The sequence below is a fragment of the Scyliorhinus torazame genome, chromosome 4 (assembly GCF_047496885.1).
Source record: "Scyliorhinus torazame isolate Kashiwa2021f chromosome 4, sScyTor2.1, whole genome shotgun sequence".
NCBI lineage: Eukaryota > Metazoa > Chordata > Chondrichthyes > Carcharhiniformes > Scyliorhinidae > Scyliorhinus > Scyliorhinus torazame.
Window position 1 is genome coordinate 241,309,396 of NC_092710.1, and position 72,089 is coordinate 241,381,484.

The 72,089-nt window shown below is 46.3% G+C and overlaps 1 protein-coding gene across 5 annotated transcripts; it reads left to right on the plus strand.

Annotated features, from left to right (window-relative positions):
- The first annotated feature begins 15,276 nt into the window (after positions 1–15,276).
- On the plus strand, positions 15,277–46,900 carry LOC140410831 (glycoprotein endo-alpha-1,2-mannosidase-like). Of its 5 annotated transcripts, XM_072499515.1 has the most exons (7): positions 15,314–15,422; positions 20,473–20,549; positions 22,702–23,018; positions 23,302–23,770; positions 28,208–28,317; positions 38,965–39,038; positions 41,363–46,900. In XM_072499515.1, the coding sequence occupies exons 3-7, from the start codon at positions 23,016–23,018 to the stop codon at positions 41,997–41,999; spliced, it is 1,293 nt and encodes a 430-aa protein (XP_072355616.1). In that variant the 5' UTR covers positions 15,314–15,422; positions 20,473–20,549; positions 22,702–23,015; the 3' UTR covers positions 42,000–46,900. The 5 variants fall into 5 exon arrangements, with proteins under 5 accessions (XP_072355615.1, XP_072355613.1, XP_072355614.1 ...); XM_072499512.1 differs by having other exon boundaries at positions 15,280–15,371; positions 22,702–23,770; XM_072499511.1 differs by having other exon boundaries at positions 22,702–23,770.
- Positions 46,901–72,089: the final 25,189 nt, after the last annotated feature.

The following is a 72,089-nucleotide window of genomic DNA, read 5'->3' on the forward strand; positions in this document are numbered from 1 at the left end:
GCAGGAATTCAGGGAGCTAGGGTGGAAACTTAGATCTAGGACAAACAGAGTTATTATCTCTGGGTTGTTACCCATGCCACGTGATATCGAGACGAGGAATAGGGAAAGAGAGGAGTAGAACGCGTGGCTACAGGGATGGTGCAGGAGGGAGGCTTTCAGATTTCTGGATAATTGGGGCTCATTCTGGGGTCGGTGGGACCTCTACAAACTGGATGGTCTACACCTGGACCAGAGGGGTACCAATATCCTGGGGGGGGGGGGCGAAATTTGCTAATGCTCTTCGGGAGGGTTTAAACTAGTTCAGCAGGGGCTTGGGAACCTGAATTGTAGCTCCAGTATACAGGAGGTTGAGAGTAGTGAGGTCATGAGTAAGGTTTTAAAGTTGCAGGAGTGCACCGGCAGGCAGGAAGGTGGTTTAAAGTGTGACTTCTTCAATGCCAGGAGCATCCGGAATAAGGTGGGTAAACTTGCTGGTGGGTTGATACCTGGGTCTTTGATGTTGTGGCCATTTCGGAGACATGGATAGAGCAGGGACAGGAATGGTTGTTGCAGGTGCCGGGGTTTAGATATTTCAGTAAGCTCAGGGAAGGTGGTAAAAGAGGGAGAGGAGTGGCATTGTTAGTCAAGGACAGTATTACGGTGGCAGAAAGGACGTTTGATGAGGACTCGTCGATTGAGGTAACATGGGCTGAGGTTAGAAACAGGAAAGGAGAGGTCACCCTGTTAGGGGTTTTTTATAGGCCTCCGAAAAGTTCCAGAGATGTAGAGGAAAGGGTTGCAAAGATGATTCTGGATAGGAGCGAAAGCAACAGGGTACTTGTTATGGGGGGCTTTAACTTTCCAAATATTGACTGGAAACGCTATAGTTCGAGTACTTTAGATGGGTCCGTTTTTGTCCAATGTGTGCAGGAGGGTTTCCTGACACAGTATGTCGATAGGCCAATGAGAGGTGAGGCCATATTGGATTTGGTACTGGGTAATGAACCAGGACAGGTGTTAGATTTGGAGGTAGGTGAGCACTTTGGTGATAGCGACCACAATTCGATTAAGTTTACTTTAGTGATGGAAAGGGATAGGTATATACCGCAGGGCAAGAGTTATATCTGGGGGAAAGGCAATTATGATGCGATGAGGCAAGACTTAGGATGCATCAGATGGAGTGGAAAACTGCAGGGGATGGGCACAATGGAAATGTGGAGCTTGTTCAAGGAACAGCTACTGCGTGTCCTTGATAAGTATGTACCTGTCAGGCAGGGAGGAAGTGGTCGAGCAAGGGAACCGTGGTTTACTAAGGCATCGAAACACTTGTCAAGAGGAAGAAGGAGGCTTATGTAAAGATGAGACATGAAGGTACTGTAAGGGCGCTCGAGAGTTACAAGTTAGCTAGGAAGGACCTAAAGAGAGAGCTAAGAAGAGCCAGGAGGGGACATGAGAAGTCTTTGGCAGGTAGGATCAAGGATAACCCTAAAGCTTTCTTTAGATATGTCAGGAATAAAAGAATGACTGGGGTAAGAGTAGGGCCAGTCAAGGACAGTAGTGGGAAGTTGTGCTTGGAGTCCGAGGAGATAGGAGAGGTGCTAAATGAATATTTATCGTCAGTATTCACACAGGAAAAAGACAATGTTGTCGAGGAGAATACGAAGATTCAGGCTACTAGACTAGAAGGGCTTGAGGTTCATAAGGAGGAGGTGTAAACAATTCTGGAAAGGGTGAAAATAGATAAGTACCCTGGGCCGGATGGGATTTATCCGAGCATTCTCTGGGAAGCTAGGGAGGATATTGGTGAGCCTTTGGCTTTGATCTTGAAGTCATCTTTGTCAACAGGAATAGTGCCAGAAAACTGGAGGATAGCAAATGTTGTCCCCTTGTTCAAGAAGGGGAGTAGAAACAACCCCGGTAACTATAGACCAGTGAGCCTTACTTCTGTTGTGGGCAAAATCTTGGAAAGGTTTATAAGAGATAGGGTGTATAATCATCTGGAAAGGAATAATTTGATTAGACATAGTCAACACGGTTTCATGGAGGGTAGGTCGTGCCTCACAAATCTTATTGAGTTCTTTGAGAAGGTGACCAAACAGGTGGATGAGGGTAAAGCAGTTGATGTGGTGTATATGGATTTCAGTAAAGCGTTTGAGAAGGTTCCCCACGGTAGGCTACTGCAGAAAATACGGAAGCATGGGATTCAGGGAGATTTAGCAGTTTGGATCAGAAATTGGCTAGCTGGAAGAAGACAAAGGGTGGTGGTTGATGGGGAGTGTTCAGACTGGAGTCCAGTTACTAGTGGTGTACCACAAGGATCTGTTTTGGGGCCACTGCTGTTTGTCATTTTTATAAATGACCTGGAGGAGGGTGTAGAAGGATGGGTGAGTACATTTGCAGATGACACTATAGTCGGTGGAGTTGTGGACAGTGCGGAAGGATGTTACAAGTTACAGAGGGACATAGATAAGCTGCAGCGCTGGGCTGAGAGGTGGCAAATGGAGTTGAATGCAGAAAAGTGTGAGGTGATTCATTTTGGAAGGAATAACAGGAAGACAGAGTACTGGGCTAATGGTAAGATTCTTGGCAGTGTGGATGAGCAGAGAGATCTCGGTGTCCATGTACATAGATCCCTGAAAGTTGCCACTCAGGTTGAGAGGGTTGTTAAGAAGGCGTACGGTGTGTTAGCTTTTATTGGTAGCGGGATTGAGTTTCGGAGCCATGAGGTCATCTTGCAGCTGTACAAAACTCTGGTGCGGCCGCATTTGGAGTATTGTGTGCAATTCTGGTCGTCACATTACAGGAAGGATGTAGAAGCATTGGAAAGGGTGCAGAGGAGATTTACCAGAATGTTGCCTGGTATGGAGGGAAGATCTTATGAGGAAAGGCTGAGGGACTTGAGGCTGTTTTCGTTAGAGAGAAGAAGGTTAAGAGGTGACTTAATTGAGGCATACAAGATGATCAGAGGATTGGATAGGGTGGACAGTGAGAGCCTTTTTCCTCGGATGGTGATGTCTAGCACGAGGGGACATAGCTTTAAATTGAGGGGAGATAGATATGACAGATGTCAGAGAGTAGTAAGGGTGTGGAATGCCCTGCCTCCAACAGTAGTGGACTCGCCAACACTAAGGGTATTCAAATGGTCATTGGATAGACATATGGACGATAAGGGAAGAGTGTAGATGGGCTTTAGAGTGGTTTCACAGGTCGGCGCAACATCGAGGGCCGAAGGGCCTGTACTGCGCTGTAATGTTCTATGTTTCTATGTCACCACCGGACTTGTGGTGTATCGCGCCGGCGAGAACGGCAGCGGAGCCGTAACAAGTGCCCCTAGACTGGTGCCTCTACACGACGCCGCCTCCAGCCGCCCCCACCTCCATCACCCATTTCCTAATCATGGCCACCCAGTAATAACTGCAGAAGTTCGGCAGAGCCAGTCCCCCCCCCCCCCCTCCCCCCCAAGGCTACGCTCCAAGAATACCCTTTTGACTCACGGGGTTTTATTCGCCGACACAAATCCCGTAATAATCCTATTCACCCGCTTAAAGAAGGACTTGGGGATGAAAATGGTGAGGCACTGAATTACGAAGAGGAACCTGGGGAGAACCGCCATCTTCACAGTCTGCACCAGTCTCGCCAGGGAAAGCGGGAGCATATCCTACCTTTTAAACTCTCCCTCCATCTGCTCCACTAGCCGGGTTAAGTTGAGCCTGTGCAGGGCATCCCAGTTCCTGGCCACTTGTATCCCCAAGTACCGAAAGCTCCTCTCCACTATCCTGAGTGGGAGCTCCCTCAGTCTCTCCTCTTGGCCCCTACCGTGGACTGCGAACAGCTCACTCTTCCTCACGTTCGACTTATACCCCGAGAACCTCCCGAAGTCCCCCGGGGTCCGCATGACCTCGCCCATCCCCTCGAACGGGTCCGAAATATACAACAGCAGGTCATCCGCATAGAGGGAGACGTGGTGTTCCTCCCCTCCGCGCACCAGCCCCCTCCAATCTCTTGATGTCCTGAGCATAATGGCCAACGGCTCGATTGCCAGGGCAAACAGCAACGGGGACAGGGGACACCCCGATGCAGCCTGAAATATTCCGACCTTAGCCGGTTTGTGGACACACTCGCTACAGGGGCCTGGTACAGCAGCTTGACCTACCCTATAAATCCCTCCCCAAATCCAAACCTGCTTAGCGCCTGCCACAAATACTCCCACTCCACCCTACGTTGGCATCTACGTTCAGGAGCGATATCGACCTGTAGGACCCACACTGAAGCGGATCCTTCTCCTTCTTCAGGATGAGCAAGATCAATGCCTGCGACATTGTCGGATTGAGGGTCCCTTTCTCCTTTGCCTCATTGAAGGTTCTCATCAGGAGCGGGCTCAGCAGCTCCGAGAACCTCTTATAAAACTCTACGGGGAAGCTGTCCGGGCCCGGGGCCTTGCCCGTCTGCTTGCCTGCCACCCCCTGACGACCTCCTCCAACCCAATCGGGGGCCCCAGACCCTGCACCCGCTCTGCTTCCACCCTTGGGAACCTCAACCGGTCCATGAACTGCCTCATCCCTTCCCCCTCACCTGTGGGTTCCGACTCGTATAACCTCCCGTAGAACTCCCTGAAGACTTCATTAACCCTCTCTGGGCTCAGCACCATGTTGCCTTCCCTATCCCGCACTCCCCCAATCTCTCTGGCTGCCTCCCTCACACGCAGCTGGTGCGCCAGCATCCTACTCGCCTTCCCCCCATACTCATAAACTGCCCCCTTCACTTTCCTCAGCTGCGCCTCTGCCTTACCCGTGGTCAGCAAGTCAAACTCCGCCTGTAATTTCCGGCGCTCATGCAACAGCCCCCCCTCTGGGGTCTCCGCGTACCTCCTATCTACCCTGAGTATCTCTCCCACCAGTCTCTCCCTCTCCGCCCTCTCCTTCTTCTCTCTCTGGGACCTAATGGAGATTAACTCTCCCCTAACGACCGCCTTCAGAGCCTCCCAAACCACTGCCACGGTCACCTCTCCTGTGTCGTTCGTTCCCACATAATTCTCAATACTCCTCCTTATCCGCCCGCACACCTCTTTGTCCGCCAGCAGCCCCATATCCAGTCACCAGAGAGGGCGCTGACCCCGTTCCGCCCCCAGTCGCAGGTCCACCCAGTGCAGGCATGGTCCGAGACCGCAATGGCTGAGTATTCGACCCCCTCCACCCTCGGGATTAACGCCCTACTTAGCACAAAGAAGTCTATTCGCGAATAGACTTTATGGACATGGGAGAAAAAAGAAAACTCCTTCGTCCTTGGCTGCGCAAACCTCCAGGGGTCCACTCCCCCCATCTGGCCCATGAACTCCCACAAGTCCCTGGCCGCCACCAGCCTCTTTCCCAACCTGAACTTGGAATGATCCAAGCTCGGATCCAAGACCGTATTAAAGTCCCCTCCCATTATCAGGTGACTTATCTCCAAGTCCGGGATCCTACCCAACACGCGTCTCATGAAGTCCACATCGTCCCAGTCCGGGGCATATACATTCACTAACACCACCCGGGCCCCCTGCAGCTTGCCACTCACCATTATATACCTGCCCCGCCTTGTCCGCCACGATGCTCCCCGCCTCAAACGCCACTAGTTTACTGACCAAAATAGCCACACCTCTGGTCTTTGAGTCTAACCCCAATTGAAACACCTGTCCCACGCATCCTTTCCTCAGCCTCGTCTGGTCAGCGAGCTTTGTGTGTCTCTTGCAACATGGCCACGTCCGCCTTCAACCCCTTCAAATGCGAGAACACGCGGAACCGCTTGATCGGCCCATTCAGGCCCCTCACGTTCCACGTGATCAGCGTAGTCGGGGGGTTGGCCACCCTCCCATCCCGCCGACTAGCCATCTCCCTTTTTCGGCCAGCTGCATGCCCCCGCCTCCCTCCTCCAGCTCTCTCCCCCGGTGGCCCCCCCCCGCCTGACTCTCCATCCATACCCCTCACCTGGCTCCCCTTCAGTCAGCAAAGCAGCACCACCACCCCCCCCCCCCTCCCCCCCTGCCAAGCATCTGCTTAGCTCTGGTTTACCCCCCCATTGTGCTTCCGTGAGTCAGCTCACCTATGCTGACCCCGGACGCTCTCGCCTCTATATACCAACCCTTAACTTGTTGCCTCCTTCGGGCCGCCCTCCCCCCTCCCCCGCAGGGTAGAGGGGCAAGCACCATCTGGGACCACCCCGTGCGCCGGACAGCCCGTCCCGGGCGTTTCCCGCCCCCTAGCACTGAACACCTGGGAAACAAAACACCTGGAAAACAAACAAAACAAACAACAAAACCACCAACCAAACTAGGGCAGGATTGCCCATAAACTTATGCTTTACCCACCGTCCTCCCCTCGGTCCCTCCCCACCCGCACATTTCACCCCCATACAACTGTCCCTTAGTTCACGTCCAGCTTCTCCTGCCTGATGAACGACCACGCCTCGTCCGGCTTATCAAAATAGTGGTGCCTGTCCTGGTATGTTACCCACAGGTCTCGCCAGGTGCAGGAGCCCAAACTTCACCCCTTTATCGTGGAGGATCGCCTTCGCCCGGTTAAAACCTGCACGCCTCCTCACCAGCTCAGCTCCCAGGTCCTGGTAAATTCGGATTTCGCCGTTCTCCTTCTTACTGCTCCGCTCTTTCTTCGCCCACCGCAGGACTCTCTCCCGGTCTGCCAAGCGCTGAAACCGTATCACCATCACCCTCGGTGGCTCGTTTACCCTCGGCTTTCTGACAAGAACCCTGTGCGCCCCATCCAGCTCCAAGGGCTGCGGGAAGGCCCCCGCGCCCATCAATGTCCCCAGCATTGTGGCCACGTACGTGCTCGCTTCCGCCCCCTCCACTCCTTCAGGAAGGCCCAGGATCCGCAGATTATGGCTCCGGGACCTGCACTCAGGTCATCCAGCATCTCCTGCCATCTCATATGGAGCCTCGTGCGCCTCCACCTTCACCGCCAGGACAAGGATCTCGTCCTCGTTCTCCGCCACCTTCCTCCTCACTCCTTTATCTCCTTCTCCTGCGCCTTCTGGGTCACCACAATTCGTTCCATGGAGGCCAGCATCTCCGTTTTCAGCTCCATGAAGCGGTTTTTAAGGAGCTCTTGCTGTTCTCTGTCCCACTGGGCCCACAACTCCCGATCTTCTCCGGCCACCATTTTGTCCTCCCGGACCTTCTTCCCCGGGTTCATGTGTCTGCCGGCTCCGCTCCTGGTTCCCTCCATGCACCACCGGGGGGAGCCTCTCCCACGTCCATTCCTGCGCCGGTCCCTCCTGTCAATTACCGCCGTCGCTCCTTTTAGCGGCCTGAAAAACCGATCCCAGCGGGAGCTGCCATTCGCGCGACCTAGCAGGTCATGGCTGCTACCGGACGTCTAAAGTCCCATTTTCAACTGCCATTAACTCATCCTTAACAACTGTTATTTGTCAGTAATGGAATACAATAGTGTCCCGACTGTGTAAATTGTAAGTCCACCGTCTTTCCAAAAACTGTTGCCTTATCCTGTTCCATATCCAGTTTCATGTGTGCTTTCTTCATCAACGGTCTGCTCAGAAGAAAAGGTATCTCACTTGATACAACATCTGTGCTAATGAAATGATTCACTCCGGCAATATTGCAAGGGATCACCACTCTTTTCAGCGACTTCAGAGTATTATATCCCCAAACCTGAAACTTTCAAATTCCTTAACCTTGTTACGATTTTCAGCATTCAAGGAGTCCAGGTAACATTTTAACCAGTCAATTCCACACAGTAGATGTGCAGCCACTGTCCAATACAGCACAATTGAAGGATTTTGCAACCAACACCCTCATTACCGGCGTAAAACTGCTTGTTAATAGGACAATGCCTTCTTTCTGGTCACTATCTTTTTCCTCTTCCGACTCTTGCGTGTCATGTGTCGCTTCAAACACTCTATTATAACGTGTTGGACAGTTGAAAGCACAATGGTATTGAGTCACATCGAAAACTACAGTCTTGGAACTTGTTCGTAGCCGTACAGTTTTGCCATCCTGTTAGTAGTGTATCTTCTATATTTTGCTTTATTGCAGACTGACCTATTTGGATCATCAGTGCCATCGGAATCAAATGTTTCCCCAGAATCTTTTTTAAAGCTTCTGTCATCTGATCGAATAAGGTATCCTTATCCGCTAACTGAAATCATGTCAAAACCAGGAGCCTATCCATGTTGCTTACTCTAGCACAGTCAAGTAATTTAAAGGCCAACACAGACTGTGGAAATTCCAGATTGTGTTTCTCCAGCCTTTTATATAGTCTGCCGAATTCCATTATATAGTCTTCAATGGAGAAATCCTTTATTTTCCAGCCAGTCTTCATACGCACTTAAAATGTCATCCTTCTTATAAATCTTATCCATAGAACGTTATAGTCTCCGGACCTTCTTCTGAGTCTAACTCTTCCAATGCCATACCTTATTTTTCTTTCCCAAGGCAGTTACCTTAGTCCACATAACTACTGCATTTCTCCATTGGTCGTACAATTCTCTTTCAGGAAATAAAGGGGGATAGTCATATCCGGCCATCTTTATCCTAGGTTCAGCCATATATCTTTTTTTTCTTTCTTCTCGCTCACTCCTTGGTTTGGTCTGGAAAGTTGTATCTTTCAACCCTTCACATTTGCACAGCAATCATCCTCTGCTACCATTTGTTATACGTTTAGCTGCTGTTGTATAAAGAGTCAAAGGTTCTGCTCCTTTTCAAAAACAGCCTTTCAAAAACCGTCCTTTTGGGCAGCACGGTAGCCTTGTGGATAGCACAATTGCTTCACAGCTCCAGGGTCCCAGGTTCGATTCTGGCTTGGGTCACTGTTTGTGCGGAGTCTGCACATCCTCCCCGTGTGTGCGTGGGTTTCCTCCGGGTGCTCCGGTTTCCTCCCACAGTCCAAAGATGTGCGGGTTAGGTGAATTGGCCATGATAAATTGCCCTTAGTGTCCAAAATTGCCCTTAGTGTTGGGTGGGGTTACTGGGTTATGGGGATAGGGTGGCGGTGTTGACCTTGGGTAGGGTGCTCTTTCCAAGAGCCGGTGCAGACTCGATGGGCCGAATGGCCTCCTTCTGCATTGTAAATTCTATGATACCTTTATTTTACTTTAGCAGACTCTGCACAAAACTCTATCTTCACATCACCTGACACCAAGGCCACCTGAAGCCTCTTTACATATCAGTGTCAATTATTGGATACTTAACATAAATGAGACAACTAATTGGAATGTCTCTTAACCCATTACTTAACAGGTGACTTGCCCTAATGGGAGTTCTACAGGACATACAATATCAATACCTATACATCAATTAGACACTTGGGCCAACGATCCCAATCCTTGAGTATTACTGACATCATACCCGATCTTATCTCAAACAAGCAGACACTGAAATACGTTTCTGCTATTTTGATAGTCAAAAAATGTAATGAAATGGCAGAAAAAGCCATAATGAGGGGGCCAGCCCCACAAGTAATTGACACTTTAGAGTCCTGATCAATCAAGAGTGAACAGGAAATGCCATGAATAGATGACATCACCCATGAGAAACCAATCAGCAACTGATTGTGCACCACCTAAATCAATCAGGGGCTGATCATGTGCTGATGGAGTCAATCAGAATCCAGGAACATGACTAACCTTGCACATGGTTTATGATTTGGAAAGAGTTAAAAAGCTACAGATATGAGATGCCAGGTGCGCTGAATTTAAAACAGTTTTCAGCTTGGAGCAGAAGGCCACAGATGCCTCATCAGGAAGGATGAACTATATTTTCAGCTCGTAAAGCCGCTACCTAGCATTGTTAAGTATTACGTTTTTGCGGTTCAGATTCACGGTCATGGAGTCTAACTTCCCCTCCCCTCCCCCAAAAAGTGAAGTGCAAAAGTGAACCCGCTACTGAATATCAATGGTCTTTGACCATGAGGCAGATGAGCCTGTGAACAATTTTTGAACAAGATTGAGAAATGAGACCAGCAATTGTAAATTCAAAAAAACAAAGGCTACTAGATTAACTCATTTGGGGTCTTGCACACTTGCAAAGGACAAGCTTGCAATATTCAGGCCGTAGAACATAAGAACATAAGAACTAGGAGCAGGAGTAGGCCATCTGGCACCTCGAGCCTGCTCCGCCATTTAATGAGATCATGGCTGATCTTTGTGGACTCAGCTCCACTCTCCGGCCCGTACACCATATCCCCGAATCCCCTTATTCTTTAGAAAGGTATCTATCTTTTTCTTAAAAACGTTTAAAGAAGGAGCCTCAACTGCTTCACTAGGCAAGGAATTCCAGAGATTCACAAACCTTTGGGTGAAGAGGTTCCTCCTAAACTCGGTCCTAAATCTACTTCCCCTTATTTTGAGGCTATGCCCCCTAGTTCTGCTTTCCCCGACCAGTGGAAACAACCTGCCCGCATCTATCCTATCAATTCCCTTCATAATTTTATATGTTTCAATAAGATCCCCCCACATCCTTCTAAACTCCAATGAGTACAGTCCCAGTCTACTCAACCTCTCGTCATAATCTAATTCCCTCAACTCTGGGATCAACCTAGTGAATCTCCTCTGCACTCCCTCCAGTGCCAATATGTCCTTTCTCAGGTAAGGAGACCAAAACTGAACACAATACTCCAGATGTGGCCTCACCAACACCTTATACAATTGCAGCATAACCTCCCTAGTCTTGAACTCCATCCCTCTAGCAATGAAAAACTCGATTAGCCTTCTTAATCACCTGTTGCACCTGCACACCAACTTTCAGGCGACTCGTGCACCAGCACACCCAGGTCCCTCTGCACAGCAGCATGTTTTAACATCTTACCGTTTAAATAATAATCCATTCTGCTGTTATTCCTCCCAAAATGGATAGCCTCACACTTGGCAACATTGATTCCATCTGCCAGACCCTAGCCCATTCACCCAACGTATCCAAATCCTTCTGCAGACTTCCGGTATCCTCTGCACTTTTTGCTTTACCACTCATCTTAATGTCGTCTGCAAACTTTGCCACATTGCACTTGGTCCCCAACTCCAAATTGTCTATGTAAATTGTGAACAACTGCGGGCCCAACACTGATCCTTGAGGGACCCCACTAGTTACAGGTTGCCAACCAGAGAAACACCCATTTATCCCCACTCTCTGCTTTCTGTTAGTTAACCAATCCTCTACCCATGCTACCACTTTACCCTCAATACCATGCATCTTTAGTTTATGCAGCAACCTTTTGTGTGGCACCTTGTCAAAAGCTTTCTGGAAATCCAGATATATCACATCCATTGGCTCCCCGTTATCTACTGCACTGGTAATGTCCTCAAAAAATTCTACCAAATCAGTCAGACACGACCTACCCTTTATGAATCCATGCTGCGTCTGCCCAATGGGACAATTTCCCTCCAGGTGCCCCGCTGTTTCCTCCTTAATGATAGATTCCAGCATTTTCCATACAACCGAAGTTAAGCTTACCGGTCTACAATTACCCGCTTTCTGCCGACCTCCTTTTTTAAACAGTGGTGTCACGTTTGCTACTTTCCAATCCTCTGGGACCACCCCAGAGTCTAGCGAATTTTGATAAATTATCACTAGTGCGTTTACAATTTCCCTAGCCATCTCTTTTAACACTCTGGGATGCATCCCATCAGGGCCAGGAGACTTGTCTACCTTTAGCCCCATTAGCTTGCCCAATACTGCCTCCTTAGTGATTACAATCATCTCAAGGTCCTCACCTATCATATCTTTATTTCCATCAGTCACTGGCATGTTATTTGTGTCTTCCACTGTGAAGACTGACCCAAAAAACCTGTTCAGCTCCTCAGCCATTTCCCCGTCTCCTATTATTAAATCTCCCTTCTCATCTTCCAAAGGACCAATATTTACCTTAGCCACTCTTTTTTTGTCTTATATATTTGTAGAAGCTTTTACTATCTGCTTTTATGTTCTGAGCAAGTTTACTTTCATAGTCTACCTTACTCTTCTTTATAGCTTTTTTAGTAGCTTTCTGTTGTCCCCTAAAGACTTCCCAGTCCTCTAGTCTCCCACTAATTTTTGCCACTTTGTATGTTTTTTCCTTCAATTTGATACTCTCCCTCACCTCCTTAGATATCCACGGTCAATTTTTCCCCTTTCTTTTTTGTCGGTATGAACCTTTCCTGAACACTGTGAAAGATCGCTCGGAAGGTTCTCCACTGTTCCTCAACTGCTTCACCATGAAGTCTTTGCTCCCAGTCTACCTTAGCTAGTTCTTCTCTCATCCCAGTGTCATCGCCTTTGTTTAAGCACAAAACACTAGTGTTTGATTTTACCTTGTCATCCTCCAACTGTATTTTAAATTCCACCATACTGTGGTCGCTCCTTCCAAGAGGATCCCGAACTATGATCCCGAACATTAATCAATCCTGCCTCATTACACAGGACCAGATCTAGGACCGCTTGTTCCCTTGTAGGTTCCATTACATACTGTTCCAGGAAATTATCCCGGACACATTCTATAAACTCCTCCTCAAGGCTGCCTTTACCAACCTGGTTAAACCAATCAACATGCAGATTAAAATCCCCCATGATAACCACTGTACCATTTCTACATGCATGTTATTTCTTTGCTTATTGCCTGCCCTACCATCCTGTTACTATTTGGTGGCCTATAGACTACTCCTGTCAGTGACCTTTTCGCCTTACTATTCCTGATTTCCACCCAAATTGATTCAACCTTGTCCTCCATAGCACCAATATCATCCCTTACTATTGCCCGGATGCCATCCTTAAACAACAAAGCTACACCACTGCCCTTACCGTCCATTCTATTCTTTCGTATAGTCTGATACCCTTGGATATTTAACTCCCAGTCGTGACCATCTTTTAACCATGTTTCCGTAATGGCCACTAAATCACAGTCATTCACGATGATTTGCGCCATCAACTCATTCACCTTATTCCGTATACTACGAGCATTCAGGTAAAGTACACTTATGCTGTTTTTTATGTCTTTGTTATGAATCCTAACACCTTGATCAGGAACTTTTCGTAAATTATTTTTCCTCTTACCCTTTCTCCTAATTTTCCTTGTCTTTGAACCCATATCTCTACATAATAACTTGTCACGTAACCTGCTGCCTTGCTCTCTATTAACCATTATACTGTCCATAGCTTTACCCTTCCCTTCCCCCCAACTTGCTAGTTTAAAGTCCTTGTGACCAACCTAGTTATCCTATTCGCTAGAACACTGGTCCCAGAATGGTTCAGGTGAAGACCGTCCCAACGGTACAGGTCCCTCCTGCCCCAGTACTGATGCCAATGCCCCATGAAATGGAATCCCTCTTTCCCGCACGACTGCTTTAGCCATGTGTTAACTTCCCTAATTTTCTCAACCCTATGCCAATTGGCACGTGGCTCGGGTAGTAATCCAGAGATTATAACCCTGGAGGACCTGTTCTTTAATTTAGTCCCTAGTGTTTGATAATCCCCAAACAGGTCCTCTTTCCTAGTCTTACCTATGTTGTTAGTCCCAACGTGGACCACAACAACTGGTTCCGCCCCTCCCTCTCCAAAATCCTTTCAAGCCGATCAGAGATGTCCCTCACCCTGGCACCGGGCAGGCAACATACCATGCAGGACTCACGATCTGGCTTACAAAGGATGCCATCTATCCCCCTAATTATAGAATCCCCTACAACTACCACTTGTCTTTTTGCTCGCCCCTCTTGAATGGCTTCCTTACCACAGTGCAGTGGTCAGTCAACGCATCCTCCCTACCGCCCTCTTCCTCATCCACACAGGGAGCAAGTACCTCATACCTGTTGGACAAGGTCAAGGTCTGAGGCTCCTCAACTCCTAATCCGCCTACCTGCCTCCCTTGCAGCCTCTGTCCCTGACCACTGACCAAATTAACAGTACTTATTCTACCGGGTGTGACGCCCTCCTGAAACAAAGCGTCCAGGTAATTTCCCCCCTCCCTGATGTGCCGCAGTGTGTGCAGCTCGGTCTCCAGCTCATCAATTCTGAGCCGAAGTTCCTCGAGCAGCCAACACTTGCTGCAGATGTGGTCGCTGACGGTCTCAATGGGATCCACCAGTTCCATCATCATACAGCAACAGCACATCACCTGTCCAGCCATATTCAACTAGTTAATTAATTTAAATAATTGTTAATTTTTTTTTTATTGAACCTCAAGGATAAACCCGAACACCAACAAAAACACAGCCCTCTCTCGCCACTCACCCGAACTCAGTCACTCACCTAAACTCAGATGCACTCTGTTCCAATCAGCACTCCGTGTCTAAAGGCTCTCCTGCCACACCTTTTGTACCCTGCTTGATTTCCAATGAGCCAATAGGCCCGCTCCAGGAACTGACGTCTCCAACTGCCACTCGACCTGTAAACTAAGCACTTTTAAATATGCACTCATCTCTCCCAGCAACCCTGCAGCCTGCTCCAGGAACTGAAGTCTCTTTTAAATATGCACTCACCTCTCCGGGCAACCCTGCAGCTTGTGGCCTGCTCCAGGAACTGAAGTCTCTTTTAAATATGCACTCACCTCTCCCAGCAACCCTGCAGCCTGTGGCCTGCTCCAGGAACTGAAGTCTCTTTTAAATATGCACTCACCTCTCCCAGCAACCCTGCAGTCCAGTGATGACTAACCTCGTGAGTAGGCCACGAGTGGCCTTCCTTCATCCTTTAGCCTCAAGATTGAAATTGGGAATTTTCAGTAAATATGCTGAATATTTCATAACAGGTTACAGAAAACGTTTTAGTCATTATATATTACTAGAACTATCATCACTTTAAGTGGTAAAAACAAAATTAATATTTGCACTTGATTGCATATGGGGAGGACAAGGCTCTCAAGAGTCAGAGTGAATGTTGTGCCCAATCACATCTATGTGCCCTTGCTTTACGTGCGTTCACTTCAGTTATACCAGCAGGAAAAAAGCTATAAGGATGGAAACCAGCGGTATGCGGCAACTCTGCAAGTCAACAAAATGTCTCGTGGGCTGCACTGAAGGCAGCTTGCCCACCCCTGCTGTGTAAGTAACCATGAGCAGACCGAGGAAGATGCTGAGAGGGGAGCGGAGGAAACGTTTCTGAGGCTGACCAATGGTGTGTTTAACCAGAGGAATTTTAACTGAAACGGGCTTTTAGAATTGATTGTTTCCAACCCATTTCAGCACCAACGGACCGACTGAGTTGAAAGGCTGATGTTTGCCACCTTGGTGATTGGCAGGCAGCAGGGGCTGCTTGATTGATTGACAGACGCCAGAAACTCGCGCGCTCCCGGCCCACTTCGGGACGGTCTCGCGCGCGCGCAGGGCCACGTGTGAGGGAGTCGCGCGCGCAGCAGTGTTCCGCGTGTGACGACAGTTCCGTTTGGATGTGCGTTGCGGTTCGCTCGTGAGGCCGGTTTGAGGTGGGTGTGGGCGGATGCTGCATCTGGTAACGGTCAGCGCGAGGGGAGGAGGTGAGCTGGGCCGGGGGCGGGGAGGTGTATTGTGGCTGCAGCTTTGTCCCCCTCCCCTGAACGGCTGCATTTGTTGCTCTCGGCAGAGATGGCTGCACACCAGGAGAGAGAGAGAGAGCCTGCAGATTCTGTCTTTTATTTTTCACATTTTTTGGATAGAGGATAAAATAATCCAGTTTATTCCCAATTTTCACCCGTCCTGATGAAAGATCACTGACCTGAAAACGTTGACTTTACCCCTTTGAATCAATGACCCGAGGGCTATAGATTTAAGGTGGAAGGTTTACAGAGGATGTGAGGAAAATCTTTTTTGCCCAGAGGGTGGTGAGGGTCAGGAAGTTACTGCCTGAAAGTATAGTACGAAGTCTTACAACACCAGGTTAAAGTCCAACAGGTTTGTTTCCATGTCACTCGCTGACGGAGCGCTGCTCCTTCCTCAGGTGAATGAAGAGGTCTGTTCCAGAAACACACATATATTCATTCACCTGAGGAAGGAGCAGTGCTCCGAAAGCTAGTGACATCGAAACAAATCTGTTGGACTTTAACCTGGTGTTGTAAGACTTCGTACTGTGCTCACCCCAGTCCAACGCCGGCATCTCCACATCATGAAAGTATAGTGGAGGCAGAGACCCCATCCAAAACATTTAAGTATGTAGATATGTACTTGCGATTTATCATAGATTTATCATAGAATTTACAGTGCAGAAGGAGGCCATTCGGCCCATCGAGTCTGCACCGGCTCTTGGAAAGAGCACCCCACCCAAGTCAACACCTCCCCACAACCCAGTAACCCCACCCAACACTAAGGGCAATTTAGCATGGCCAATCCACCTAACCTGCACATCTTTGGACTGTGGGAGGAAACCGGAGCACCCGGAGAAAACCCACGCACACACGGGGAGGATGTGCAGACTCCGCACAGACAGTGACCCAAGCCGGAATCGAACCTGGGACCCTGGAGCTGTGAAGCAATTGTGCTATCCACAATGCTACCGTGCTGCCCCATTTCAAGGCCATGGGCCAAGTGCTGGAAAACGGGATTAGAATACCTAGGTGGTTGCTTTTGACTGGTTCGGATGTGATGGGCTGAATGGTCTTCTCTGTGCTGCAGACTTCTACGACTCAATGATTCTTCCTTCTCCTCACGGATGCTACCTGACCTGCTGAAAATCCATTAAGGCATGGTTTCCACTTTTAGTTCAGACTTCAGTTTTATTTTGTTTTTTAATTTTATTTTTTTTCCAATGGAAATTGAGTTTTTCTCCAAATGAATTAATAAATGAGAGAGAGAGCGTGAGCTGCATGCTTGAGGTTGTTTGGAGTGCGCTAATATGTTTTCACTGTTCATTGTTAGCCCTATGAGGCCCAGCAATGTTACTGTGCAAAATTCATGTTAACTGTCTTTGATTGTTCCATTAAAGGGCAAGAGGGTAGCCAGAGAAAGGGTTGGTCCGTTCAAGGATATTGGAGGGAATCGATGTATGGAACCAGAGGAAATGAGAGAGTTAATAAATGACTACTTTGCTTCAGTATTCACCAAAGAGAAGGACTTGGTGGATGAGGAGTGTAGGGTAGAGTGTGTAGATATTCTGAGTCATGTTGATATTAATAAAGAGGAGGTGTTGGACATCTTAAGCATTAAAGTAGATAAGTCCCCAGGTCCTAATGGGATCAACCCAGAATACTGAGGGAGGCAAGGAAGGAAATTGCTAGGGCCTTGACAGTAATCTTTGTATCCTCATTGGCTACAGACGAAGTTGCAGAGGACTGGAGAGTAGCCAATGTTCCATTGTTTAAGAAGGGCAGCAGAGGTAATCCAGGAAATTATAGGTCGGTGAGCCTTAAATCAGTGGTAGGGAAACTATTGGAAAAGATTCTTAGAGATAGGATTTACTCACATTTGGAAACAAATTGACTTATTAGTGATGGACAGCATGGTTTTGTGAAGGGGAGCTCGTGTGTCGCCAATTTGATCAAATATTTTGAGGAAGTGACAAAGATGATAGATGAGGGAAAGGCAGTAGATGTATGCATGGACTTCAGTAAGCCTTTGACAAGGTACCTCATGGTAGACTGGCACAAAAGGTGAAGTCACATGGGATCAGAGGAGAGCTGGCAAGTTGGATACAGAACTAGCTTGGGCACAGAAGACAGGTTGCAGTAGAAGGTTGCTTTTTTGATTGGAAGGCTGTGACTAGTGGCGTTCCACAAGGATCAGTTCTGGGGCCTTTGTTATTCGTGGTGTATATAAATGATTTGGAAGAAAATGTAGCTGGTCTGATTAGTAAGTTCGCAGACGAAACAAAAATTGGTGGCGTTGCGGATAGTGAAGAGGATTGTCCGAGGATACAGCAGGATATAAACTGGTTGGAGTCTTGGGTGGAGAAATGGCAGATGGAGTTTAATCTGAACAAGTGTGAGGTAATGCACTTTGGAAGGTCCAATGCATGTAGGAATTACACAATAAATGGTAGAACTCTTGCGAGTATTGACAGGCAGTGTGTGGTAAACACCACTGGTAACACACTACGCGTATTACGGTACTGCCACTATTACAGGTACCACAGTAATCCCAGCTGGCTCCTCCCAGCAGGCGCCATATAAAAGTGTATGCTCTCTTGCGCTCCTCCGACTCTGGTTCCAGCTACAGGAGGCTCAACATCTTCTGCAATAAAGCCTCAATTGTTTCACCATTCTCGTCTCGTGGTCATTGATGGTACATCAATTTATTGCACAAGATTTTGATGAACGTCTTAATCAAGCCTGATCGCCAGGAGCCTGATCGCCAGGAGCCTGAACCTTCATGCAGCCGAAGCCACTGCCACCTTCGAGCACTGGCTAGCCTGCTTCGAAGGATACCTCAGAGTAGCCACTGAAGAACTCTCAGACTCGCAGAAGCTCCAGATCCTCTACTCACGGGTGAGCCCACAAGATTTTCCCCTCATCCGGGACGCGCCCACAATCTCACTCAAATCAGGTTCGCAGGCGGAGAGGGCAATGTACCTATCGGGTGCCAATTTCAGCCAGTTCACTTGTGCTGTCTTCATCTTTGAAAATGGAAAATTCAACTTTGCAATGTAAGTCGTCATGAAGGGCTCTCACAACAAAATGTGAGTTTTACTCTGGGATCAGTGGGAGGGGAAATATGAAGCAGAGTACGATGGGTTTTGAGTGTATGGGTGTATATGCCCCCAATTTGGTGTTCGAGATTGATAAACTGCAGGCCCATCTAGCCACATTTTGTATACTCCTGAGAGATGCTATTCCAGAATGCTAACCGACTCATGGCTTTTGGCATGTTTTAAATGTGCTAGCATAGGTAGGGTACAGCAGTGTAGTCTTTTCATTGGGAGTCAGCTGTAAGTTAATAACTGACCCTGGGGTCGCAACCTCAAAAGGAATTTTTCACCCACCAGTTCTATTTCAAAGTCTGAACCTTCTCTCATTTGCCAGTACTTCCCTGCATATAACACACCGGCGTTGCATCCTTATTTGCATTGGCACAATTGACAAAACTATGCCTCAGGAAATCATCTTTATACTACTTCGTTTCCGAGTTCAGATTCTTCTTTGTAGGCTGTTAACCAGAGGCCGTGGAGCTCTACAGAGCTAACACTAGCTCTTTTCTGTCCTGCTGTTGATACCCCCGAGCAGCTCTCTTCAGGAAATACTGTTGAGAGATCCTGGCCAGTAGGTACACTGCCTGTTTATGTCTCGGGCCGTCTCCTCTTGCCTTGATTGCTAGCAGCTCGAAAATGGAAGAAGCTCTCCACCGTGATTTGGTGCCAAAAGCACATATGTACAGGGCGTCTGACGTCAAGTATACGTGAGAGCGTATGAGCTGCTCACTGCTACCACTTCTGGCCGAAAGACTGCATGCAGCCCAATTTCCATCTTATTTAAAAGGTGACAGTAGCCGCCATTCTCAATAAAAATACCAGTAGTAGTACTTCCACTTTCGGGGCCATTGTGGGAACACCGTGACCAATTGAAAAACTCTGCAATTGAGATGTTATACTGTTGGTAGGCCACCATATAGAGGGATGAGCAAATTACAGAATGGTGCATTAACTTTAGGATAATTTGAAGTCCCCATTGTTATAATATTGACTCGGAAAATAATATTGTAAACATCAAAATAGGGAAGGATTCCCTGAAATCTGTTTTTAAACATTTTTGACCAGTATGTTTCCAGGTAAAAAGAAGGAAGGCAGGGCTAGATCTATTAATTAGAACACAAATGATCTGTTGGGTTTCGTTGCAAGGGGATTGGAGCACAAAAATTCAGTCTTGCTACAATCATACAGGGCTCTGGTGAGGCCATACCTGGAATGCTATGTGCAATTTTAGTGTCCACATTTATGGAAGGATATACTTCCATTGGAGGTGGTACAGCGATGGTACATAAAATAGGTCCCTCGGATGGGAGAGTTGCTCAGCAACGAAAGGCTGCATACATTGGTTCTATGTTCCCACAAGTTTAGAAGAATGAGGTGTGATCTAATTGAAACATAAGATTTTGAAAGAGATTGACAGGGTAGATACTGAGACATTGTTTTGCCTGGCTGGGGAATCTAGAGTGTAGGGGCATGGTCTCGGGATAAGGGGCTGATCATTTTGAACTGTGATGAGGAAAAATGTCTTCACTTAAAGGATTGTGAATCTTTGGCCTTTTCAGGGAATCAAGGTGTATGGGGAATGGACGGGAAAGTGGAATTGAAGCTGAAGATTAACCATGGTAGAAATTTCATTGCAGAGTATGCTCGATGGGCTATAGAGTTTTCAGCTCCTATTAATGTTTCAGTGGGGGAGCACTTGAGAAACTATGTTCACAATATCTTTAGGTTTAGCGTAGTATTGAAAAGGATAAGGAAAATAATCAAATGAAAATACTGAATTGATGGAGAGGTAATTTTAGTAAATTGAAGAGTTATTTGGTCCAGTGGATTGGAATCAAAGATCTTCAGGTAAAATATTTAATGAGCTGTTAATCATGTTTGCTACACCACCAAAGTAAATAAATAATCAATTCCATTATCCCGTTTCGAAGGTGAAAATCCTTGATTCTTTTAAGAAACGATTGGATGCTGAAATGAGAGGACTTGAGGATTTCTGTGGAAGCATTAAGTAAGATGAACCAAATAATCTTTTTCATAATTGTCTTGTGAGCTCTCATTATTCATTCACTGGGAAACTCAGTGCCCACATTACAGGTGTTTATTTACTTTGTGTAATAAACCACTTGCAAAAGCCTGATGACCGTTAAACTTCAGAGAAGCCCTCCTAGAGTCCAAGGACCTTAATTTCAAATCCATTGCATTATAATTTGCTGATATCAATTGAATACATTTTGAAATAATTTCTGTTATTGCCTGTTGATGGCTACTAATAAGTAGGGCTGAAAAATTTGCAAAATGTGCATATTAGGGTTGACTGACCTGCACAGACAATACAATATCACACCCAGGCAATATAGTTGAGTTATGAATCCATTGTTTATAATCTTCATTAGTGTCACAAGTAGGCTTATATTAACACTGCAATTAAGTTACTGTGAAAAGCCCCTAGTCGCCACACTCCAGCGCCTGTTCGGGTACACTGACGGAGAATTCAGAATGTCCAATTCACCTAACAAGCACGTCTTTCAGGACTTGTAGGAGGAAACCGGAGGCAACCCACGCAGACACAGGGAAAACGTGCAGACTCCACACAGACTGAACCAAGCCAGGAATCAAACCCGGGTCCCTGGCACTGAAGCAACAGTGCTAACCATAAATGAGATGAGTCGTAGCACCGGTAAAACAGGCTGATTGCACGTGTGTTGTGTAAATGTACTAAAAAACATTTAAGCAAAATAACTCCACTTGAGCACAGCAAAGACTCAAAACACTGAAAAGGGCTGCATTTTTATCCATTGCTGCTTTATGCATTGCAGCAAATGCCAGATAAATGCTGTAAGATGTTCCATGTACAACTACTATTCAGGGCAGCACGGTAGCATTGTGGATAGCACAATTGCTTCACAGCTCCAGGGTCCCAGGTTCGATTCCGGCTTGGGTCACTGTCTGTGCGGAGTCTGCACATCCTCCCCGTGTGTGCGTGGGTTTCCTCCGGGTGCTCCGGTTTCCTCCCACAGTCCAAAGATGTGCAGGTTAGGTGGATTGGCCATGCTAAATTGCCCTTAGTTTCCAAAATTGCCCATAGTGTTGGGTGGGGTTGCTGGGTTATGGGGATAGGGTGGAGGTGTGGACCTTGGGTAGGGTGCTCTTTCCAAGAGCCGGTGCAGACTCGATGGGCCGAACGGCCTCCTGCACTGTTTAAAAAAAATTTTTTTTTTTAAATATTCTATTCTACTAAAAGAAGCATTCGCCACACATAATTAAACCAGCAGAACAAAGTCAAAGTGAAGGAAATTTTAGTTCCACCTGAAGTATACTTGGTTGCAGAGGAGCATACGAATCTGCACAAAGTTTAAATGTAATCATAATTGTGGGCTAATTGATCATTTTGAGATTAAAGCATAACATTAAAATCCACTAAATCATTCCTGTCCTTCCAATTAATTGTAAAAGTGAAGCTTTCTCTAGATTATGAGTGAATGATTGGTGAGGAGAGACTTCTACAGAATTGCTTACCTCGTGTGAGAATGTCTTGTGGTCAAATGCCTGTGGATCTATTTGCTCTGGTGCAAACTATCTAAGGGTGCATGTTTCCTTTTTGCTGGTCATACTTACATTATGTTATGCTCCCTCTTATGTTACTGAATTGCAAATTTGCTCGTTTTTGAAAGACTTCCTTGGGTAAACCTGGTGATTGTTCAACCTGTACTGATCCAGCTATTTACTACCATTTCACAGCTGTTTTTGCTTTCACTTCCTAACTCATTCAGATCTCTGGAATATTAATTCTATTTCTTCATCTTTTCATTTCAAGGTCTCTTGTTTATCTAAATTTAAACTGAAAAGGTCATCTGTAATTTTTATTTTTTTATTTTCAGCGTCCCTTTGCTTTTATCCTGTTTCGCACGGTGTCACATTGAAACATGCCTTCCTGTGTTGAAACTTTTTTTTAACTCTACTTCCCTTTTCTGTCATTATTTTTCAGTTTAATCTTTTGACACAGCCCAACTCTATTTTTGGTACTCAGCTGGCTATATTCAAATCCTAGTGAAACTTAATCATATATTTAAATTGCGGAGAAAAGTAACTATTTTCTACCTGAAAAAAAGTTTGTTAGGTAATGGCTGAGGGAAAAATAAATCTGTTTTTCTTTATTCCAGGCTTTAATTCCACACACAGTTAACAAATTTCATTTGCAAAAACGACAGCTATTGCCTCCCTGAGGAACATCAAGAGATGTCCAACACAGACGCCGCTATTGTAATTAAGGAGGACTTTTGAAGATGTAACTGATTATTACAGTGACTACAAGGCAATTGAGGATTATAAAATTATTTTTCAATGACTGGGACTTTGTGTAAGACAAGACGATGAGAAGAAAAATTGTACAGACCCTCTGAATTTCTGTTTTTCTGAAAGGCAGATATATCTCATTCAATAGGGAGCATCAGTAAATATCTTTAGATATGGACAAATGGTAAGATGAATTTTAATGCCATTGGACAGGCAGAATTTGTCTGTCTTCGAAGTAACTCTCAGAACTATAAATAATGTAAAATGCTGAGCCATAAAAACAAGACCTAAAATCATTGGACTGAGACTTGCAGAAGAGATGCTGGATTTCTATTAATTTCTCCCTGATGCTGTACTTGTTGATTTAGTCAATAGAGTATGTCATCATGGCTAGATTTCGCAGAAAAATGTGGATCACATTGCTACTTTTTCTTTTATTTGTCTTTGGTGTCATGATGGGCTTGAAGACTCTGAGACCTGAAGGAGCTGGGTTTGGAGATGGTGTAGGACTGGAATTATTGCCACAACTTCGTCCTCGAGCTGATGTTGGTGAGCGTCGAGCTGATCTCCCCAGAGTTGAAAAGTCAAGAGAAAGTGGAACTCTTCGTGATTCAAAAATGAATGACCATCTTGGTGTGACGAAAAGAACACCCATATCTGATACAAACCTGGACCAACTTCCTCCAGTGAATTATGATTTGCATGCATTTTATTATTCATGGTATGGAAACCAACAGTTTGATGGTAAATATATACACTGGAATCACCCGCTGGTTCCCCACTGGGATCCGAAAATAGCAAGCAGCTATCCTAAAGGAAGGCACATTCCACCAGAAGACATTGGCACCAGTTTCTATCCTGAGCTCGGAGCTTACAGTTCAAGGGATCCTGCAGTTCTCAATGCACACATGAAACAATTCCGGGCAGCTGCAATAGGTAACATGATTATTATTGCTTTGAAATTGGCTTTGTTGAGTGTAATTTAATCTGACTGGTGGAATTGTTATTTTCTTTTCCTTTCTCCCACTGCCACTCCTCCACATCTCCATTTGAAGCAATACATTTCTATATGTCAACAGTAGCTGAAATATTTAGACTTATTACACACATAACAACTTAATCATCAGACAGATAATCTGATAAACCACTCTGAATTATTACTTGAAGAAACTATTAGTTGCACATGAATGGAAAGTAACTAAACAGCTGCCAGAATTTGCTCTTCCATTCGTTTACATTAAAATTTAACCAAACTACATTGAATTTAGCACCAACATTATCACTAACACCTCTGGTATTTATCAGATTTTGATGAAAGGTCACAGATCTGAAATTTTGTCTGTTTCTTTATCCAAAGTTGCTGCCTGACCAAAATATTTCCAGCATTGTTTTTATTTCAGATTTCCAGCATCGGCCCCATTCTGATGTTTAAAATGTATATAATGCTCCTGTGAAGTGCCATGGGATGTTGTGCGATATTAAAGGCACTATATCAATAAGTTTCTGTCATAATGAGCCTGTGAACTCTCACTCCAAGCAAATAACCCATGTCTTTAGTAAAGGAAAGGAATAATTTAAAAAAAAATTCTGGCAGTGCTGATTAATATTAGGTACAGTTTCATTGGAATGCTGACAGGCACCAAGTGACCTTTCTCGGTTTGTACATGTGGATGGTGGCATCACGGCTGAATGCAAAGTCTATACAAGTGCAATTTCTAACTGATCAATGGATAGTGAAATGAGATGGGAACCACCCAACTAATTTTTCTTATCTGTAGCCTGAGTAATATGAATTTAATTAGTGTGCTCAGTGCAGCCTGGGGATCAAACCTCTGAACATTTGGCTTGTATGAAATTTTTAAAAATAATTTTATCCCCTCCCTTCCTTTTCTGACCCCTTCTTAACCAATGAGTGCTCAAGCTGGCTACACTTCACCAAACTTGAATTTGATCATCTACTGTACAGATCATAGATTAAATCTGGGATAATTCTGGCTTCTTATGGCTAGGCAACCTTTTGGACAAACTGACTGCAGTACCCAGGATCAATAGTTTTGCCTCGGGCAACATTGAGTGTTGGAAGGATTCTGAGCAGTAGGAATCGCGAACAAGTGAAAAGATGAGCCCACAGCGACTATTTGATGTACTATTTCACTGTTTAGTTCAATGTGTTATCTTTGTTCTAAACCTTTTCAAAGTGAATATTACTCACTTGCTAATTGCAGACGTCTGTGTTTTTTGCTTTGTATGTTACGGTCCTGTGGGGATTTTCACCGTCTTATAAGGCATGTTAATACAACGTGGATATTGTCTCTCAAAAGATTCCTCATCAACTATTCGCCAGTAAACTCTGTTTTAGTGAAATAACAGCTTTTCAAATAAAATGGTGGAAAAGATTAGCTTGCAGCTTCCCAGCTAATTCAATACTGGCATCCTAAGAGAAGGATCAGCAGGGGGAGATCCACAACCAAAATTAGAAGCGACATCAAGTGAATCAGGAAGGCATATAATGTCTAGACTAGTTAAGTCTCAAGGAAGATTGGATGGTATTTATTTTAACCAAGTCTGACACAAGGCAGATGAGTTGAGGGCCCAAATTAAAACATGGGGGCAGAATTGATAGCTCAATATTCCAGGATATAGCTGGATTTTCAGCTGAGACAGGGAAGGAGGTAAGAGAGGTGGGGATGTTGCCATTTTGATCAGGGATTCCAATTACAGCAGTAAGGAGAGATTACATCTTCGGTTCTTCAAATGAAGTCTTATGGGTAGAACTTAAAAGCCAAAGAGGACCAATCACAGGGTTGGGAGTATTCTATACCCACCTAACAGTCCAAGAGAAATAGAAGAGCAGATATGTAGGCACGTTTCAAAGAAGTATGAAAGTAATAGCATAGTGATAGTGGGGAATTTCAACTTGCCCAACATTAACTGGGGTAGTCGTAGTGTGAACGGTTTAGAGGGAGCGGTTGTGCCCAGGAGAAATTTTGAAGCCAGTATGTATAAGGCCTTACAAGAGAGGCGGTGGTGCTGGACATAATTTTAAGTGATGAAGCCAGGAAAGTGGTTGAAGTATCAGTGGGGAAGCATTTTAGACCGTGATCGTAAGTCTGCTCGATTCAGGATTGTTATGGAAAAGGACAAATAATATAGGTTTTAAAAAAGGATGATGTACTAAAAGAAGATTTTGGGGAGCCAGGATGCAAGGTGAAAAGTAGGACCTCAAGTGTACTTATCTCAGGATTACTAACTGTGCCACTTGCGAGTCAGAGTAGAAACTGCAGGATACAGAGGACGAATATGTGGCTGAAAGGATGGTGCGAGGGAGGGGGAGGTTTCAGATTCCTGGGGCATTGGGACCAGTTTGGGGGAGGTGGGGGGGGGACCAGTAAGAACTATACGGATTAGACCTTGGACCATTACTAATGTCCATGGGGGCGGGGGGGTGTGGGGGGGAGAGTGTACTTGGCTGGAGGGGTTGGGAAGGGTTTAAACTAATATGGCAGAGGGATGTGGACCTATGGAAGGATTCTGAGCAGTAGGAATCGCGAACAAGTGAAAAAGCCAGCAAGGAAAATAAGAAAAGTGGTAGGCAGAGAAATCGAGCCAGAATCGGATAAGGCCACAGTAAAAAAAATAGTAGGAACGGGACAAGGAATGTGAAAAGGACGAGCCTTAAGGTTTTGAACGCTCGGAGCATTCAAAATAAAATGGATGAATTAGTTCCGCAGATAGATGTAAAGGGGCATGCTACAGTTGGGATTGTGAGGACATGGCTCCAAGTTGACCAAGGTTGGAAACTAAACATTGAGGGCTATTCAGATTTTTAGGAAGGAAAGGCAGAAAGGAAAATATTGGAGAGTCGCATTGTTGATCAAAGAAGATATCAGTGCAATATTGAGGAACAATATTAGCATAGACCTTGTGGAATCTGTGCGGGTCGAGTTAAGAAACACCAAGGGCAAAAACCACCAAACTGCAGTGGTAATGTTGGGAATAGCATTGGACTGGAAATCAGACATGCAGATGATAAAGGAACATCTGTGATTATGAAGAAATTTCAAAGATAACCGGGTGACTTGGAGAGCTGAACTTCTTTCAACTACAATCTTTTTTTCTCTCAAATGTATTTCAGATTTTTTAAATAATGATGCATTAGTGATGTAAAATTCCTTTCTAGCTAGCTATTGGTAGGACATGGTGCTTTATTATGCTGACACTGGCTTCAAATAATCTTTGGAGGTAGTTAGAATAATAAAAACAATGTTATCTTCAGACAAATTTGGTGTATTGAACCCATTAAACAAACAAAAAGTTATTCTTGAGCTGTTGCACTTTGTGCTGCTTTTTGGCTCATAATCTTCCGCACCATATTCCTCACTAGGCTTGCAGGCATACTAATGTTATATAGTTAAAGCTGCTATCTCTAGCCTAAATCCAAGTTGTCTATTTATGAAAGGCAGAACAAAATCTATTATTTTATTATTGGGGACCTGGCATGATAATTCCACACACTAACCATTGTGCTTTTCTGGCACCTTGGTGATTATACTAAAGTACTTTGTTAAATTAGCAGCTATTATGCAAGATATGTAGCCACACTTGTGGAGATTTGTGTCAGGCATGTGTTATAGCACATCTTGCCAACAGGTCTTGACCGAATGATTTGACACCTGAATGCAGCTAATATAATTATTAGATAATGATGAAGCTGCACGTGTCTGCCAAATGGCCAACTTTTCTGATTGGTTTAATAAGTGCATTAAAACATTAGAGCTGCTCGAACAAATGTCTTGTGGCAACACACTTCTTAATTCTGTGCTTTGTTTTGTTGTAAGATTGGGTAGCGAGCGTTGTAGGATTATGTTCTTTATAAATAGCAAAAATGTTTGAAGTGATTTCATAGAATCATAAAATCCCTACAATGCAGAAGGAGGCCATTTAGCCCATCAAGTCTGCACCAGTCCTCCGCACCCTACCTAGGCCCACCCCCACCCAACACGCACATCTTTTGGACATCTAAGGGGCAATTCTGTCATATCCAATCCACCAAACCTGCACATCTTTGGACTGTGGGAGTAAACCGGAGCACCCGGAGGAAACCCTGGGACAACGTACAAACTGTACACCCAAGGCTGGAATTGAATCTGGTTCCATGGCGCTGTGAGCCAGCAGTGCTAACCACTGTGCCACCGATTTGTGTTGTCACAGTATATCAGAAGGAGTGGTTTGATTGTGCTTAATGAGAATAAGATAATTAGATCTAGTGAATCGAGCCATAATCGTATTACTTATTGTGTGCCAGAATTCTGGAATTGTGTTTCTTGACACTGTACAGTTGCAAATATTGTTCTGTTCACTGTAATTCTGCAGGTGTGTTGGCCTTGTCCTGGTATCCACCTGGAATGTCTGATGAGAATGGTGAACCCACAGAAGATCTAGCACCAGTTATATTGGAAGCTGCACATAAATATCAATTAAAGGTATTATTAAAATTTTACTTGTGACGGTTCTAGTTAATGGAATAAAACACCGTTTATTTGAGTGTTGCTGATAAAGGATGTGCTGTTGAAGCTTTTTGTCTTGTACACACCTGGACAGATGTAAGAATTTCAAAAGGAGTAACAATTTATATTGGTTGACAAGTTGACTCTTGTCAAAGTGTTGCCATGGAGAATGTACTAGAGATCTACTGTCTCACATGCTTTAGTTGATTTTAAAGAAAGTTGCAAAGCTTGGACATGTTCTTTTGTGGAGCAGACAGGTCCCGGCATATGGATAAGTAGCTTACTAATTGCGGAATACATATCTAACATTGGGCGACTATCAGATTCTGACTGAAACCGGTGTGTTTCTCGCCAGGGAAACAGCCATGTTTTCTCTCCAGATCTTCTGACACCGTCAAAAAAAAGCAGGTAGGTGTATTTTGTGTCGTCACCCTCGTGGGCTGAGTGCTCAGTGCTCCCCACACCATCGGCAGAATCAGAGCTATAGTGCCCCAACCACCATTCCGGCATTGGCCCAGGTATATTTAAAGGTATGCAGATTGATGGTAATCATATTCATGCCCTCGTTGCCGGTGGGGTGATCTCTTTCTGAGACCTCCCAACCGCAAATCCAGTTACTGCCCTTTCGTGAGAGATATCAGCCGCAATAGAATTTGGGTCCACAGTGAACAGGCCTGGAAAATCAGGGTAGCCATTATTCTGCAAGATAGCTTTGATGTACCCTATTTCAGCATTTGGCTTGCAATGTGAGAAAATGGGCTTGGGGTCTTGTGTAGAAGGTTGGCACTAGAGTGTGGAGCTGCTGGTATCCCAATGCACATATTGACCATTGAAGGTAGGTTTTGAAGTCGATAGTAGTAGAGAACCCATTAGTGGATTTCACAACGAGCATGTTGAAGAAAGTGAGCTCATTAATATGCTAGTGGAATGGGGGCAAATAAAAGACTAGGGATTTTTACATTCATTTTCAAATACAGTAAATGCATTTTCTATGTACTGGAAATATGTGAGGGATAGGAAGTTGGGAGTTATTCCATGGAAAATGTGTTTCTCATAGAAACCAACAAAATGTTAGCGAGAGCTGGGCCCAGAGGGGATCCTAGGGCAACACCATTATTTGGGCGGGCATATATGGTGTAGTTAAAACTGAACTCAACTGCAAGAGTTGCTACGTCTATAAATTCAATTGAGTACAGATTCCAATCTAATGTGCTGTAATAGGGAGCATCAAAGTTACCCTGTGAGATATTGACAACCCTAATAAGATATTGTTTGCTGTGTATCGTGCATATTATTTTTAAAATATATTTTTAAATATAAATTTAGAGTACCCAAATATTTTTTTTTCCAATTAAGGGGCAATTTAGAGTGACCAATCCACCTACCCTGCACGGTTGTGGGGTGAAACCCACGCAGACATGGGGAGAATGTGCAAACTCTACACGGACAGTGACCCAGGGCCGGGATTCGAACCCAGGTCCTCAACGGCGTAGGCAATATCGTACATATTCACATATGGGCCTCAAGTCAGGTTTGAAATTGGCAGACAAATATCCAACCTACCCCAAATTACCCTGGAAGGTTAAAGTACGTCAAAATTTTGAGCAATGGATGAAGCTAGCTGTTTCACGCTGCTATTGTTCAGGAGCGACACAAGTGGAATTTTCCACTAACAGGATGCTGCCATCATGGCGGCATGGTTCGCACTGCTGCCTCACAGTTCCAGGCACCCGGGTTCAATTCCAGCCTCGAGTGACTGTGTGGAGTTTGCACTTTCTCCCCATGTCTGAGTGAGTTTCCTCCGGGTGCACCAGTTTCTTCCCAAAGATGTGCAGGTTAGGTGAATTAGCCATGATAAATTGCCCCTTCATGTCCAAAAGGTTAGGTTAGGTTATTGGGTTAAAGAGATAGGGTGGGGGTCTGACCCTATATACGGTACCCTTTTAGAGGGTCGGTGCAAACTTGATGGGCCGAATGACCTTCTGCACTATAGTGATTCTACCAAACAAAAGAGATGTTCTGCCTATCATACACATCAATTGTATGAATCTCGGCACTGGTGCAATGCCAGATATATAGGCCATTCATCTCAATTACTGGTAGATTGTATCAAACAGCACATCCTCTCGGCTGTTTGCAATAGGTAGAGTGGTGACCGTATTCCACCAGCCCCTGCTTTCAAAACTTGGAACATAATGTGTAATATTAGGAGAGGCAGTGGCATTGTCACTGGACTCGTAATCCAGATCCTGGGTTAGAAACCCACCGTGGCAGGTGGTGAAATTTGAATTCAATAAAAATCTGGAATTAAAAGTCTAATGATGACCTTGAAACCATTGCCAATAGTTGTAAAAACCCATCTGGTTCACTAATGTCCTTCAAGGAAGGAAATCTGCCATCCTTGCTCGGTCTGGCCTATATGCGACTCCAAATCCACACTGCAATGCGGTTGACTCTTAACCCCCCCCCCCCCCCCTCCACTGAAATGGCCGAGCATATTACTCAGTTCAAGGCAATTGGGGGTGGGCAACAAACGCTGGCCCATCCAGCGATGCCCTCATTCCAAGAACAAATTTTTAAAAAATGATTTTGCAATTGGACAGCACTAGATGAACAATCCGGTGCCATGACTTGTGTTAACAATCATTTAGTTAGGCTTCCAATATTGCTCACTTATGATGGTTGGAAGTGACATAGATTCACACACAGGATCCTGTCCTCTGCAAAAGGAATATATCCAAGCTTTGCAACGTGTTTGAATATTAAACAAAAGTGTAGGGTGACAATAGTTTCCTGATGCATTCTCCATAGCACTACCTCGACCAGAGCCAACTTGCCAACCAATCAGCATCCTTTTCTTAGGCAGGATAAATTGTTTCTCCCTTTGAATTTGACATCTGACTTGATGAGTACAAGAGGAAAATCTTCAGTCTCTTCTTCAGGTTCTACACTTTTACTTCTCAACTTAATAATCAATAATAATCTTTATTAATGTCACAAGTAGTCTTACATTAACACTGCAATGAAGTTACTGTGAATTTCCCCTGTTCGCCGCACTCAGCACCTGTTTGGGTACATAGAGGGAGAATTCACCTAACGAGCATGTCTTTTGGGACTTGTGGGAGGAAACCGGAGCACCCGGAGGAAACCCACGCAGAGATGGGGTGAACGTGCAGACTCCGCGCAGACAGTGACCCAAGCCGGGAATTGAACCCAGGTCCCTGGCGCTGTGAAGAAACAGTACTAACCATTAGTGCCGCCCTTTCTGGATCTATTGTCGTTATGCTAAACTAACAGTTGTAGAAACATGTAGAAGAAAGCTACACAAGCTATTCTCCCCACAGATGAACACTGTTTGCTGTACCAATGAAACATTGGTTTTATAGAGCAATAATCCCTTTGGATCCCTTGAATGAATCTGTCATTAGTTGTATTTCTGTGATGTGCAGTTGTGTTAATTGGTAATAAAGTAATGACCCATTCTGCTTAGGATCTAGGAGCTCCCTTCCTAATAGCAGTGTTGGTACACCGCATGGTGGCTCAAAAGGGCAATTGGGGATGGGCAATAAATGCTGGCCTAACCAGCGATGCCAGCATCATGCAAAAGAATAAATAAGGGATTGTGGTATTTGAGGATGAAAGCTTTATCTCAAACTTCTGAACTGGGTCAAACATGAAGCAGTATTTTGATCCAAATTGTGTATAAAGCGCTCTTGTGAGGGAGGGGTCAGAATGAGATTTTTCGATTTGGAATTATTGGTAATGTATGCGTCCGCCTGTTAATTAAAGACTTGTAGACATGAGACATCCTCACCAGTTACCACTAAACATTAACTTAGGCAGGCGGGTGTCTAATTTTCTGATGCAAGCCGTACTGCCAATTTGCCACACTGATGCTCAATGACTTTTGACACTTAAGGGGACAGAGAGTAAGAAAGAACAGGATGTGGAATGGGAAATTGGAGATGTGGAGTAGAGGGAATAAAGCTGAGGAGAGAGAGGAGCCTTAAGGAAGGAGAATTTGACTCAAAAGGGATTGACATGTGAGACAACAAAGTCCGGACAAATACACCCATGGATGGGGTGCTGTCATGGTTGGTAAATAAAATTAGGATGGGGTAACTGAAAAAGGGAAATTAAGCACAGTAAGGATAATCTGCAGGTGACAACTGAAGCAAATGGGGAGTTTGGGGCATGAGAAAGGGATTAGCAGCCAGCAGACGGACTGGAACAAAAGATGCAGCCAGTGGGATCAGGTTGAAATGGCAGACCTAACACAGCAAAATCTAACCATAGGTTGTCAAATAACCCCAATTTTACTACTGATTTGCAGTTGTTTCCAAGTTATTCACCATATTAAAACCAAGAGTGGATAATGCTCTAAATCCTGACAATATATTTATGCCAGTTTACATTCAGGGCAGCATTTACAAAGCAACCTGCTGCGTGTTTTTCGACGGTGGAGGCAGTCGGCCTGGGGAATTTTCTGGTCCACCGTTGTCAACAGAATTTCCCGGTAACAGCACCCCTTGTCGCCGGGAAACCTGTGCGCCGGGGCTAGAATTCTCACTGACGTGAACAGTCAGTAAATCCCACCCTCAATTTCATATCAATCCAATTCTGTCCACAATTCATGACGAGAAACATGGAGAAAAGTTGAGCTAATATTCTAATTTGTTTATAGTGATCATTTGTAGCAGGTTTTTAATCCAACCCCTATTTTCTTATGAGTACAAATAGTTTCTGTAAAGAGACCATTCCCTTTGGAGCCAAGATCTCCACATGTTGTTTTCCGTGAGCAATAAAAACTGAGGCAAGATTCAGTGCCAGTATTATCAATTTATACTGCAAATAGATTAGTGATTATTGGTCAATAATTTTGATTTCTCTTTGTATACTCTAAATAAGCTGGGACTGGATACTGGTGGATGGTGAGTAAGGAGTCTCAACTTAAATCTTTTGTAAAAATCTAATTTTGTTTGTAGTTGGCATGTCACTATAATCTAGCTTTTCAATTCTAAAGTTCACAGCTTTAAGCACTTTTTAGCAAAGCCTGGATTGGGAGAAGTGTTGGGTTTATCTTGTTAAGAGTTGTTCAAACTGGTTCCTTTGTAACTGCCTCCACTAGCTTTTGTAATAAGAGCATAAAAAGTCTGCCAATTGGGAGCAACTTCACACTTGGGTGCAACTTAGAACATAGTTTTGGGGAAGAATTGAAAAGAGGTGCTTTTTTGCTCGACCTTCAGGAGGCTGCATGGTAACAGAGTGCTTAGCACTGTTGCTTCACAGCGCCAAAGTCCCAGGTTCAATTGGGTCGGCTTGGGTCGTTATCTGTGCAGAGTGTGCATGTTCTCCCCATGTCTGTGTGGGTTTCCTCCGGGTGCTCCGGTTTCCTTCCACAAGTCCCGAAAGACGTGCTGTTAAATGAATTGGACATTCTGAATTCTCTGTGTACTCGAACAGGTGTCGGATTGTGGCGACTAAGGGATTTTCACCGTAAGTGTGAAATTGCAGTGTTAATGTAGGCCTACTTGTGGCACTAATAAGGATTATTATTATTAAGTGGTCTTACACTGCGACAGGAGAAGAAGGTACTTTTTGGTGAGTATCTAGTGAATGACTAAGATTTATTCTATTTCTGAGGTTCAAAATATTATAGCAAATAATAGGTTAATAAAATATATAAGCACAAAAATAAAATATTTAATTGGATAAAATAATTAAATTGTTAATTAGACCCCATAAAGGTGGTAGGACATGCGATGTGTCACAGCTGCAGCATGTGGGAGCTCCTCAGTTTGATCCACGGCAAACACATCTGCAGTAAGTTCGAGCAGCTTTGGCCCTTGAGTTTGCACTGGAGGCTGAATCTCAGACGTACGATCCATCAGGGAGGAGAAAAGTTACTTGGATTCTTTTGCAGCAGGAGGCAGTCGTACCTCTTGGATAGGGTCTTCTGATTTAGTCAGTGTTCAGGGACAGGAGAGTGTGACTGCAAGGGAGGCAGGTAAGGAGACTTGGAGGGCAAAACGTGTAGGAGCCTCGGCCTTTACAACTGTCTAACAGTGTTCTTCAAACTTTTTTTCCGGGGTCCCATTTTTCAAACCGGCCAACCTTCGGGACCCAACCCGGCCGACCTTCGCGACCCACCATTTTCTCTTACCTTGTTTGCTGCCGACAAAAATGGAGGAAATGGTTTTGGGTCCCTTTGGCCCTCGTACACGCTCCTCCAATAGAACCTGTTGGATGAAGGTGAAGTCTTCCGGTGTGGGAAAGTATGGAGTCTCCATCTGTCCAAAGTTCTGCATTTGTTTTCCTGTAAAATTTTATCAAATAAACCCCCCCTCCCGAACTTGTTAAAAAAAAATGAATAAAATAAATGAAAAAAATAAAAATTAAATGAATAAAATAAATGAAAAAAATAAAAATTAAATGAATAAAATAAATGAATAAACCCCCCCCCCCGAACTTGTAAAAAAAAATTAAAAATTTTTAATGAGTAAAATAAATGAAAAAAATAAATGAATAAAACCCCCCCCCCCCCCCCGAATGTGTAAAACAAAAAGCTGCGACTGTTTAAAAAAAAAAAGCAGCCGCACTGCGCATGCGTGCCCGATCATCGGCACGTATGCGCTGTGCGGTCGCATTTTTGTCACATGTTCGCGGCCATTTCGAAGGCCGCTTGCAGCCGGCGATATTAACAGCCGGCTGCTGTGGCTGCTGCGCACAGATTTGCGCGATCGGGTGCACCACAACGGACGGCTCCGCGACCCTCCCAACACCCGCCCGCGACCCACCCGCGGGTCGCACCCAGAGTTTGACAATGCGTGGTCTAACAGGTTTGAGGTTTATTAGCTTGTTTGGATGAGAGTGGCATCTGTAGGTTGGGATGAGCTAACTGATCTGGCGTAATGGCACAGGAAGCCATTCAAGTGGGGTGATCAAAAAGAAATGTAGAGGTAGCAGGGTATAGTACGTGTATAGTGAGAGGGATTTACACTTTTCTGCAACAAGGAGCGTGAGTCCAGACGGCTGTGTTGCCTGCCGATGCTAGGGTTTGGGATATCTGCTTGGAAACTTGAAGTGGGGGGGGCCCCATAGGTACCAATGGCTTAGGCAGGATATAGAAGGAGGTTCTGCATAGTCAGTATGACGACCTCGGCACCAAATTAAGAAGCAGAACCTTGAGGATCATAATCTCTTGGTTATTACATTAGCCACGTGCAAATTGGCCGAGGAAAAATCAGATTAGAGAGATGAATGTGTGGCTCAAAGACTTGTGTGGGAGAATTAGGTTCCGGTTTATGGGACACCGGCACAAGGGAAAGTTGGATTTGAACAATTGGGACCTGCACCTGAACTGTGCTAGGGTTAGTGTTATTGCGAGCTGCATAACTGGGGAAAGTAGAGAGCATTTAAACTAAATATTGGGGACAAGGAATCCAATTTGGAAAGATGTGGTAAATCAAAGAGTAGAGACGAGGCAAACGAGAAAAGTGTTATGGGAAATGAAAACTAGACCGTGACAGGAAGGGATAGTAAATCAACAGATAAGCCTAGAGGTTATAAAAAGAATGAAAGAGTAAAACTAAAAGCTCCGTAGTTAAATGCACGTAACATTTGAAACAAACCAGGTGAACTGGGTGCACACATGAAAATAAATTAGTACGATTGAGGGAGACATGGCTGCAGGAGGACTTGGATTATGACCTGAATACCGAAAGGTACAGGATATTTAGGAAGGATGGATAGTGAGGAAAAAGTGGAGGAGTTGCTCTGTTAGTTAATGAAGGTATTAAGATAATAGAGAGGGTTGGCCTCCGGGAACTGGGTTGAGATTAGAAATGGTAAAACAAAAAGTCACTTATGGGAGTAGTGTGTAGGCTCCCTAATAATTGCATGGTAGGGTGGAGCATAAAGGAAGAAATAATTGAAGCTTTGTCAAAAAGGCACGCCGATAATCATGGGATATTTTAGTTTACATGTGGACTGGAACAATCAGATGGGCAAATCTAACCTAGAATGATAAGTTCATTAATGTTTTCAGGATAATTTCTGGATACAGCAGGTTATACTGGACCTCATTGTGCAACAAGATCAGAGTAATTAATGAACCAGTGAAGGAGCCCCAGGCTAGCAGTGTCAATAATATGATATCATTTTACATTCAGTTTGAGGGAGAGAGGAGTGGACCTGAGACCGTTTTTAAATTTAGAAAAGGACAATTTTGGATGCATGGACTAGCTAAAGTGAATTGGCAAATTAAGTTAAGGGACAGGTCAATAGAGATGCAGTGGTGAATAGTTAAGGGGGTGTTTCAGAATTACAGAATAGATGCATTCCAACAAGTAAGAAAAAGTCCAAGGGATGGACCCATCATCATAGATTATCATAGAATTTACAGTGCAGAAGGAGGCCATTCGGCCCATCGGGTCTGCACCGGCTCTTGGAAAGAGCACCCTACCCAAGGTCAACACCTCCACCCTATCCCCATAACACAGTAACCCCACCCAACACTAAGGGCAATTTTTGGACGTTAAGGGCAATTTATCATGGCCAATCCACCTAACCTGCACATCTTTGGACTGTGGGAGGAAACCGGAGCACCCGGAGGAAACCCACGCACACACGGAGAGGATGTGCAGACTCCGCACAGACAGTGACCCAAGCCGGAATCGAACCTAGGACCCTGGAGCTGTGAAGCAATTGTGCTATCCACAATGCTACCGTGCTGCCCAATGCATGGTTAACTATAAAGGTTCAAGACAATAACAGACTTAAAGAGCATACAATTGTGCAAAAGTAGGTGGCAGGTCTGAAGATTGGACAGAATATAAGGAACAACAAAGAATGACTAAAAGATTAATAATGAGGCACAAATTAGAGCTGCCAGAGAGTTTTTAAAAAATATTTAAAGAAAAGAGTTAACAAAGCGACCTAGGTTTGATTCCGGCCTTGGGTCACTGCCTCTGTGGAGTTTATACGTTTCCCCCATGTCTGCATGAATTCACTCCGGGGGCTCTGGTTTCTTCCGACAGTCCAAAGATGTACAGGGTAGGTGGATTGGCCACAGTAAAATTGCTCCTTCGTCCAAAGGTTAAGTGGGTTTATGGGGATAGTACAGGGGAGTGGTCCTAGGTAGAGCACTCTTTCAGAGGTTGGTGCAGACTCAATGGGCCAAATGGCCTCCTTCTACACTAATGATTCTGTGAAATCTGTAAGTGTTGTGGAAACGAGTCTGGCAATTTTAAAAAGGTTTTTCTTGAGTTTTTGATATATAAAACAAATTTAAATATGAACAAGTAGTGGGAGTTAAACTAATGAATATAAGAAGTAAAACTATTTACACATAGATCGGCTTTGACTATTTACTTAAATATATCACGGTTTTCCCTTTTATTTTTATTCCTTCGTTACAGTGGTGGTTGTGGTCCCCTGTATTTCGCTTCCCATCGGTTTTCTCTTTGCTTTTCTTTCCTTTGCTTCAGGCTGTTGTTGCACCTGTCCGCCACCCCCATGTCTCCTGCTTCTCTTGTTGGGCTTAGTTAAGTTCCATGTTACCCTGACCCTCCCTCTTTCTCTCTTTCCCCCCCCCCCCCCCCTTCCATTACTGTGTCATGGCCACCCCCTCCTGATCTTTGGCCAGCTACAGTTGGCTACAAACAGATCTTGGAACAACCGGGTGAAAGACTCCCCCAGGGTCCCAGGTTTGATATCCGACTTAGGTCACCGTCTGTGCGGAGTCTGCACGCTCTCCCAGTGTCTACGTGGGTTTCCTTCCACAGTCCAAAGATGTGCAGGTTAGGTGGATTGACCATAATAAATTGCCCTTAGTGTCCAAAAAAGGTTAGGTGGGATTACTGGGTTACGGGGACAGGGTGGAGGCGTGGGATTAAGTAGGGTGCTCTTTCCGAATGGCCTCCTTCTGCACTGTAAATTCTATGATTCTATGAATCTTATATTTATCATGCTAACTTTCTTGACAGGAATTGGGACATGTTTTGTCTTAAAATGTTCTGCTTGTTTCCCCCACCTATGTTTTAAGTTATGAAGGCAGAGTTTTACAGCAGAGACAGAGGCCCTTCGGCTCATTGTGTATGTGCTGGCCATCAAACATCTATCTATTCTAATCCCATTTTCCCACACTTGGTCCTTAGCCTTGAGCTTACTTACGTAATTACATTTTAACAGTGTTGTTACCAACAGAGCAATAGAAAGTTATCTGGTCTTTTGTAGCATGGATAATAAAAATATTCACTAAAACTTGCCCAGTCTGTAATATAGAATTTGTTCGTCATTAAGTGATAATCCCCTGACATACACCATCTAATGTATTTGAATTCTTCTGTTCAGATTCTGAAGTGCCATTGCAATCTTTTTTGTATAATTGCACACTTTATGCATCAACATTCATTGATGTTTCTTCATGAGACTTCCAACAGTAATCATTATGTTTTAGAATTGAATGGTGCCAATCTAAAAAGCCTCAAGACAAATTCAAAACGACTCTAACCCAAAGAGACTTCAGAAATTTATCACTGCTGCACGGTCATATAGCTATGTAATTATACTGAAATATCAACTGACTGGGTCCCTAATGATTGTGATATTTTATTTTCAAAGGTCACCTTCCACATTGAGCCATATGAAGGGAGAGAAAACACTTTGTACAATAATTTAAAGTACATCATTGACAAGTGAGTTTTTCCTGATCAGCATGTTTAAAATCTTGGTTCCAATTACATAGTAATTTTTCATCTGTAACACATCTGTCTCGATTAAAAATATGAATAATGATTATTCTTTTTCAGAACACAGTATGACAGCACTGTAATGCAAATAATAACCGTTTTTCATTTTAATCTGCACTGAAAGTACCTTGACATGGATTTATTGCTGAAAAAAGGCACACGTTATTGAAGCTTTTTGTCCTGCACTCAACAAGCCAGCCAGCAGAACACAAAATGTAAAGGAAACAGCAGTTTCCTTTACTTAAAGTAGACTTAAAGTAAGGGACAGGAGGTTTAGAGGGGATGTGAGGGGGAACCTTTTCAGCCTGAGTGGTGGGAATGTGGAAAACTCTGCCTGAAAGGGTGGTGGATGGAGAGACCCTCAACCTTTAAGAAGTATCCAGATGTACACTTTCAATGCCAAGGCATAGACAATGGGCCAAGTGCTGGAAAATGGGATTAGAATAATTAGGTGGTTGATTTTGACTGGCGCAGACGTGATGGGCCAAAGGTCTTTTTGTGCTGTGGACCGCTATGACTGAATTAATACATATTCGACAGTTAGTTTGTAAGTAAAGTTTTTAAAAATGCTTCCTACAAAATCACTTGTCGCATAATTCAAAATGTGACTTTTTTTCCACCCCTCACCAATTATATTTCTGTAGGTTCAGCAAGCGATTCTTCATTATTGAAACAGGATAATTAGTGTTGATGATGTTTGCTTTTAAATAAATTGTACACGTGGCTTTTGTCCCGTCCCACAGCTTTTTCTTTCCTTCATTTTATTTTTAATTGTCTAGTAAACACTCTATTTCTGTTTCCCTTCCCCTCCACCGCCTCAAAATATTGCAGAACAATACCAGTTCATGCTGGTACTGTCCCTTTGAAAGAGTTCTGTGTTTGTGTTCTATTCCCCTATTCCTTCCTGTAGTCTTGCAACTTTTCCCCTTCAAAGTAGTTGCGATATTCCCATTGCTTCCACAATCCTTTCAGGCAGTGTATTCCAAATTAGATTCACTTGATGCATTAAAAAAAATACTGTTTTCCTCTAGTTCTTATGCCAATCACCTGCTGATCCTTCTGCTAGTGGAAACAGTTTCTCCTTATGTACTTTATTAACACTGTTCATGATTTGAACATCTCTAAATACTTAACTTTTTCTCCTCTGAACTGAGCAACTTCAACAGTTTCTCTATCCACGTAAGTGGCACGGTGCACAGTGCCAGGGACCCAGGTTCAATTCCAGCCACAGGTGACTGTCTGTGCGGAGTTTGCGCTTTCTCCCCTTGTCTGCGTGGGTTTCCTGCAGGTACTCCGGTTTCTCCCACAGTCCAAAGATGTGAAGGTTTAGTGGATTAGCCATACTAAATTGCCCCTTTGTGCCAAAAGGTTCAGTGGAGTTATTTGGTTACGGGGATATGGTCGGGCATGGGCTTAGGTAGGGTACTCTTCAAGGATTGGTGCAGACTCGATGGACCACATGGCCTCCTTCTGCAATGTAGAGATTCTATGATATCGAAAACCTCCTCCTGGGTACCACTCTAGTAAATCTCCTCTGCACTCTTAAGGCCCCCTACTTTCCTAAAGGTGACTTGACCAGAATGCTTCTGGTTTCTAACCAGTGACTCGAGGTGTCACATAATTTTTGTACTCCATACATCTCTTTATAAGGCCAAGGACCCCACATGCTTTTTACTAGTTTTCTCAACATATCCTGCCACCATCAAGGATTTGTGCATCCCAAATATCTCTTCCTGTATCCTCTTTAAAAATGGTACTATTTAGTTGCTATGCTCATCCTATTCTTCTTACCAAAATGCTAAATTGCATTTGCCAAGCATCTGCCAAGTCTACCTATGTCACCCAGAAACCTGTTCTATTTTCTTCACTGTTACTACATTTTTGTGTCCTCAGCAAACTTTGAAGTTATGCCCTACATATCCCTTTACTGTATCTCGGAAAGAGATGCACTGGGCAGACCCTAGTATGTACTTCCTCCTCACGTCTGGAAAAACAGCGATTTGGCAGTACTCTCCGCCTGTACTATCCTTTAGCTATTTCATATCCTTGCTGCCAGTGACCCTTTTTAATCCTATGGCTTTACTCAGTTATTTTCAGAATGGAGATTTGTTTCTACATGTTTGATCAAATTCCACCTTTGTATCACAAATTGACAGCATGCTGGGCCACAATTTTGGAATTAAATATTTCTGAAGCCTAATGCCATGTATTCATGGTAAAATCATGTGACTAATGCCAGTATTTTTTCTTTTGTCTTTTCCCCTTTAAAGATATGGATCCCATCCTGCATTTTACAGGTACAAGACCAGCGCTGGAAGAAACCTTCCAATGTTCTACATTTATGACTCGTACTTAATAAGCCCAGGGTCTTGGGCCAACCTTCTCTCTGTATCTGGATCGCGTTCTCTTCGAAATACTCGATACGATGCATTGTTCGTTGCCCTAATTGTAGAAGAAAAGCATAAAAATGAAATTCTTCAGGCTGGTTTTGATGGGATGTATACGTACTTTGCAACAAATGGATTCTCCCATGGTTCTTCCCATCACAACTGGCAAGCACTAAAAGATTTCTGTGATAGTAATAACCTTATGTTTATTCCAAGTGTAGGACCAGGCTATATAGACACTAGTATAAGGGCTTGGAACAACCACAATACTAGGAACCGAGTCAATGGCAAGTATTATGAGACAGCATTAAGTACTGCCCTTCTAGTGCGTCCAGAAATAATCACCATAACTTCTTTTAATGAGTGGCATGAAGGAACACAGATTGAAATGGCTGTGCCCAAGAAGTCAAGTCAGTTAGTTTATCTGGACTATTTGCCTCACAAGCCAGATATCTACCTGGAGCTTACACGTAAATGGGCAGAAAAATTTCGCAAAGAGAAAGAACAGTGGTTGATGTGACTTTTTGAGTCTTGCAATGGGGAATAGAATAATTTTGAGGTATGGCATCAAGCATTACAAAAACATCTTTTTGTTAAGCAAGCAAGGCTCTGGAAGGAGATTTTAGTTTTAGGTGATTTGATTCTTCTAAAAACGAGTCCTGTGCAATCACTCACTAAAAGATGAGTTTCAGTATTGGGTTAGACGTCATGCACGGAGTATAACATTTGTGAAACTTTGAATTGTTTTTCTTCTGTTGAAATTTGTGCTAAGTTTATGGATGCTAGTAGCCCTGTTTTGTCTAAGTTATCGTTTTTCATACATGGTCCTGACTTGAGTATCTACAGTCGGTTTAACCATTTCTATCATCATGTATTCCTGTGTGTGTTATGATAGCATCATGAATAGTAAAGTTGGCTGATTAGTTCCCTCCCAAAGCCACAGGTGCTGAGGGCACTTGTAGTATGTGTATCACAACATGATTCAGTTATCAAAATTGGGATCCTCCTGCATTATATATGGGTCATTGTTGAAACGTGGTGAATTTACCAAGTGAGCTGCCAGTAGCAGCTACTGATCAAATTAAATGCTAAATTTTTAATTTAGTTGCTGTTAAAGCACTGAATATATTTGAACGTATATAGGCTTTCACTTGCATTACTAAAATTAGAATGCCAAGATGTGTTTTCTGTGGAGGTAGGTGATGGGTCAGATGCAATTACATTAAACTTCGGAGCCGCCTTCTCCCCATTTGTTTTTTATTGATTGGAAACCTGTGAATGCCACATTTGTTTATATTGTCATGTTCATATTAATTTTAAAAGTTTGTCTTGAGCCCTTGTAGCATCCACACTGCAACGAGGCTCAAGATGCATAAGAATAGATCAGGTGAAGGGTGGGGTGGAGATGGATCTTGAGGCTGGATTTTTAGCCTGGAATGGAGGCAGGCAGCCACAGGATTTTACGCCACCAACCCATGGTATCCTGCTGCTCTTTCAAGTTGGAAGGTCATGATTGTGCTGCCCTTAACTGGGCAGCCAGCCCACCCTCTGGCCCACAATTAGCTGCTGCAGGGAAAACCACATTGTTTACCACACGCTGCAGACCTCTGACCTCCATTTGAGCCTTTAGAGAGATTCAGAAGCCCGGAGGTAAACTCCTGTCCTTGGGTAATGATATCTGCACCCTCAAAAAACCTGTTTTAAAACAAAGTCTTCACATTTCTTGGGACCTTTTTCGAGATTGGAAAAGTATCACCATTATTGGCATTATTTTGTATAAGTATACTATAACAGTTTAATTGGTAGATTTGGCAAACCTGTATTTCCAGACTTTTAACACTTGAACTATTTCTGTTTTTCTATCTTCGTTTTTTTCTCTCTGTTACTGCATCTGTGGATTTCTTTAAATGTTGATCAAAGAGTGAATGGCTGTCGGATTGGAAACTTAAAACTTGAGGTGGTATTTTTATTTAATGACTTGAACGGGTAATGGCTTCTCAGAATTTTTAATTTTGGAGTCTATTGAAATGGGACAACTGTACTTGCTTATGACTGACCTTGCATGATCACATTAATTACACTGCCTAAGTAAGGTTTCCAAGTTCATATCAGACAAACTCTTTCCCAATGATGCTTTAACACCTGCGCTGTTAAGGCTATTGATTTGTGATTTGTCTCCCAATTTAAAATAATATTCAGTTGGTAATAGGATGCCATGAAGGTGAGTGAGATGAGATGGTCCATTAGTTAGTGGGAACCTTTTTCTTAAATAGCAATCTCGATGCTCACATTCTGAATATGCACCAGTAAATTTTCCTCTAAAGATACATTTGGAATTACACCCCTGCTATGTATTCCAGTTGACAGATTTCGGTTGTGTTTGAGGGGGGATCAAACCACTATTATTTTGTGCTTTCTTTACCAGTTCAATTTGGAAATATGTTGACTAGGCTGCAAATGTAATGAACCTTCTTTTAATCCATACATTTAAGATTTAAATTTTATTCACCTTGTGGAAACTGATCATCTAATGTGTCTAGCAGTTTGTTTATTGAGAAATATGAACCATCAGACTGACCCAGCAATAATATGTTTTCTAAAATTTCACTCAGTTACATAACTTGCCTTGATTTAAATTTTCAGCTGACTCCAGTGTGGCTGGACCCTATTTTCACTGTATTAGAATCACTTCAATCCCCTGGGGGTCAGATTAATTGGTTCCCCACATGATATAGGAAAAGTGGAAATCAGTCATTGTTAAAGTGATTCACAAAGTTCTTGGCTACAGTCTTAACAGGTTCATTCTATTACTGCACGCAATCAGTGAGCACCCTTGCCTCAACACAGCTCCAAGTGATATACATAATGGTTATGCTGGATTAGCAATCCAGAGTTGATATCTCCATAGATGTTTCAGAATTTCAATTCAGCTGAAAAATATGGAAAATAATTGTTGGTATCAGTAAAAGTGATGTTAATTATTGTAAAACCCCAGTTGGTTCACTCATGTTCTTCAGGCAAGGAAACTTGATATTTTTATCCAGACTTGCCCACATGTGACTCGAGTTCCACACAAGCATCGTTGGCTCATAACTAACTGCATTCTGAAGCGGCCCAGCAAGCCAGTCAGTTTTATCAAACTGCTGCATGCCTCAGGTTTTAGGAGGTCTGATATCTCCTTCCCAGGGAAACATGAAATGTGCAATAAATGCTGATTTTGCCAGCTATGACCACATTCTCTGAGAATTAATTAGAAACAAAATTAGGCACATGCTGAACAAGGTGTGCTGACATTTCAGGTTAGGGTCCATGCCAGCAGTATTTCCTCATTAAAACATAGCCCTTTGTGTATAGCTTTTATATATTTTTTAACAGATATAATTGTAGACTAATTTTTTTGTGCATGTTAACATTTAACATTTTGTGCATGGGGGGGGGGGGCAATTGGAGGGGAAAACAACTGTCTTGAAATGTTGACTTCAAAACTCTTGTGAGTTTGGAGAAGCTCCAAGTTGGTTGTACTAATCCCACCGGTAGCATGCTTAAATCAGCTAACTACAGACCAATATAATTTGCACCTTTGGGCATTTTATTTCTTTTGGTCAATACCAAACTATGTAGCATATTTAACATTGAGCCACCAGGAGTGGGCTGTTTGTGTTCCTCAAATGGCAACACTCATTCTGAATTGTCATTTATCCCATTTTGTCCTTTATAGAGTTGCTATACCTTTGTTGTTGATCATAAACATTCTTTAGTTTGTATAATGTTTTTCTTTCCCAGTCAAACCGTAAATGGTGCCTTAACCACTTGTGTATCCTGACAAACAAAAATGTGCACCGGGGAGCCAAATGGCATTGTATTCCTGAATACCACTAATAGCTGCTTTAGCAAATTTTTGTTTTGGTGAAAACCATAACCTGCTTGTAGCAAATCACTGGAGTACTCAGAAATAAATACAAAAGCAGGCAGAACAATTATTGTAGTGTTATATGTCACTTTAAATTATGCCAATCCCTATAATTCAAAAAGTCTCATCTTAAGGTTTAGTTTTCAAAACATAAATTAGAAACTAAATTTCAAATTTTTTCTTCATTCTACAATGAGCAAAAGCTCAAATTGGAAAAACTTAAGAAATATAATGTACCAATTAAAAATAACACATAGTGTGACCATTTGTAATTTGAGTGCAGCTCATGATGTTAAATCTTAACATTGACTCCAAAAGCAGAGGTATTCTGATAACTTTGGTATAATTTTCATTTTGGAAAAGAAAATCACAGGCAAGTACAGACTTTACATCAATCTTTGTTTAATATTGAACTACATGCATCACATTATTGCAATATGCTTTATTTAGCATAACCATGTCACTTTGTGTTCCAATTAGTATTAAAATATAGATTTTTTTTCTATTTGTTTTAAGAATGACAATCTACTGGGGCAGTGTGGGAATACCATAGCATTTTAATGTGGAAGGGGAACAGAACCACAGATATAAACAACTGTCTGTAAATAAATTAGGCTAATTTCTGCAACATTATTTGAGGCTGTCTTGAATTTGTATTTTCAATATTCCTGGATAATACCACGTATATGTCCGATTAGATTAAGGTAGATATTATAATCTTTATTAGTGTCACGAGTAGGCTTACCTTAACACTGCAATGAAGTTATAGTGAAAATCCCCTAGTCGCCACACTCCGGGTACATTGAGGGAGAATTCAGTGTGTCCAATTCACCTAAGAAGCATGTCTTTTGGGACTTGTGGAAGGAAACCGGAACACCCGGAGGAAACCCACGCGGAGAACGTGCAGATTCCGCATAGACAGTGACCCCAAGTCGGGAATTGAACCCGGGTCCTTGGCGCTGTGAAGCAACAGTGCTAACCACTGTGCTACTGTGCTGCCCTAGCTGCAGCACTGCCTGACTGACATTTCATTGATGCGGAAATGCCGGCGTTGCACTGGGGTGAACACAGTAAGAAGTCTTACAACACCAGGTTAAAGTCCAACAGGTTTGTTTCAAATCACTAGCTTTCGGAGCATAGCTCCTTCATCGTTAAATGTTGGTCAGGAGTTAAACTTCACAATTATTTTCAATAAAGATGAAAGTGAAGAGAGGTCCAGTATCAGTCAGGTAAACATCAATGAAAAATTACTTGAGCCAAAGGGACCTCACTATAACGCAAATGTTGTTTTGTCATTTCATCAAGTTTCTGAAGCAGAATGAATGTCAAATGTAAGGTCACATTTTAAAAATATTAGATAGTCTAATTATGTGAGTATATTGTTTTGCTTGTTACTGATCAGCTACCTGCATAAAGTGAAACTAATTGGCAAGTTGCAAAATAAAGACTCCACTATGTTTATAATGCATGAGCCTCTAAAGTCCAGCAAAATAAAAATCAATACCACTGTATTTTGAACTTTCTGATATTGTTTTCCAATTACTTAATGAGTTATTTTGTCTATCAGTATTTGTAAAACGTGAGGGTCAGTTCGATCAGTTGGCTGTATGGCTGGTTTGATGCAGAGCGATGCCAACAGCATGGGTTCAATTCCTATACAGGCTGAGATTATTCCTGAAGGCTCCACCTTCCCAACCTTGCTCCTCGCCGAAGGTGTGGTGGCCTTCCGGTTAAATCACCACCGTTATTTCCCAGGGGAGAGCAGCCTATGGCTTTTTGGTACATACTACTTGATTGTTATGTTCACAGGAGATTTTCAGTTTCATTCCTGAATATTATAATATTTTACCACCTCATTTTTACCCATTTTTAAAATGATGCAAGCTGATACAAGATGAATTGTTTCCAACTTTTTGGCTGATCTTTACAACCATTTTAGAATGTCTAAAATTAGAAAGACCATTTTATCACTGTTTAAATTATAAATTTTATCATAGCATTTAACTATTGTATAAAATATTTACTGTAGGTGTTCAGTGATGCTTCTTTGGATGTTCAGAAAACTTATTTCTTATGTGCAGAATTTAATTATATATTCAGTACTGACATACATCTTTGGGTATTGCACATAAACTGAGGAGCAAAGACTTTGGAACAAGCAGGAGAGATGTTGAACCAGTGGCAATAAGCATTGGGATCACGGGTATGATTCATTGGACAAGCAGCAAGGAAAGTGAATTGTAATGATCACTGATGAGGAATTCCAATAATATTTTCTAGTATAGGTTTACTGCTTTGGCCGTGAAAAATGTGAAACGGAAGTTTACAATTTTTGCTCCTATGATTCCCATGGAGACTGATAATATTGAAAAATAAATGCAGACTTCCAGTTAATAGCCGAGAATGACAGAGCACAATTTCACTTTTTAGATGTCTGCTATAACCAAAAAAATGAATATTGTTTTATATTCGTGGGCAACTTGCAGAATATAATTAAACCCCGAACTACCACATCCATTCGCTGTCCTTTTATGTAGACCTTCAATTCTCCCGAAATTAGTCCAAATTGAGTCTTGGCTCCTGAGAGTTTTACTCCTGATCATTTCAATTCATGGTGTGGGTTTTCCTGAGACTTCTTCCTCTAGCAAAATTGTACAGCTGACCCCTTAAGCCAATTAGGAAATAGCCTCACTCCATTAGGCCCATTAGAGTGCAATATCATCGGACTTCCGGGTGCGGTGATGACCAGCTAAGTCGCACGTTTCGGCAGCTCCCGGTGGAAAGGACTTTTGGGCTCTTGATAGGAACCCCAACGGCAATTTTAACGGCTAAAAACACTGTGCGGTAAACCAGAAGGGAATCCCCCCTGGACACGGATGGAAAAAGGAGAGGAAAGTGGCCGGATTGCGGTGGATCCTCCAGAGCAGCGGCAAGGAAGGCAAGCACAAAGCAAGATGGCGTCGGAAGGAGGCAGTTTAATATGGGGCCCTGACCAACAAGAGTTCCTGCAGCGTTGCGTGGAAGAACTTAAAAAGGAGATGAAGAAGGAGCTGTTGGCCCCGATATTACAGGCGATTGAAGGGCTAAAGGAGGAGCAAAAGACCCAGGAGCAGGAGCTTCGGGTCGTGAAGGCAAAGGCTGCTGAGAATGAGGACGACATACAGGGCCTGGTGGTGAAGACAGAGATGCACGAGGCACAACACAAAAGGTGTGCGGAAAGGCTGGAGAATAATGCGAGGAGGAAGAATTTAAGGATTCTTGGTCTTCCCGAAGGGGCGGACGTCGGGGCATATGTGAGCACGATGCTGCACTCGTTAATGGGATCGACGGGCCCGTTGGAGGTGGAGGGAGCCTATCGAGTTATGGCGCGAAGACCGAGGGCTGGAGAAATTCCTCGAGCCATAGTGGTGAGATTTCTCCGATATAAGGACAGAGAGATGGTCCTCAGATGGGCAAAGAAAACTCAGAGCAGTAGGTGGGAGAACGCGGTGATCCGCGTATATCAAGATTGGAGTGCGGAGGTGGCGAGAAGGAGGGCAAGCTTTAATCGGGCCAAGGCAGTGCTGCACAAAAGGAAGGTTAAATTTGGAATGCTGCAGCCGGCAAGACTGGGTCACACATCAAGGGAAACACCACTACTTTGAAACGGCAGAAGAGGCGTGGACATTTATTGTCGAGGAGAAACTGGAATAAGCGGGCTAGAAAAAGAACGTTTGGGACAAAGTGGTGGGGCGAATATGTGGGGTGAAGAGGGGGGGAAAAGGGGGAAGAGATGATTTCCCAAGTTGTTAATCCTGCGACCCTGTAACATTTCTCTCTCCCCCATGCCGTGGGGAGGGGGGGAGGGAGGATGAGGAGCTGGGGGCGCCGGCCATTGGGGGCGGGGCCAAATGGGAAGTGTGGGCTTTGTTCCCGCGCTATGGTAATCATGGTGGGAACAGGGAAGCAGGAAGGAGGGGGCCTCGCACAGTGGGGGCCGAGGTCAGCCAGAGTTTGCTGACTTCTGGGAGCAACATGGGGGGTGCAATTACGCTAGTGAGGGATCTAGCGTGGGGGGGGGGGTTAACTGGGTTGCTGCTGCTGGGGAGAAGGGGGAGCTGGTATGGGGTGGGGTAGTCGGGGCGGGAGGGCGCCGTTGCGGGGAGGTACGGCTACGTGGGAACCGGGTGAGGAGCTGGATTGAAAAAGGAGATGGCTAGTCGACAAAGAGCCCCCCAACCCGGCTGATCACGTGGAATGTGAGAGGGCTGAACGGGCCGATAAAGAGGGCACGGGGTACTCGCACACCTAAAGAAACTTAAGGCAGATGTGGTTATGCTGCAGGAGACTCATCTGAAACTGATAGACCAGGTCAGACTACGCAAAGGATGGGTGGGGCAGGTGTTTTATTCGGGGCTAGACGCAAAAAACAGGGGTGGCTATACTAGTGGGGAAGCGGGTAATGTTTGAGGCAAAGACCATAGTGGGGGCAGATACGTGATGGTGAGTGGCAAATTGCAAGGGGAGGCGGTGGTCTTAGTGAACGTATATGCCCCGAACTGGGATGATGCCAACTTTATGAGGCGTATGTTAGGACGTATCCCGGACCTAGAGGTGGGGAAGTTGGTAATGGGTGGAGATTTTAATACGGTGCTGGACCTAGGGCTGGACAGATCGAGGTCCAGGACCGGAAGGAGGCCGGCTGCAGCTAGGGTGCTTAAGGACTTTATGGAGCAGATGGGAGGAGTAGAGCCCTGGAGATTTAGTAGACCTAGGAGTAAGGAGTTTTCGTTTTTCTCCTGTGTCCACAAAGTTTATTCACGGATAGACTTTTTTGTTTTGGGAAGGGCACTGATCCCGAAGGTGACGGGGACGGAGTACACGGCTATAGCTATTTCGGATCACGCTCCACATTGGGTGGACCTGGAGATAGGGGAGGAAAAAGAACAGCGTCCACCCTGGAGAATGGACATGGGATTATTGGCAGATGAGGGGGTGTGTCTAAGGGTGAGGGGGTGCATTGAAAAGTACTTGGAACTCAGTGATAATGGGGAGGTCCAGGTGGGAGTGGTCTGGGAGGCGCTGAAGGCAGTGGTTAGAGGGGAGCTGATATCTATTAGGGCACATAAAGGAAAGCAGGAGGGTAGGGAAAGGGAGCGGTTGTTGAAAGAACTTCTGAGGGTGGACAGACAATATGCGGAGGCACCGGAGGAGGGACTGTACAGGGAAAGGCAAAGGCTACATGTAGAATTTGACTTGTTGACTACAGGTAATGCAGAGGCACAATGGAGGAAGGCACAGGGTGTACAGTACGAATATGGGGAGAAGGCGAGCAGGTTGCTGGCCCACCAACTGAGGAAAAGGGGAGCAGCGAGGGAGATAGGGGGGGGTGAGAGATGAGGAGGGAGAGATGGAGCAGAGAGAGTGAATGGAGTGTTCAAGGCATTTCATGAAAGATTATATGAAGCTCAGCCCCCAGATGGGAAGGAGAGAATGATGTGCTTTCTGTATCAGCTGGAATTCCCTAAGGTGGAGGAGCAGGAGAGGGCGGGACTGGGAGCACAGATTGAGACGGAGGAAATAGTGAAAGGGATTGGGAGCATGCAGGCGGGGAAGGCCCCGGGACCAGACGGATTCCCAGTTGAATTCTATAGGAAATATATGGACTTGCTGGCCCCGCTACTGATGAGAACCTTTAATGAGGCGAGGGAAAGGGGGCAGCTGCCCCCGACTATGTCCGAGGCAACGATATCGCTCCTCCTAAAGAAGGAAAAAGACCCGCTGCAATGCGGGTCCTATAGGCCCATTTCCGTCCTGAATGTGGATGCTGAGATTCTGGCCAAGGTAATGGCAACGAGGATAGAGGATTGTATCCCGGGGGTGGTTCATGAGGACCAAACTGGGTTTGTGAAGGGGAGACAGCTGAATACAAATATACGGAGGCTGCTAGGGGTAATGATGATGCCCCCACCAGAGGGGGAAGCGGAGATAGTGGTGGCGATGGATGCCGAGAAAGCATTTGATAGAGTGGAGTGGGATTATTTGTGGGAGGTGCTGAGGAGATTTGCCTTTGGAGATGGGTATATCAGATGGGTACAGTTGCTGCATAGGGCCCCGATGGCGAGCGTGGTCACGAATGGACGGGGGTCTGATTATTTTCGGCTCCATAGAGGGACGAGGCAGGGATGTCCTCTGTCCCCGTTACTGTTTGCACTGGCGATTGAGCCCCTGGCCATAGCATTGAGGGGTTCCAGGAAGTGGAGGGGAGTACTCAGGGGAGGAGAAGAACACCAGGTATCTCTGTATGCGGATGATTTGTTGCTATATGTGGCGGACCCGGCGGAGGGGATGCCAGAGATAATGCGGATACTTGGGGAGTTGGGATTTTTCAGGGTATAAATTGAACATGGGGAAAAGTGAGTTGTTTGTGGTGCATCCAGGGGAGCAGAGCAGAGAAATAGAGGATTTACCGTTGAGGAAGGTAACAAGGGACTTTCGGTACTTGGGGATCCAGATAGCCAAGAATTAGGGTACGTTACATAGGCTTAATTTAACGCGGTTGGTGGAACAGATGGAGGAGGACTTTAAGAGATGGGACATGGTGTCCCTGTCACTGGCAGGTAGGGTGCAGGCGGTTAAAATGGTGGTCCTCCCGAGATTCCTTTTTGTGTTTCAGTGCCTCCCGGTGGTGGTCACGAAGGCTTTTTTCAAAAGAATCGAGAAGAGTATTATGAGTTTTGTGTGGGCCGGGAAGACCCCGAGAGTGAGGAGGGGATTTTTGCAGCGCAGTAGGGACAGGGGGGGGCTGGCACTACCGAGCCTAAGTGAGTACTACTGGGCCGCCAATATTTCAATGGTGTGTAAGTGGATGGAAGAAGAGGAGGGAGCGGCGTGGAAGAGATTGGAGAGGGCGTCCTGCAGGGGGACTAGCCTACAAGCTATGGTGACGGCACCGTTGCCGTTCTCACCGAAGAAATACACCACAAGCCCGGTGGTGGTGGCTACATTGAAAATTTGGGGGCAGTGGAGACGGCATAGGGGACGGACGGGAGCCTCGGTGTGGTCCCCGATAAGAAATAACCATAGGTTTGTTCCGGGGAGAATGGATGGGGGATTTGGAGCATGGCAAAGAGCAGGGTTGGCATAATTGAGAGATCTGTTCGTAGATGGGACGTTTGCGAGTCTGAGAGCGCTGACGGAAAAATATGGGTTGCCCCAAGGGAATGCATTTCGGTATATGCAACTGAGGGCTTTTGCAAGGCAACAGGTGAGGGAATTCCCGCAGCTCCCGACGCAGGAGGTGCAGGATAGAGTGATCTCAGAGACATGGGTGGGGGATGGTAAGGTGTCGGACATATATAGGGAAATGAGGGACGAGGGGGAGATCATGGTAGATGAGCTGAAAGGGAAATGGGAAGAAGGGCTGAGGGAGGAGATTGAGGAGGGGCTGTGGGCTGATGCCCTACGTAGGGTAAACTCATCGTCCTCGTGTGCCAGGCTAAGCTTGATACAATTTAAGGTGTTACACAGGGCGCATATGACTGGAGCAAGGCTCAGTAAATTTTTGGGGATAGAGCATAGGTGTGCGAGATGCTCGAGAAGCCCAGCGAATCACACCCACATGTTCTGGTCATGCCCGGCACTACAGGGGTTTTGGGTGGGGGTGGCAAAGGTGCTTTCGAAGGTGGTGTGGGTCCAGGTCGAACCAAGCTGGGGGTTGGCTATATTTGGGGTTGCAGAGGAGCCGGGAGTGCAGGAGGCGAGAGAGGCTGATGTTTTGGCCTTTGCGTCCCTAGTAGCCCGGCGCAGGATATTGTTAATGTGGAAGGAAGCCAAACCCCCGGGTGTGGAGACCTGCTTAAACGACATGGCAGGGTTTATAATGTTAGAACGGATTAAGTTCGTACTAAGGGGTTCGGCTCAAGGGTTCACCAGGCGGTGGCAACCTCACAGAAAGATAGAGGGAATGGAAAAGAAGGAGACAACAGCAGCAACTCGGGGGGGGGGGGGGGGGGTGGAGGAATCGGACGGACTCTCAGGGATGATATTGTATATGTATAGGCACTTGTTTTAGGTAATGTATATTGGACTGTTGAATTGTATCTTTGGAGAGTATTTATTTATTTATTTTTTGACAAGGCAGTTGCCATTTAGTTTGGTTTTTGTTTCTGTTCATATATTATTTATTTATTTGTTTAAAACTGGCCACTGTTATTTATATTGCTTTATTGTTGTTTAAAAGAAACACTACGTACTGTTATGTTTGGCCAAAAAATCTTGAATAAAATATATTTTTTTAAAAAGAGTGCAATATCATCAATGATCATGCTGTGGGTTATTGTTTGTAAAAATAAGCAGCAGCAACAAATTTGAAACTGAAGTTTACATAGACTGCTGCCCACAGGGAAGCAGAAGTAACTGGGAGAGATCAGAGACCGAGTGTCAACCTCTGCCGAAGGCTGAATCGAGAAGCAAGCACAATAGGGTGCTTGTAAAGTATGCCCTGTTTTGCTTCGTATTAATTTTCAACTTAGTAATATTTCCTGAGTTACTTCACCAAACTGTATGGTTAAAGTCTCAAATGAACAAAGTTAGAATTAAGTTCAGATAATACCTAGAACTTGGTGGATATGCTGAATTGCAAACAACCCAGACCCTTTATTTTAAGTCATAGAAAACACAACCAATGTATGATTATGTTGGTGTTGGGATATTGTTGTAAAACATTTGTCTGACCCATGTCCCCTTTTTATCGCCGTCCTGCTGCCTGCTTTGAACTACAGTCTTTCATTTCTTTATTATTTTTTAAGTGCCCAATTTTCTTTTCTCTAAGGCAATTTTGTCAGGGATCTCGCAGTCTTCGGTGCATTTGCAATGTCACGGAGGCCCAGTATGTCCGACTGGCGTACTATATCAAATTCAATGTGGACCTAGCCCACCAGCGTGCCCGGGCAATGGGGTTCGCCACCATCGCCGCGATGCTGCGGGTTCAGGTGGTGATCGATGGGGTTCATGTCCTCTTACGAGCACCGGCTCATTGTGTACCGGACTTCACAAACTGAAAGGAGTTCCACTCGATGAACGTGAAGCTGGTGTGTGACCATGAGCTGCGCTTCATGCACGTCTCCGCCCAATACCCAGGCAATATGCACAACGCCTTTATCCTGGCACACTCAACAGTTCCTGATGCATTTGAAGCAAACCCCCGAGTGAAGGGTTGGCTCCTGGGAAAAGGGGTTATTTGCTGCGGTCATGGCTCATGATGTCTATCTGGAGGCCACAGACCAACGCGGAGACCCGCTGCAACGATGCCCTTGCAGCCACCAGGGGCATGATCGAGTGGTGCATCAGCATTCAGTACAATGCTAGATTAGCCAAATTAGTCGACCACCTCCTCCCAAGACCACCCTCCCTGCACCTCCTCTCCCTGTAACTCCTTCCATGATTCCTACTTGCTTCACTACTGGGTTGGCAGTAACCGGCTCTGGTCCATTGATGGAGGAAGATGATGACGAGCTCTGCAATCAGCTCTGGTGCTCCACATTAGCACTTTCCACCTGGGTGATCCCTGCATGTGAGCTGGCCAATCCATCACACGGTCCCATAGAACCCTTGGGGTGGCGGAGGTGGGGACTGGGGGGGGGGGGCGGGGTTCCAAGGCGATGTGCAGTGTCTGACCTGGGGCCTGCCCAGTTCCCACCTCCAACGTCCGCCCATCCCATCCTGCACCCTTCTAAAAGAGCACCGAGGCAAGTTGGAACTTTTCTACACAAGTATTTATTTTGAACATAACATGTGAACATCTCTATAACGGTTTGTGCCCTTCCCCCTAATGTTATCCTCTGTGCTGTACCTGTGCCAACTTAACTGGTGTCTACATATCTGGCCTTGCGGGCCATAACACAATGTCTCGGTCGATCCCCAGACAATACCTCGAGTTTGGAGGTGACCTGCTGTGATTCAGGTCACATTTGGTGTCCGTCCTCGAGAGCGACAGGGCCTGGATGGGCCCAGCAGTCGCTCCATGTTGCAGGTGGCGTGGTGCCACACTGTACTGCCCATCTCCCATCTGATGCACCCGAACCAGTGTAGGTGGGGAGTCCGAAATATTCCAGCACCTTCCCTGCGGGAGGCGCTGGTAGGGGCCCCACCACCATCACCTCCCTCGGGATGCCCGATGGCTCCTGCGCTACTCCTTGGAAAGGGGGTGTAACTGGAGTGAGCTCCTGGGTCTCCACCGCTACCTGGCACTGCCAGTCCTGGAGGCCTGCTCTCGCCTCAACCAGGGTCTCCATGCCCACAGCCATGGAGTGCAGGGACTGGGCCACTTCCCTATGGGACTGTGCCTCATCACTCTGACTGTTCCACCTCTGGAACTGGCTCAGGTCAGCCAGCGCCTGGCCTTGGAAAGGGTCCAGAGAAGGTTCACAAGAATTATCCCTGGAATGAAGAGCTTGTCGCATGAGGAACAGTTGAGGACTCTGGGCCTGTACTCATTGAGAGTTTAGAAGGATGAGAGGGGATCTTATTAAAACTCAGGATACTGAAGAGGCCTGGATAAAGTGGACGTGGAGAGGAGTTTTCCATTTGTGGGAAAAACTAGAAACAGAGGACACAATCTTAGACTAAAGGGACGATCCTTTAAAACCGAAATGAGGAGGAATCTCTTCAGACAGAGGATGGTGAACCTGTGGAACTCTTTTCCACAGAAGGCTGTGGAGGCCAAATCACTGAGTGTCTTAGAGATAGATAGGCTCTTGATTAATAAGGGGATCAAGAGTTATGGGGAGAAGGCAGGTGAATGGGGATAATAAAAATACCAGCCATGATTGACTGCACCGTGGACAGCACCCGTGCGGTGTTGGCTGGGGACATGCATGGTTGGTACAACCTCCTGACCCTGCAGGCATTTGGACTCCTCCAACTGCACCTGCAGGCACTGGATGGTTCCTGTCAGCCCCTCATTTAGTCCTTGGCTCTGTGTCTCCATCTCCGTTATCGATAGGACCGCCCTTTCCAGAAGCAAGTCTCGCGGTCTCCGTCTTTCTCTTTCTCTCGCTGCAGCTGTGCACTGTCTTCTATGGGGTGGAGGATGGGGGGGGTGGTGGGGGAGACATAAAGCATACGGCAGTCGGACACATGCAGCACAAGGGGTGGGCAGCTGGTGGCCTTCGTGGCCAAGGCACCTGGCCATGGCAGTGGCATGGGTGCTGGCATGTGCTGCATGGTGGGCGCGTACACACTGCCGGCGGGTGGGGTTCAGTCGCCCTGCAGGGGAGGGGGTTAATGTGTGTGTGGGACTGAGATTGGTGCCAGGGACACACTGCTGCCTCCCCACCCTGGATGCCCTGAGGAGGTTGTACAACCTCATCCGGCACTGCTGGTTGGTCATGGTGGTGGGGCTCTCTGCCACATGCGCCCCGGTGTACGGCAACGGGTGGCATCCTCCATCTCACCCCAGGAACATGGTGGCCCGCCTCGCCTCCATGGTTTCCAGCATGATCTCGAGCTTTGCGTGCACCAACCAGGTGCCGCTCTTCTTGCTGCTATCTTGTTGTGTGTGGAGTGGAGTGCTAATATGCAGCTGCGGTTTGTCAGCCTCTTGAGTTGCAATCATGACTCCCATCGAATCAGATACCGTACTAGCCGATTGACAGATTATGCATTTCTCCGGGAACGGCCCAATTTGGTTGCCATAGAAGACCATCGATTCAGTCCCAGCGTCAACATTTATAATCTGAAATGGATAATCCCGCCCATTGCGTGTGACCCGAGGTGTTCTGAATGCGTGAGCCACATTTCAAGGACTGACGAACCAAATAATTCAATGAGTGAGTGACTGCATTGTTTATATTTGATGAACATACATAGAACATAGAACATAGAAAATACAGCACAGAACAGGCCCTTCGGCCCACGATGTTGTGCCGAACCTTTGTCCTAGATTAATCATAGATTATCATTGAATTTACAGTGCAGAAGGAGGCCACTCGGCCCCTTGAGTCTGCACCGGCTCCTGGAAAGAGCACCCTACCCAAACTCAACACCTTCACCCAACACCAAGGGCAATTTGGACATTAAGGGCAATTTATCATTGGCCAATTCACCTAACCTGCACATCTTTGGATTGTGGGAGGAAACCGGAGCACCCGGAGGAAACCCACGCAGACACGGGGAGGACGTGCAGACTCCGCACAGTCAGTGACCCAAGCCGGAATCGAACCTGGGACCCTGGAGCTGTGAAGCAATTGTGCTATCCACAATGCTACCGTGCTGCCCTTGAGAACAAATAAATCTACACTATATCATTTAACCGAAATCCATGTACCTATCCAATAGCTGCTTGAAGGTCCCTAATGTTTCCGACTCAACTACTTCCACAGGCAGTGCATTCCATGCCCCCACTACTCTCTGGGTAAAGAACCTACCTCTGATATCCCTCCTATATCTTCCACCTTTCACCTTAAATTTATGTCCCCTTGTAATGGTTTGTTCCACCCGGGGAAAAAGTCTCTGACTGTCTACTCTATCTATTCCCCTGATCATCTTATAAACCTCTATCAAGTCGCCCCTCATCCTTCTCCGTTCTAATGAGAAAAGGCCTAGCACCCTCAACCTTTCCTCGTAAGACCTACTCTCCATTCCAGGCAACATCCTGGTAAATCTTCTTTGCACCTTTTCCAAAGCTTCCACATCCTTCCTAAAATGAGGCGACCAGAACTGTACACAGTACTCCAAATGTGGCCTTACCAAAGTTTTGTACAGCTGCATCATCACCTCACGGCTCTTAAATTCAATCCCTCTGTTAATGAACGCTGAAGTAGTAGTATTCAGTCAAACACTTTTAAAATATATTTTTATTAGCTTTTATTAGAGGTGAAAATATTCACACGTAGGCCTGTTGAGTAAGTAAAGAAGCAGGTTATTATTTCAGATCTGGGAAAAAGATTTGGAGACTACACAGTCTCTCAATTCTCTTTCTCACTTGAGCTAAGGTTCGCATTGGGTTAATATACAGATTCAAGGGGCGGAATTAGTTGTATTCTCATTTACACACAATCAATCAACTATATTCGTGTCACAATCCATTACATGCAGTCAATCAATTTTCTTAGCACCACAGTTATCACATATATGGTTAAAGTGGGTGTTGTCTTTCCGCCCCAACTTCATACAGAAGTCATTCAAAACTAACACAAGGATATGTCCTGTCTACAGCGGGGGACCTTGAGCTTATACATTGCATTCCTTGTTCTGTGAAGCTGTTATCAGCAGCTGTTGAGATACTCCCTAGTTTCTCATGAGGTAGTTTACACAGTTTGTAACTTATTGTTCAGGAATGTGGCTAATTCGGCCATTTTGTGTCTTTAGTATTGCTTTAATAGCCAACAGCCATTTTGTGTCCTTTCTGATATTAACAAGCATTGTGTATACACTATCTATTTCTACAAATTGCTTCTTCTAAACAGGCATCTAAGCCAATGAGTACGTTTTGTCTCAGTTGAACTATTCAAAAGTAATATAGGAGCAAAAATGTAGTTACAGAGCCACCTATAATTTATATCATAGTCCAGTATCAGAAAATGCCCTCCAACACTTCCCCTTTTGGTCCTGGAAAAAGTATACTGAATCCCAGATGACCACAATGATTCGATATGAGGGCAGCAGGGTGCGTTTAATATCGCCTTTGGAGCATGTAACCTCCCAGGTGTTCCATACGTACACCGTGCATGTGATTCAATGATCACCCCCCAAACAAACCCATGTATGTCACATTTAATGTCTTGATATCAATCATTCCTGCCTCCCTGCCTCTGCTGTCTGTCATTAAATGATGTTACTCAGAACAGTTTTCAAGTAAGCTCATCTAACAGTCCCACACTCTCTGCCACTAACTTTCACTCTGAAGTAGTTCCTGTGTGTGTGTCTGTGCTTTTTTGTCAATCATGGATTTTTAGTTAACTGGTGGTAAAGCTTAACTGATTGATCGATCTTGAGACTTCGTCCCCTCAGAGTTTTTGCAAGATGTGGGACCATCTCTGGCTATTTATATTCCTAACTCAAATGATCCTTGCTAGGCCTATAGTGGTGGACCTAAGGGGTACAAAAGTTATAGCGATAGGAGTTGCAGTATTTTCCTTTTCCTCCGTAAACTTAAAATGCATGAGGGCAGATGTAATCTCTAAGACACAACCATGAGTTCTGATTAACCCACATTCGTCCAACTCTCCCTGTCCCACCGGGTGGGGGCAACATGAGGGAGATCCCATATATTATCCCTGAGTATAGCAGAGGTCTCGATGAGATAGTACCTGAGGGAGGTGTTAGCCCATACGATTCCAATGTCCTCCAGTTGGTTGTGAGGGTAGGCCCTGAGTCCAATGTGATGATAGGGATCATCAGGACTATCTCTACCCCCGTTATCTCATCCATTTTGCAGTCGGGGATCGCTGAGTATACCCTGGTTACTCCCTTCAGAGTACGGTTGTCCAGCGTCCCTTGTCATTTGGCTAGCTTAGCCAATTGCGGGCTGTCTATTTAATCAGGCACCTCCCCCCTATAATTCAGATCAAGGTTGTGGCTTAGCTGCCCCTGTCAGAGCATTCCGGCTGTCTCCCTTTCTTGGTCGATGAGTTTGTTAATTATTGTTGAATGTCTTGGTGTGTGTACCTAACACTGTTGTCCTATTCAATTGTATAATCCAAGCCCTCTTTTCCAAAGCTGGCTAGACCTTTCTCTGCTTTCTCTAATATTCTCTTCCTTATTCCTGTAAGTTGTTCCACCTTTGCACTTAACAAAACTGCATCATTGATTATGCCTCTTCTAACCCTGTGTAGGTTGTCATGCCCTCAAAATCTAGTGGCAAGGACCTTTAATGAGGCAAGAGAGGAGGGGACCCTGCCCCCGACAATGTCGGAAGCGACAATTTCTTTGATCCTAAAGCGGGACAAGGACCCACTGCAATGTGGATCGTACAGGCCGATCTCGCTCCTCAATGTGGATGCAAAGTTGCTGGCAAAAGTGCTGGCCACGAGGACCGAGGACTGTGTCCCGGGGGTAATCCACGAGGACCAGACAGAATTTGTAAAGGGCAGGCAACTAAACACCAATGTGCGGCGGCTCTTAAACGTGATAATGATACCATCAGAGGAGGGAGAGGCGGAGATAGTGGCAGCTATGGACGCGTGGGAGTACCTCTGGGAGGTGCTGCGTAGGTTTGGGTTCGGGGTAGGGTTTATCAATTGGTTTAAGCTCCTTTACAGAGCCCCGATGGCGAGTGTAGTGACGAACCGGTGGAGGTCGGAGTACTTTCGACTGTACCGAGGGACGAGGCAGGGGTGCCCCCGTCCCCCCTGTTGTTCGCATTGGCGATCGAACCATTGGCCATGTCATTGAGGTAGTCTAATAAATGGAGGGGGGTGGTCCGAGGGGGAGAAGAGCATCGGGTGTCGCTATATGCGGATGACCTGTTGCTGTACGTGGCGGATCCAATGGAGGGGATGGTGGAGGTCATGCAGACTCTAAGGGAGCTTTCGGGCTCTAAGCTCAATGTAGGGAAGAGTGAGCTCTTTGTATTACAGGCGGGGGACCAAGAAAGAGGGATAGGGGACCTACTGCTGAGGAGGGCGGAGGGGAGCTTTCGGTATCTGGGGATCCAGATAGCCAGGAGTTGGGGGACCCTACATAAACTGAATCTGACGAGGTTGGTGGAGCAAATGGAGGAGGATTTCAAAAGATGGGACATGTTACCGCTCTCGCTGGCGGGTAGAGTGCAGTCGGTCAAAATGGTGGTCCTTCCGAGGTTTCTGCTTGTGTTTCAGTGCCTTCCCATCGTGATCACTAAGGCCTTTTTTAAGAGAGTAGGCAGGAGTATTATGGGGTTTGTGTGGGCGAATAAGACCCCGAGAGTAAGGAGAGGGTTCCTGGAACGCAGTAGGGACCGAGGAGGGTTGGCGCTGCCAAACCTGGGGAGCTACTACTGGGCAGCAAATGTGGCGATGATCCGCAAGTGGGTTATGGAGGGAGAGGGGGCGGCATGGAAGAGGATGGAGATGGCGTCCTGTAAAGGAACGAGCCTGGGGGCGTTGGTGACGGCACCACTGCCGCTCTCGCCGACAAAATATACCACGAGCCCGGTGGTGGCGGCAACGCTAACGATCTGGGGCCAGTGGAGATGACACCAGGGTGCAATGGGAGCATCGGTGTGGTCCCCCATCAGGGGTAACCACCGGTTTGTCCCGGGGAAGATGGATGGGGGGTTCCAGAGCTGGCATCGGGCGGGGATTGGAAGAATGGGGGACCTGTTCATCGACGGGACGTTTGCGAGCCTAGGGGCACTGGAGGAGAAGTTCGGGTTACCCCCGGGAAATGCCTTTAGATATATGCAGGTGAGGGCTTTTGTGAGGCGACAGGTGAGGGAATTCCCGTTGCTCCCGGCACAAGAAGTTCAAGATAGGGTGATCTCGGGTGTATGGGTCGGGGAGGGCAAGGTGTCGGAAATACACCAGGAGTTGAAAGAAGAGGGGGAAGCGCTGGTAGAAGAGTTGAAGGGTAAATGGGAGGAGGAGCTGGGGGAGGAGATCGAGGAAGGTCTGTGGGCTGATGCCCTAGGTAGGGTTAATTCCTCCCCCTTGTGTGCCAGGCTCAGCCTGATACAATTTAAGGTGGTCCACAGAGCGCACTTGACGGGGGCAAGGTTGAGTAGGTTCTTTGGGGTAGAGGACAGATGTGGAAGGTGCTCAGGGAGCCCGGCGAACCATGCCCATATGTTTTGGTCATGCCCGGCACTGGAGGGGTTCTGGAGAGGAGTGGCGGGAGCAATATCTCAGGTGGTGAAAGTCCGGGTCAAGCCAAGCTGGGGGCTAGCAATATTTGGAGTAGTTGACGAACCGGGAGTGCAGGAGGCGAAAGAGGCCGGCATTCTGGCCTTTGCGTCCCTAGTAGCCCGGCGAAGGATCTTGCTAATGTGGAAGGAGGCGAAGCCCCCCAGCCTGGAGGCCTGGATAAATGATATGGCTGGGTTCATAAAGTTGGAGAGGATTAAGATCGCCTTGAGAGGGTCTGCGCAGGGGTTCTACAGGCGGTGGCAACCGTTCCTAGACTATCTAGCGGAGCGTGAGAGGAAGGTCGGTCAGCAGCAGCAGCAACCTTGGGGGGAGGGGGGGGGTGGAGGGGACGTCCTGGGAGGGGGGGGGTGGAGGGGACGTCCTGGGAGGGGGGGGACGGGGCGGGGAAAGGGGGGGACTGCCTGGGAGGGTGGATGAGCAAGAGATAATATGAAGGGTTGGGGAAACTGGCACGTACGGGTGAGGGCCAGTGTACAAAGCTGTGTAAATATATCATTTTGCCGTCTTGCTCTGCGCGATTTCTCGTTTGTTTTTTTTTGTTACGAGGGCGGGGGGGGGGGTTATTGTTTGTAAGGGAGAAAAATTGTGTTAAAAAACTTTAATAAATATATATATATATATTTTTTTTAATCTAGTGGCACCCGTGTCATTGGCAGCCTGCTTCATAACAACCTTACTTAAAACACTATACATATTTATTTCATATTATAAACAGTGCCTGAACCCGCGAGAAGTACAGACACAATTTGTATACACATCTTTCCCCGAATGTACCTGCAGCCATGCATTAAAATAAGCTCTATCATTGTTCCAGTCTCTGGCTGCTGTATGCACATCTCGTCAATAAAATTATATAAAGTTCATATAGCTACGTTCACGCTGGGTCCGTTGTGAAATCAGTGATGTTCCTGCACTCTTATGTGCTTGTAGTTGTTCTGAGATTTTAAGAGCCATTACGAGTCCCCACAGCTGCTGCTGTCGTTCCATTTTTTGAATGTTTAATCTAAAAATTTGAAGGAAAAGTGGAAAAGTGTCCTGGTCGTCACCAGGTGTTGGATGTTGTCCGTATAAAGCTTTTCCTGCATGGATCGAACACGTGTGTTATTCAGGGGTTAGTTGTTCTCATATGTTACAACCTTTTCATATCTACTTTCCTCGTGGTTACACGCCTGATTCTGTTGCGCTTGAACCCGACTCTAACGTGCTTATGCCTGTTTAATTAGCCAGTTTACAATAACTCAACTATCTCAAATTCCTGAAGCTACTGCAAATATTGTTCCACTTGCAGTTACTTGTAAAGTCAAACACAAAAGATCCATTCTGGGGCAGAATGGGTTAACAAATCTGAATATATCTGACAATTCAAAAATTAAGATTTGTAAGTTCCAATTAAAAATACATCTTCAGCTGTTTTTTATTACTTTATCAGAATTACAATTAGGTAAACCCCTCATCCAGCTCCTCGCCTGCTCCAAAAACCAATTCAACTGAATCCGAATTCATGGTCCCCACAAGAGAGACATACCAAATCCAGGCATTAACAAGCGCGGGTCAATTCTCTGCTGGTTTGAAAAGGGGGTGGAGTAAGAGTTCTCTACCAGATCTCATTTTGTCACCACCCTTCTTTTGTTTAAACAAGAAACATGGTCATGGGCATATTTTATTTACCCATCTGTCCTTTACACTTAATTCTGCAATCTCAGAATGAAAAATGAAATGAAAATCGCTTATTGTCACAAGTAGGCTTCAAATGAAGTTACTGTGAAAAGCCCCTAGTCGCCACATTCCGGTGCCTGTTCGGGGAGGCTGGTAAGGGAATTGCTGCTGGCCTGCCTTGGTCTGCTTTAAAAGCCAGCGATTTAGCCCAGTGAGCTAAACCAGCCCACTGGGCTAAATTAATACATCTTCGTTGTGTCAGGGACGTTTTAACCCTGAACTAATGAAACACCGGATTGGTCATACGTATTTCAACTGTCCTAACTTCCAATGAACACCATAAAACTAATATTTTCTTCTTTTTTTAAAAAAATGTTTTTATTCAAATTTTCACAAAATATCAACAAAATACAGAAAGAAAAGAACAACCCCCCCCACCCCCATATACATAAATAATAAGTTAACAGCCTTCATCAACACAAAGGCAGAAATACACGACCACTCAAGAAAAACGAACCAACGCCCCCCCCCCCCCCCCCCCCCCCAGTTGCTGCCACTGCTGGCCATCTTCTAACGTTCTGCCAGGAAGTCTAGGAATGGTTGCCACCGCCTGAATAACCTTTGTACCAATCCCCTTAAGGTGAATTTCACCCTCTCCAATTTAATAAACCCTGCCATATCGTTGATCCAGGATTCCACCTTTGGGGGCCTCGCATCCTTCCACTGGAAAAGAATCCTTCGCCGGGCTACCAGGGACGCAAAGGCCAGAACACCGGCTTCTTTCGCCTCCTGCACTCCCGGCTCCTATGCCACCCCAAATATTACGAGCCCCCAGCCCGGCTTGACCCTGGAACCTATCACCCTCGACACCATCCTCGCTACACCCTTCCAAATGTCCTCCAGCGCTGGGCAGGCCCAGAACATTTGGGTGTGATTTGCTGGGCTCCCTGAGCACCTAACACACCTGTCCTCGCACCCAAAGAACCGGCTTAACCTTGCCCTGGTCATGTGAGCCCAATGCAGCACCTTAAATTGTATGAGGCTGGGCATTGCGTAAGAGGAGGAAGAGTTCACCCTCCCCAGGGTATCCGCCCACATCCCCTCGTCAATCTCCTCACCCAACTCCTCCGCCCACTTACCGTTTAGCTCCTCCACCGAGGCCTCCTCCTCCTCCTGCATCACCTGATACGTTGCCGAGATCCTTCCTCTCCAACCCACACACCCGACAGCACCCTGTCCTGGACCCTGCGTGGCGGCAATAGTGGGAACTCCACCACCTGCCGCCGAACAAACGCCCTGACCTGCATATATCTGAAGGTGTTCCCCGGGGGGAGCCCAAACTTCTCCTCCAGCTCACCCAGGCTCGCGAACTTCCCGTCCACAAACAGGTCCCCCATCCTTCTAATACCTACCCTGTGCCAGCTCGGAAACCCTCCGTCCATCCCCCCCGGGACAAACCAGTGGTTCCCCAGAATCGGGGACCACACCGAGGCCCTCACCTCCCCCTGTGACGTCTCCATTGCCGCCAAACTTTGAGGGTAGCTGCCACCACCGGGCTCTAGGTGTACCTCGTTGGAGGAAGCGGCAGCGGCGCTGTCACGAGCACCTCCAGGCTCGTGCCCACACAGGACGCCATCTCCAACCTCTTCCATGCTGCCCCATCCCCCTCCATCACCCACTTGCGCACCATTGCCATGTTGGTGGCCCAATAATACCCACAGAGGTTAGGCAGCGCCAACCCCCCCGATTGCTGCACCACTCCAGGAAACCCTTCTCACCCTCTGGGTCTTCTGCGCCCATACTGTGGTGTTGGGTGTTCTGACACACAGATGAGCCAACACGGTTGTATATGGTACAACGCTATTTTATTCAAACTTACTATGTACAGTTTTGTCTTTGCACCCTGCACGTGGGGTTCCCTGCTTGTGATGTTGTAACAGCTCTTCTCTGTTTCTTTGTCCCCAGACCTACTGACCACCAGGTGTCGTGCTCGTGCTTTTTATGTGGTTGGTGTTCTTGTCTGTGATTGGTTGTGGTGTTGTGTGCTCTGATTTGCCTGTTGGTGTGTCCATCATGATGTGTGTGTTTGAATATCATGACATCCCCCTTTTTACAAAGATATGTGCCTACGTGGTAATAAATATGATCGTGTCGTGAGTGCATCTAAGAGTGTGTGTGTGTCGTGTGCAGCATGTGCATATGACGGAACTATGTACATGGGGCGATGTCGGGTGCGTCACATGAACCAAGTTGTACCATAACATAACATAAATGCGAACGAGAGAAGAAGAAAAAAAAACTTGAACAGTTGTCCAGTCAGACGACATCTGGAACGATAAACAACAACAGGTTATCATGTAAAATTGTGCAACTTGTTAAACATATGAACGGTATTATAAGTCCAGTCTAATGGGCTTGCGACGAGTTCGGGTTGACCGTCAGGGTGGCACACCACTCATCGGCTGGATTGATGGCATTGACCTTGTTGACATCGATGACGGAAACGCGGAAGGCATCCTGGTCATCTGCATCAGTTAACTGGAAGTCTTGATGCGTGGGCTGGACGGTCCTGACTTGTCTGCGAGATTGTCGAGGATGCGCCGGATCCATGGGTTGAGCCGAACGACAGTGGGCTGCGTAGTGGCCCATCTTGCCACATCTGAGGCACTGTCGGTTTTTTGCAGGACATTGCCCTTTTAAATGTAGAGCTCCACAATTGCCGCACGTCATGACGTCACGGCGTTCGTTGCGCCACTGCGCATGCGCAGTGCGATCTTGCGGTGGGCGCGCCTGCGCAGTGCGTCCCTCGTTGTGGCCGTTATTTTTGGCGCGCACCTGCGCGGGAGACCGCGAAAAGCGCGGGAAGCGGCCGCTGTCGTCCGGGCCGTGGGTCGGGAAGTAATCGACGGCCTGGATGCGTTCGACGTCGTGGGCGGCCTGGCTTGCCGATTCGACGGCTGGGGACCCCCTCCGTGCCAACTCGGACGCCTGAAATCGGGCAAAACGGCAGGTAGCATTTTCGTGGAGGACACAGGCTTCCACAGCAGACGCTAAGGTGAGGCTTTTTATTTTAAGAAGCTGCTGGCGTAGGCCACTAGAGGCAACGCCAAAAACAATCTGGTCCCTGATCATGGACTCTGTGGTGGTGCCGTAACCGCAGGACTGCGCTAGAAGCCGGAGGTGCGTCAAGAAGGGTTGAAAAAGCTCCTCCTTACCTTGCAGGCGTTGCTGAAAGAGGTATCTTTCAAAACTTTCATTTACTTCAACTTGAAAGTGCTGGTCCAGTTTGAGGATGACCGTGTCATATTTGGATTGGTTTTCGCCTTCTTCGAACACCAGTGAGTTGAAGACGTCGGTGGCGTGCTGACCTGCGTAGAAGAGGAGCATTGCAATCTTCGTTTCATCCGAGGCACTCTGTTTTTCGGTGGCACGGATGTACAGGTCAAATCGCTGCCTGAAGAGCTTCCAATTGGTACCTAGGTTCCCCGCGACTTGCAACGGCTGCGGTTTGTCGGTGCGGTCCATGTCCAGAATGGCAGGTTAGTAGGCAGGTATCGATCTACTCCTGTACCATGTGGTGTTGGGTGTTCTGACACAGATGAGCCAACACGGTTGTATATGGTACAACGCTATTTTATTCAAACTTACTATGTACAGTTTTGTCTTTGCACCCTGCACGTGGGGGTTCCCTGCTTGTGATGTTGTAACAGCTCTTCTCTGTTTCTTTGTCCCCAGACCTACTGACCACCAGGTGTCGTGCTCGTGCTTTTTATGTGGTTGGTGTTCTTGTCTGTGATTGGTTGTGGTGTTGTGTGCTCTGATTTGCCTGTTGGTGTGTCCATCATGATGTGTGTGTTTGAATATCATGACACATACAAACCCCATAACGCTCCTGTTAACCCGCCTGAAGAAGGCCCCAGGGATCAGGATGGGGAGGCATTGGAACAGGAACAAAAACCTCGGGAGCACCGTCATTTTAACTGACTGCACTCTACCCGCCAGGGAGAATGGCAGCACGTCCCACCTCTTAAACACCTCCTCCATCTGCTCCACCAGCCTCGTGAAGTTAAGCTTATGTAGGGCCCCCCAGCTCCTAGCCACCTGGACCTCCAGGTACCTGAAACTCCTCTCCGCCCTTTTTAGTAGGAGCTCACCAATCCCCCTCTCCTGGTCCCCCGGGTGCACTACGAACAACTCGCTCTTCCCCATATTAAGCTTGTACCCGGAGAAATCCCCAAACTCCCTAAGGATCCTCATACCCTCCGGCAGTCCCCCCACCGGGTTCGCCACATATAGCAGCAAATCATCCGCATAGAGCGACACCCGATGCTCCTCCCCACCCTGCACCAGCCCCCTCCAGTTCCTCGATTCCCTCAACGCCATGGCCAGGGGTTCAATCGCCAGTGCAAAGAGCAGGGGGGACAGGGGACACCCCTGCCTCGTCCCCCGGTGTAGCCGGAAATACTCTGACCTCCTTCTGTTCGTGGCCACACTCACCACCGGGGCCTCATATAGCAGCCTCACCCACCTGACGAACCTCTCCCCGAACCTGAACCTTTTCAACACCTCCCACAGGTACCCCCACTCCACCATATCAAAGACCTTCTCCGCATCCATCGCCGCCACTATCTCCGCCTCCCCTTCCATCGCTGGCATCATTATAACATTCAAGAGCCTCTGTACATTGGTATTCAACTGCCTCCCTTTCACGAACCCCGTCTGATCCTCATGTATGACCTGCGGCACACAGTCTATCCTCATAGCCCAAATCTTTGCCAGAAACTTTGCGTCTACATTTAAGAGTGAGATCGCCCTATATGACCCACACTGGAGGAGATCCTTGTCCCGCTTCAGGATCAGGGAAATCAGCGCTCTCGACATCATTGGGGGCAGAGCCACCCCTTCCCTTGCCTCGTTAAAGGTCCTTACGAACAGCGGGCCCAGCAGGTCCGCATACTTCTTGTAAAATTCAACCGGGAACCCATCCGGCCCCGGTGCCTTCCCCGCCTGCATGTTCCCTATCCCTTTGACCAACTCCTCCAACCCAACCGGCGCCCCCAACCCCGCCACCTGCCCCTCCTCCACCTTAGGAAACCCCAGCCGGTCCAGGAAGCGACCCATCCCTCCCTCTTCCAGTGGGGGCTCAGACCGGTACAGTTCCTCGTAGACGTCCCTGAAGAGCCCATTGATACCCACCGCACTTCGCACCGTGTTCCCTCCTCCATCCCTAATTCCCCCGATTTCCCTAGCTGCCTCTCGCTTCCAAAGCTGGTGCGCCAGTATACAGCTCGCTTTTTCTCCGTATTCATGCCCCCTGCGCCTTCCTCCACTGCGCTTCCGCCTTCCTGGTGGTCAACAAATCGAACTGAGCCTGGAGGCTACGCCGCTCCCGAAGCAATCCCTCCTCCAGGGCCTCCGCGTACCTCCTATCCACCCTCGCCATCTCCCCCACCAACCTCTCTCTCCTCTCCCCCCTCTCCTTGTGTGCCCTAATGGAGATCAGCTCTCCTCTGACCACTGCCTTCAGCGCCTCCCAGACCACCCCTACTGGCACCTCCCCATTGTCATTAACCTCCAGGTACCTCTCTATACACTTCCGGACCCGCCCGTTCACCTCCTCGTCCGCCAGCAACCCCGCCTCTAGGCGCCACAGCGGGCGCTGGTCCCTCTCCTCCCCCAACACGAGGTCCACCCAGTGCGGAACGTGATCAGAAATGGCTGTCGCCGAGTACTCCGTATACTCCACCCTCGGAATCAGCACCCTGCTCATGACAAAAAAGTCAATCCGGGAGTAGGCCTTGTGGACATGGGAGAAGAATGAAAATTCCCTGGCCACCGGCCTTGCAAACCTCCATGGATCCACCCCTCCCACCTGGTCCATGAACCCCCTCAGCACCTTGGCCGCCGCCGGCCTCCTGCCCATCTTAGACCAATGTCGTATCCAGCACGGTGTTGAAATCCCCCCCCCCCATTATCAGGCCCCCTGTCTCCAGGTCAGGAATCCAGCCCAGCATACGCCGCATGAACCCCGCATCGTCCCTGTTCGGGGCATATACATTGACCAACACCACCCGCTCGCCCTGCAGCTTGCCACTTACCATCACATACCTACCGCCATTGTCTGCCACAATGCTCGACGCCTCGAACGACACTCTCTTCCCCACCAAGATCTCCACCCTCTGATTTTTTGCATCCAAACCCGAATGAAACACCTGCTCTGCCCACCCCTTTCTCAACCTTACCTGATCCGCCACCCTCAGGTGCGTCTCCTGAAGCATGACCACATCCGCCTTCAGCCCCTTCAGGTGCGGGAACACCCGGGCCCGCTTGACCGGCCCATTCAGTACCCTTACATTCCAGGTTAGCAGCCAGATCAGGGGGCTACTCACCCCTCTCCCCCGCCGACTAGCCATGGCCCTTCCTAGGCCAGCCACGTGCCCGCGCCCCTCGCACGGCCCGTTCCTCACAGCGGCAGATCCCCGCCCCGACCTCCTCTACCAACTCCAGCTCCCCCTTGGCCATTCCAGCAGCAACCCGGTTCCCCCCCTCCCCCCGCCCCAGCTAGGTCCCCCCCTAGCTGCATTGCTCCCCCCATTGCACTCCTGTAAGTCAGCTGACTCCTCCTGCTGACCCCGCCCACTCCCGCCACTCCATCGACCCCCCCCCCAGTGTGGAACCCCCCCCCCCCCCCCCCCCCCCCACCAGCGGGATCTCATCCATTCCACTCCCAACGCGGGAGAAAAAGCCCACGCATTCCACTCGCCCGGCCCCGCCTCCCCTAGCGGAGCACCTTTTCCAGGCCCGTTCCCACTACCCCCAACTCAGGCATCTCTTCCCCCCCCCCAACGGGGCCCCATCTCCCTTACCGACCATCAACCCCCCAAGCAGTTCACCTACCCCCCCCCCCCCCCCCACGAGCTCCCATCCGCGAATTCAGCATGGTGACCACGTAGGCCCCCACGTCCAGTCCTTCCAGCCCCTCCGGGAGACCCAGGATCCGCAGGTTTTTCCACCTCGACCAGTTCTCCATCTCCTCGAACCTCACCTGCCATTTATTGTGGAGCGCCTCGTGCGCCTCCACCTTCACCGCCAGGCCCAGGATCTCGTCCTCGTTCTCCGAGACCTTCTGCCGGACCTCCCGGATCACCGCCCCTTGGGCCGTCTGGGTCTCCAGCAGCTTATCAATTGAAGCCTTCATTGGTTCCAGCAGCTTTGCTTTCAGTTCCTTAAAACAGCACTGGAGAAGCTCCTGCTGCTCTTGCGCCCACTGCCTCCACGCTGCCTGGTCTCCGCCCGCCGCCATCTTGGTCCTCCTCCCTCGCACCTTTCTTTGTTTCAATGCCACATTTTTAATCTCCCCACTCCTGGTCCAATCCATACACTATCGGGGGAATGTTGCTGTCCCCTTCCCACACCGGGAAATGTCAAAGAAGCGCCGTTACGGGCCCGAAAAAGAGCCCAAAAGTCCGTTTTTAGCGGGAGCTGCCGAACATGCGACTTAGCTCCGCATAGCCGCAACCGGAAGTCCGCATAGCCGCAACCGGAAGTCCGCATAGCCGCAACCGGAAGTCATATTTTCTTATTCTTACATACGCGATTTTGTACCCTGATTAAAATTCCTTGTGTATCAAAATTACCCTGGAAATGTCAATGATAACTTTTGAAAAGAAAAATTATACTCAAACTATGATCTTTAACTCACAATGTCAGACGACAAACAAATATCACCACACACACAAAGGAAAACTAGCACTTCACTGCTTTAACCAAAATAAGTTAGGTAAAAATCCTTCTGGAGCCTATTCTAAAGTTGCAAATTATAAACTCAAGGTTACTTCTCAGAAGATAAATCTTAGCAGAGAGATATTAACATTCACAGACCAAACACACACATTCTCACAGGTCGCAAATATCAGAGTTAACTGTTAGCCCTCTCTCATGGCTACAGATTCTCAAAGAGACAGCAGTTACACAACCGCTTAATTAATATACTGAACAAGATCTACCATTCTACTTCACCATAAAACTTTATCTGTGTTATTCCATTTAAGTCAATTTCCACTGATCGATTTTATAGGCATTATCTTTTTTGTGTGCAGGTGACCTGCTTGCTGAAATGGTTAAATTTTGTACAGAACCGAAGGAGGCGGAGAGTAGGTGTAGAACTTGGAATGATGCCATTTGCGTTTTTTACGTGATCTCAAACATTATTTATTCT

What these genes read in the sequence shown, in the direction of transcription:
- LOC140410831 (XM_072499514.1), top strand. Translation starts at nt 23,221, where the DNA reads ATGGCTAGATTTCGCAGAAAAATGTGGATCACATTGCTACTTTTTCTT. An exon ending in CACATAAATATCAATTAAAG is followed by an intron (nt 28,318 to 38,964) that starts GTATTATTAAAA and finishes TTATTTTCAAAG; the next exon opens with GTCACCTTCCACATTGAGCC. An exon ending in TTAAAGTACATCATTGACAA is followed by an intron (nt 39,039 to 41,362) that starts GTGAGTTTTTCC and finishes TCCCCTTTAAAG; the next exon opens with ATATGGATCCCATCCTGCAT.